We start from the raw sequence: 70,833 nt of genomic DNA on the forward strand, positions 1-70,833 counted from the left end.
AGGCCATGCCTGGGTTGGTTCCAGTCAGGTATCTCAGCCTGACGTTCGGCCTTCAACTTGTTTACTTCCTCAAGGAGTTGTAGGACAATGGGGTCCTGAGTAGAGTCATGTACCACTGGGATTTTCTTTCGTAAGTCTTCATCGCCTCTTGGAAGTAGGAAAGTTTGAGCAAAGGCGTGTGATTTTTCCTTGGATTCGCCGTACTGACTTCTAGGGCGAGTCTGTCGAAATACCTCAGAGTCCTCTGTACCTTCATGTTCCTCTGGGACCTGTCATTCCTTCCCTAGATTGGCAGCTATCCTAGGTCGTGGGAGGGGACCGAGTCTTTCAGAAACCCTTGAATCATTGATCTTCGAGCATATGTGGAGGGGATTCTCTCGACGTTACTTTAGGAAGTCTCGGCAGTCATGATAAACGGTTTTCGATCCTTCCAACCCTTATGCAAGAAGGTGTTTTCCTCCACTTCTCCTGCTTCGGGTCAAAATAGTTGGGTTGAGAGAAGTCTCATGTTGATCAATGTTTTGATGATTAGCTCGCTCTTCATCAGGGATACCCATGTCGAAGGAATGTGACCCTCCGTGTTGGGGGGCACCCAGATGATGGTTGATGTCCACAAGGGCAACGAGCTCGCGTGTTTGAGTACGTCTAGTTTCATGGAGCGTCTCAAAGAGCTTCTCATACTGCTCCTGGATGACCTCATTCTTCATTGCTATCTTGTTGTTCTGAGCTTCTAGCTCATCGACTTTAGCTTGCAGAGCAACCCTCTTTCCTTCATTCTTTCGTTGCTTCGCACTAGGTGCAAGTGGGTGTCATTCTATGTGTTATGGCTTCCTTCGCTCCCTATGTTGGAAAGGGATGCCTAGTCAAAAGAGAGTGTACGAATGGTGGAAACCAGCTTGACAAAGCTGAATAGAGTGGGAATAAGTGTCGTTCCCACAGACGGCGCCAAATGTTGATGCACAAAATCAGTGAGGACTTTGGTACAACAGAAAGTGTTAAGTTTGCGACCTTTACTAGATTGCTCCGGTCACTAGTGTGGATAAGTATGTAAATGGATAGAGACAGGGAAACAAACACAAGATGTACGTGGTTCACCCAGATTGGCTATGTCGACGGAGTAGAGGAGTTCTCATTAATTGTGAAGGGTTTACACAAATACATAGGTTCAAGCTCTCCTTTTGTGAGTACTAGTGAATGATTTAGTACAAATGGCATTAGGAAAAATTGTGAGAGAATGATCTTTATTTATAGAAAAGAATTTCTAGTTTCATTTTTTACATTAACACGTGTCGTGTTGTGATTGGCTTCTGATGTTGACACGTGTCGCGCTATGATTGGCTTCTGATGTCGACACATGTTGCGTTGTGATTGGCCTCCTGGTTGGAGGGAAACTCTTATGGGTCCTTGACGGTATAACGTTGACCAGTACTCAGTAGTTTCGGGATTGGTCAAGTGTGGTACAAACAACATATATTATTTTTTGGGAAATTATACAGGTTTTACGGCGAGGGGTTAGAACTTTTGAGAAATGAAATGATTTTGAAAAGCTTTGTTTTTGCCCACTCACACTTTTTGTTTTACGCCCCTCCATGTTTTAGGTAGAAGTGCTTTGGTGGCTCACGATGATTTCGACGGTGGTTCTGACAGAACATCATAAATGTAGGATCACCTTTGGGTGTTGTATAATTAGTACTTGTCCAGTCGGATTGTACTTAGGCTACTTATGCTCTAATTGTGTATTTCACACTTAATCTCGCACTAACACCTTATCTTAGCTAGTACTTTTAGTAGTTTGGTTTTTATTCACTCGTATTTCTTCATATCATTATTGCTTCCGCACTGTGCACATGGTTACTTCACTCTCACGTGACGGCCAGCATGCCTCGGGGTGTGTCAGATAAAATGGCTCATGTGTTTGTGAAATTGCGTTTTCATCCCCTAATGTTGTGCCTTTATTTGTACTAATCACGATGGGCTTTACTTGTCTTACAAGTAATACAAGTTGTAAAGGATTCGATCTCCCAAATCCGATGGAATTCCGATTTCTAGTTTACACAATCACATTTCTAAATGAACACTAACTATAAAAAAAATTCATAATAAATTGTTGCATTTTTTATTTATTTATGAATATTGATTCACGTTGATATGAGGGTATGTTTTAGCTAAATGTTAGAGAATTTTTCTTTGGTTAATTGGGGCTTGAAAACTTTGAGTTTTAACTATAAGGACAAAATAAAGGGTAAAGTGAATGGTATCATAATTAACTTTTTAGTGTAAAAATGTGGTTTTTCGTTGAAATGAACAGTACCATGAGCTTTTCGTTAAAGTTCCCTTAATTGTTAGGGATTGTTTTTTAGTTGATAAATCAAATACACATCAAGCTATAATGCTATGTTTCAAATTTTGAAAATTAGTCATGGAAACTTTTAGTTTGCAAGTTTGACTTTACCATTAATTTGAATGAAAGTACTATCGTTTAATTTCTAGTGTTATTTTTTGTCTAATAATTTTTTTAACACTTTTACAAACTAATCTCTTGGGGAAAAATTGGATTCGTCATTGGTATCCGCTCCATTAATCTATCATGTTTGTCAACGACCTTATCTTTCATACTTTAGCCACGAAAAATATTCACCAACCATACTCGATAGGGGTCAAAATTGGCTTGAGTTGTTCTCGATGGGATCTCAAGTAATGGGAAGTGAGACTTAGGTAAAGTTTTGTTTTTTCAATATTTAGGTGTTCTAAGGGGGTTGGGAAGCCTCAGCCCTGGTTTGATGCTGAGGTGATTTTTAAAAAGTGAGTATCAAAAAAAGTAAACCCCAAACTAGCTTTATTTCAAAGTTTAGGATGAAAAAAAAAGCCAAAAACCTGAAGCTGCAAAAAACAGCTTCAAAAAACTAGCTTATTTGAAAAACATGGGTGAACAGTAAATTCATTAATGAATTTTTCAATTTGCTAACATTGCCCTCCTACCTTCCTCCCACTTTCACTCTCGCAAGTCCCTCCGCTCCAAGCGATCTCATGGGTTCTCATCTACCACACCAACTCCTACAAGTCCCTTCGCTCCTCCATCGACAAAGCTGCCAAGAAGCTCGAGACCATGAAGACCGACTCCTCCTTCGCCGCCAAAATTACCAAAAAGTTCAAGACCAAGAAGATCAACCGCATTAAGAACAACCTCAAGGAATCCAACTGCGATTTGTCGCTCTTTAAGTTCAAGTCTTGCGCCATCGTCGCCCTTGTCCTCTTCGTCGTCTTCGGACTGCTCAACTTGCTGTTTGAGGACTACCACTCAAAAAACACACTAAAGTTGAGTCACGAAACCAAACGGCTAGCCAGCACTTAGAATCTGCCCTAAAACGAATTTGGTTATGAAGAAACCAAATGCCCATATAAAAGTATGTGCCACTATAATCCAAAGTTTTCGAGTAGAACCAGAAAAAGTTCTAAGAAATGTTTCTGAAAAAACATGTAACATTGATTATGCCACTAGAGAAGGACGACGAAAAAGCTCCAACAACCAAGACCAATAGTCCAAAAGCATTCTAAATTTTTTTGAGGGAGATACTCAAGAGCTGAATTACAAAATGCGCAACGAGAAACCTTATGTTGAAGCACCATGTTAGTCAGGAGACTACCGTGGAAGACTTTTCCAAACCAAATGATTTTCCACCAAAGCACTTGGCTATCAATGTTAAGCAAGTGAGAATAAGTATTTTTAGCTATAAGAATACAAAAAAAAAAAAGATCTAGACCAACATAAAGAGTCAAAAGATGCCAACACCGGAAGAGGAGTAGTTGTAATTAAAGCAAAACTTCAGGAAAAATAGTAGTAGTGAAATGCTACAACAATTCCAAATGAGAACTGCATATAAAATCTCTTATTGAGGCTTTGACAGTATGAGCAAGAGCATCAGGGATGCTGAGATAGGAAATCCAAGTAGCCTACCCAACCAATTATCAAACCAAAAAGAAACTTGAGAACCATCACCCACAATCCAAGTCGAATGTGAAGAGATAATAGGGAGCACCTTTTTAAAACCTAGCCACACCGAGCATTTTTTTTAAGTGGAAGGAGGAACCAAACCTCTATGCAAGAAGCGAGATCCACCATATCCCAAGAATGCTTTAAAAGCAATGAGCGATTTAGAATTGCCAAATCCTTTAACCTAAAGCCACCAAGAAGGATGCTTTGGGTGAAAACGTGCCAAGAAATTAGAGGAGTACCACGATAGACTAGATCACCTAGAAACCAAATTATTTCGGTTACGTCTGGTTCAATTTTAGTTTATTTACTTTTTTTTTTTGTTGTTAACCTAGAAATTGAAGAAAAAAATGAAGAAAAAAATATAGTGAATATATTTGGACCTTTAAGTGTGCTTACAACCTTGGAATTGAAATTTGGCTAAAGATTGACTTGGAGTTGGGCTTGGAAAATGAGTACTAACATAAACAATAATAATAAAGGCTCGTCACACTAAATGAAGTCCGACGTATGAATTCTAAAACGCCACGTGCTTGGTTTCATGCAAAGTCTTCTACTAGTTCTATGTTTTTTCTTGAAGTAGGTTGCGGTTGAATTCAGCTCAGTTCAATTCTGAACCACCAAAATTGAATCCAAATCAATAATTTTCTTTTTCGTTTTCAATCGGTTCAAATTTTTATAGGTTTTCGAGCCCACCCCCTACGCTGAGTAGCCAACTGATTTTTTTTTTTTTTTTTGAGTGTCTAGAAAAGAAAAAAAAAACAGTAATAACTTTTAGTGTTGGAATTGCGTACGCTGTGCTGCATAGCGGTGAACAGCAGTTCCGAATCACCCTCTCTCTGAGTCTCTCTCTGTCGCGTAAGGAGCTTGGCATGGAAACGGAAGACATAATAGCAGAAGAGCTGCAAAACGTAGAGGCTGAAATCCAAGGCGTCCAAGGTAACCAACCCCTCTCTATCTCTCTCTCCGCTTTCTGTTTTCCTTTTCCCTTTTTTTTTTCAAAAATTTTATTTCATCATTTGATACTTTCTATGCTTCAGTTTTTGAAACCTAATTTACTATAGGATTATTATGATAAACCAGAAAAGAAAATGGTTTATGAGGAATTAAAGTATTAATCTTTACGAATTTTGAGTACTAGTTTAAGAAATTGGCTTTATTTGGAGCTGGGTAAATTTGTTAAGTCTATATTATAATGCAATTGCAAGTGTAACCAATATTTTCTGGAGAGTAATCACGAATTCACTATAAGAGGAATTAAGTGCCAAGTGTCTGGTTGTTCAAGTCATGGAGCCTCTCTGGAGACAGGGGTATCGCTGCATACGTATTAGGTGTTATTGTTCCCATAAATCTCATGTCCGAAGCCTCGTGCGCTAGGCTGCCCTGTAATGTATGATGTTTTTGGTCTGTGTTAGGTTCACCTATTTTTTTTTTTTGTCAAATGATAGATTTTGTTAGATTAGATGTTTAGATTAGCCACCGACGGGGTTTGAACCCACACCCTCATGCAAGGGATCAACACCTTTCCACCATTGTGGTAAAAGGCCACGGGCATAAAATCATCAGATTACAAGAATGGGGATTCGAATTTGGGTTCAGAAGACCTCATTTTTCAATTTTGGCTAATATTGTTTTTCTTCCCGTTGTGTCTGATTTGATTCATTGGATCATTTGTATTTTAGCCTTCTAACTCATTTGAGGATTTAAAATGTATGTTTTGGTTGATCAATGCGGATAATATTTTCTGATAGACAATTCTTATTAAAAAATAGAAAAGATAGTAAATGTATGTTATCTGATATGATCCATCTTGAATAAGTTACAGAAGTTTGTCCACGTTTTTCTTATATATTAAGAACACAGTGATTTATGCATATGTCTTGTTTTTCAGACCAAATTAAGATATTGCTTGACCAACAAGAGAGGTTATATGAAAGGCAATCTGAACTGCAAGCTTTACTTGAAGCATCTAAAGATTCAGCATATCCTGTTAATGGTGCTTCAAATGCTGAGGAAAACTGGTCTGGGATATTTGAGTGGGATTCTCGAGCTAATGATGTTAGGTTCAATATATTTGGCATATCCACATATCGTGCAAATCAGCGAGAGGTAACTTCTGTTTCTGGATTGTTCTTTTTCAAATTTCCTGCTCCTTTGTTTGCTATCATATTGTCAGCTCTCTACTAAGAAAGAGAATATAAGGGATCTTATTGCACTCTCCCTTTGGGTACTTCTTATTTGTAAACAGATGTTGAATAAATTCATGGTTTGAGTCAGGTAAAAATTCATATAAATTCATATCTAAGTTTACTTAATGGAGGAGTTCCTTTGCAAGTTGTCAATAAGCATGAGCTCTGTCTACAAGAAAGATGTTTTAAGTAAATCATGTTTCAGCTTTAATGAAAGCAATTGAACATAAGTTAGTGATAAGAAATTGAACACAAGTAAACAAGATTTTTTGCAAATATTTTGAACACCATATCTGCGTGCAACTATCAACATAAATATGTAGTATAAACTGAAGATGCCAATTTCCGTTTGAATAGGTAGCATCAGTTTCAGATGGTTCAGTAGTCTTTCAAAAGTAACCCAGTTTACCTCTCTCTGTGACTTATATTTCCACAACTGTAGACCGCACAGAATAACTGGATCCATCTAGATTAACTGTGACCTGCATCAGCACATTGTTGCTTTTCACTGTCTCAGTTGAAGGTGTGGAGATTGGCTGGCCAAAGGAGAGAAAAAAAAAATAGCTTAGTAATCAGTCGTATAAAAATTGGAAGAGCAGTGGAAAAAATCACGACAGTACAAGCATTTTTCTTTTCATTTCACGTTTAAAGACAAAAACCCCATTATTTGCTCATTCTTCTTCATAGAATCATATGGAAAGTTAGAAATTCTAGGGCAGCGGTGGCAGTAAACAGCTGAGGGTGTTGTTTTCTTCTCGGGACGAGATTGACGTGTTCTGGAAAATGGATAGATTTTGCTCACTGGGAAGATCACAGGGAAATTGGCTAACAAAACCTAGTTTGCCGACAGCTAGGGTTTGGGCAGGGGCCAACTGCTAGGTAAGAAGCACAAAGTCCTAGTTTTCTCTAGGCTTTGGTATATGTAGAGAATATTTGAGATTAATCTTTGTATGTACTTCTCTGTGAAAATGAGGGAGTCAATAGCTACACAAAGAATACAAAGAGGAAGTATTACAGTTACTAGTAATTATAATTAATGACCTTATCAGTACTTCTGTAATTCAAAAAGTCAACTCCTATGCTCGCATAAATAGTTGTTTGTGAGTCTTTATAGCTGATTCATTGAACTGTGGTTTCATATGTCATTTTATTTTATATATAATACAAGTATTAGTTTTGATCATTCAAACTGAAAACTAATTCTTCCAATCAGATAAACCACGTGGGCCTTGGCCTGAGTAGTGGATGGATATGGTAGCTGGAATTGTGAATGTTTTATCTTTCTCCTGTACCAGTTGTGTTTCTCTTGGTGGTATCGTTAATTGCACTCCAGTAGTTCTAGCGTTATATTAGTGCCAGTTCGCCCTTTAGTTGTTAAAGTTCAAACTGTTTTTTAGATGCTTATCCCCATCTCTTTCTTTAGATTTGCTGATAGTGGCTAATTCGTGCCAGATTATCAATGCTGTGATGAGTGGAAGAGATGTTTTAGTGATTATGGCTGCGGGTGGTGGCAAGAGCCTCTGTTACCAGCTTCCAGCAATCCTTCGTGATGGAGTTGCTCTTGTTGTCAGTCCTTTGCTTTCATTGATTCAGGACCAGGTTGTAATAAATTCTATCCATCACTTTACAAAAACTGTGTCTTGAAGATTTTAATCAGGTTATTCAACAAACTACCAATGCTTCAGGTGATGGGTTTGTCAGCTTTAGGCATTCCAGCTCATATGTTGACATCAACTACTAATAAGGAGGAGGAGAAGTCAATATACAAGACCCTTGAAAAGGGGGAGGGAGATTTGAAAATATTGTACGTGACGCCAGAAAAGATATCAAAGAGTAAGAGGTTTATGTCAAAACTTGAAAAGTGCCATCACGCTGGTCGTCTATCTCTCATTTCTATTGACGTAAGTATGTTGCCTTGAATGATTCATTATACCTTGAAGCAAAAATAGGCATATTGGTATTTTGGCTTTATCATCCTTTCAGCAATCAATACTTTTTGATTCTTTAGTTAGTAAGTTGAATATCTCTGTAGTGTCTAATATCATGGCGTATTTTTTTCAGGAGGCACATTGCTGCAGCCAGTGGGGTCATGATTTTCGACCTGACTACAAAAGTCTTGGTATCCTTAAGACTCAGTTTCCCAATGTTCCTGTGATTGCTCTGACTGTAAGTTTTTTTTTCTGTCTTTAATTCTTATATCCTCTTTAGAGGCACTATCACAATTCCATAGCTTCTTCCACTCCCATCTCGAATAAACAAAAAGTCCCCAATTTAAATTCTGGGTATTCAATAGAAGTTAAAGTACCTTGTTAATTTTATTTCTCTTGATTGGCGAGAGCTTTGATTTCATTGTGCATTGTATCAGTTTCCTTATTAATAAAATTTAGGGAATTGTTATTGGCACTCCAACAATCTCATTTTGCACTCCAAACTTTCTATAATTGGAAAGAAAATTACATTTGTGAGGAGTGTAGAATGAGATTTTTGGAGTGCTAATAACAGTTCCCAAAATGTATGGTAATAATTTGCTGAATACTGGTAACAATTTTCTCTTCCATGCTGGTGGTAGAGAAGCAAAGGAAAGCATGACAGAGGGGCTGTTATTTTTTGTTTTGTATCGGCAAAATGATGCTATTGAGTGCTTACAAATTTGATAATAAATTCCTTAAATATTAGGGCATTTCAATCAACTCATATGAAACTAATAGAACGGGAAAAAGCAGTTCGGGGTTTGCGGTTTCACCTTCATTCGTAGATAATATAGAGGAATGAAAAGAATGGAGTAACCATGTGCTTGCTTCTAATCGCATTTTTTGGTTGAGTTGATGGATTTGTCATTTATACTGCAGGCCACTGCTACCCACAAAGTGCAAAGTGATCTGATGGAGATGCTTCACATTCCTAGATGTGTAAAATTTGTCAGCACAGTCAACAGGCCAAATCTATTTTATATGGTTTGTTTGTTTTTTCGTTGTTTCTGGCTTTGAATTTGAAGAGGGGTAGCCATAATTCTTTATGCTTTAGGTACGAGAGAAGTCTTCAGTTGGCAAGGTGGTGGTTGATGAAATTGCAGAATTTATTCATCACTCTTATTCAGATCATGAATCTGGCATAGTGTATTGCTTTTCTCGAAAGGAATGTGAACAGGTCTGTGTTGTTCGTTTATTTTCATTGTTGGTTGCTTTCGGTTGACTGTCACATAATTTGTAAAAAGTGATAACAGATATGGACAAAATAAATCCTGAAATGATGGAAGTGTAAGCAGTTTTAAAGCACAATGCCTGAATTTGGTTAGATAAACTTTTGATATGTTAACGAGTTTCCAAAATATTTTTGGAGTCAAAACAGAATTGCTTAAGGATCGCAGTTTTGAGCATATTTCCTAAATATAGAAATCTTTCCCTATAGATAATTTTCACTTAGAACACACTTTGTATCCTGTTTTGTAAACATAAGTTTTATAGGATTCTGTTGTTGAGTCTCTCTCTCTCTCTTTCTTTCTCTCTGTCTTGTTGGCTACAGTGAGTCTGATATGACCCATGACCACAACTATTTAATTTATCTAAACTGGATTATTATATATATTTTTTGCATGAATTTGCTTACTTAGCGTAAATTCACACATGATCAGGGCTTTAGCATAATTGTCATGCATAGATAGGAGTTTTAGGTTGTAGCATTGCATCATACATAATTGCTTGTCCAAAATAGCATTATACATAATTCCTTACGTTTAGAATTCTAGGTTGCAAAGGAGCTGCGTGAGAAAGGAATATCAGCTCATCATTATCATGCAGACATGGATGCAAATGCTCGTGAAAATGTTCATAAGCGGTAAATTTATTGACTCATTATAGATATTTTGCAGAGATTATTTTTCCATTATGATTTGTGGCTGAGGGTTGTTATTACTTCGACTCTCCTCTGGAACTTGCTCTTTTGATGTATCCGGCAATAAATTAAACTTAGCAAATTAGAGAATAACCAGAAACACACAAGATTTATACCGGTTTGGTAGAACTTGTGCCTACGTCCAGTTGTGATTTCTCTAGGTAGAGAAACCATGACTTCTTTGATAAATAATAGAGCATACAGTACCTTTTGCAAACCCTAGAACTAATCCCTTTCTTCCCTTGGCTGTCTCTCTGTTTTCTCTCACTTTCCTTTTAGCCTTTCCGGCGCCTCTATTTATAAATATAGGGTGCAGTTTACATCCTATTTTCTGATTAAGTTTCCTATTCCATATGGGATAGAAAAAGTACACTTTCTTTCCTATCCAGTTTGGCTTCTAGGATTCCTAATCTAATTTTACAAGAAAACTTAATTCTTTTCTAATCCTTGTAGGACAAGAATCTGTTCACCTTTTGGTTTCCTAATACAACCCTAAACAAGATAGGAGGTTAACAAAAGACGGACCAAAAAGCTAATAATCTCCACCTTGGTGAGTCGAACCAAGTCTTGACTGTTGCACCCCAGATTATCTTCGAACCTTCTTGAAGCAGCTCTGGAAATCTTCAAGAACCTTCACCTTGGCAAACTTCTTCTCGCCTCATTGGACCTCAAGTGAGGAGGTGCTCCACCTTGATCAATCAATGAGATTGATGAAGTTCAAGCAATGCTTGAATTTCTTCCAAGTCCCCTGCAGAGTCAGCATCAATGTACCCTAACACCCTTGCATTTTTGTTCCGCTTCTTCTCAAACATAATCCCTTGTCACCAAGAACCTCTCAAGTAATGTAGAATCAACTTTACTGCATCCCATTGTTGCTTTCCTAGATTTGCCATGTACTTGGAAATGACGCTGATTGCTTGAGTTAAGTCGGGTCGTGTCACACCATTGCAAACCTTGGGCAGCCCCCAACATTAGCATAGGGAACCTTCTCCATCTCTGATTTCTCTTTTTCTGACTTAGGACATTGTTGGCCACTCAAAGGAGTCGAAACTGCCTTTGCTTCTAGCATGTTGAACTTCTCAAGAACCTTTTGGATATATTTGGCTTGTGATATCTAGATCCTATCATCGGTCCTATCTCTCTGAATTTCCATGCCAAGGATGTTTTATGTACCACCTAGATCCTTTATGTCGAACTCCTTGCTTAACATCTTCTTCAAGTCTTGAATTCTAGACTTGGAGTGCAAGTTCAGTGCAAATGGAGGCCCAAATGAGTTAGGGGTGAGGATCGGAGATCAAGAAGTACCAAAGAGCGACCGCTTTCGCTACCTAAGATCTATCTTGCAAAATAATGAAGAATTAGATGGAGACCTCAACCATAGAATACAAGTTGGATGGATGAAGTGGAAGAGTGCATCCGGCGTGTTGTGTGAACGTAGGATGCTTCGTTGGATGTGTGGGCACACGAGAAAGGATAAGATTAGGAATGAGGATATCCGAGGTAAAGTAGGAGTAGCCGAAATTGAGGGAAAGATGAGAGAAAATCGGTTACGGTGGTTTGGACATGTGCAAAGAAGGCCTACTGACGCTTCGGTTAGAAGTTGCGACTAGAGGACAGAGGTCCAAGGCCGAAGGGGTAGAGGAAGACCTAGAAAAACTTTGGAAGAGACTCTTAAGAAAAGACTTAGAGTACTTGGATCTAAAGGAGACATGACACAGAACCGAGCGCAATGGCGTTCTAGATTCTGTTTGGGCCCAAAATACTGGTTTGGGCCAAGTTTAGAATTGGTCTCGGCCCAGAAGTGTTGCTCAGGGGGCCGGCCGTGTCCTATCAGGATGGGGTAGTTGAATCCTGACATAATAAGGAGTCTCGACAGGATGAGAATGCTGAAATTTGGGAATGAATACGGCTTGATAAGTGGTTGAGTTCAAAGTCTTAATAGGAGTAGGACTGACCGAGATAAGATTGGATCGGGGTAAGGAGTCCTAGTCTGAGTATAGGTTTGATTCGATAAATAGAGGGAGGGGTGCATCATTCAAGGCCTCTCCAATTCAACACACAAACTGCCTTGCGCAAACTCTCGCTCTACGCGAAACCTCTCAACAACCTTGAGATTTTTATTTTCTTTTTTGCCGACACACCTTCAGTTTGGATAAACAGCACTGTGAAGGCAATCGGTGATACCTTCAGTCTGGATAAACAGCACTATCGCCGTAGAACTAGTCGATCGCAGAACATCTTCAGTTTGGATAAACAGCACTGCGTTGAGGCCGATTGGTTATCTATCCAAGTCTCGGTTGAGAAAGACTTTCGGGTCTTTGTTGGCAGAAGTCATCTCATTAGCCTTTTTGGTGAGGTGAGGTGTTACAGTTTACTAGGGCTTGGCACATTGAATGCCGAGTTGTTTTATGATTGGGTACTCACAAGTAAGCTTTAGAGTTCGGCATTCTGACGGCCGAACCACATTTACCATCAAGACATATATTTGTTTTGAGTATCTGTGCCCCTATACTCTGGTGTCGATTTGGCGTGCTTATACCCTTACAAATATAATCACTGTGACCGAATCCGGCGCCGACGATTTGTGAACTTCGTAGAACTAGCAGCCTTGTCTTCAGGCTCTAGAACCCGAAGGCCGAGAGTGTTCCTTCCTTGGCCGCAATCGCAAGATCGAGAAGTCAGCAGCGCACCCAACACAACATCAACATATTTTACTCCTCGGCCGAGCTCGGCCGACGAGTTGGCAGCCCTGCATCAACCGAAGGACGTAGTTAGCTCACTAGTTACTCAACCTGCACACCACATAGGCTTGGTAGTTTTTAGGGTCAACAGATTCATATAGCCGACCCCACTTAGTGGGAAAAGGCTTTGTTGTTGTTGTTGTTGTTGGTTCCTAATCTAATTGTATAAGAAAACTTAATTCTTTCCTAATCCTTGTAGGATAAGAATCTGTGCACCTTTAGCTTTCCAAAATACAATCCTAAACAAAATAGGAATTTAACAAAAGACGAACCAAAAACCTAACAAGGGTATCATGGAATTTCATGACTGTTGCTAAGTATGCTGGTCTGTTCTTTTTTTTTTTTATAAGGGACAAAATCTTTCTGGATTGTTTTGCTGAGTGCTGACTAAAGTTTACCATGGATTAACCTCTTATTTGTCACATTCCTTGAAATTCTGGATATCTTTTCCCTAAGTACCATATCCAAAAGTCAAAGTTGCCCAAAATTCAGACGATACACAGAATGAAGAATGGGATATGAATATCGTATTTGCTATCCACGCTTATGACCATTTTGATTGTTAATTACCATTCCTAGCTCATGTGTTAGGAGGTGGAGGACAGGGATTAGTAGTGAGTTTATCTAATTTTTAAGAGATAATTGATGGCAGACCGAGAGGTAGGTTTAGAGCCTCGAGAGGGCTCAGACAGAGGCATTTTGCTCTCCACAATTCGTTTTACATTAGTTGTTGATCTTTAGATGCTTGAAAGCTTGGTTTAGGTTGTCAACCCTTATGGGTTACCTTCAGGATGGAAGATTAATAGATAGTTTTTTTTAACTGAATGTCCAGCTCATATTATTCAAGCCCGCTTCTTAAAACTCAATTGTTACCCTTTATTATCTATTTTTAGCAACTAGTATTATCTTTATGGATGTTGAGGTAACTCTGTATGCGTATCGCCTATTCTGAGCTCACACATGATCATGTGTTAATGCATATTCCTTTGTTTAGTCACTTTCTCCTCTTTCGTATGTTTGATAGCACAGGTGGAGCAATGGAAGGCTACAAGTCATCGTAGGCACTGTATGTTTGTTTGCAGTTCCCTTTTTCACCGTAAAGAACTTTATTGTTTTCCTATTTATCTTCCTTACACCTTAGCTTGCATATGCATTCCAGGTGGCATTTGGCATGGGAATCAACAAACCAGATGGTTAGTCCTTCAACATTATTTGTTTTGATTTTGTGTTGTATGGGTTCTCCAATCGAAATTTATCTTCTTTGCATTGACAGTATGTGGGGACTTAATAGATTATGGTGGTTTTCTGGTCATCATATTTGGACTTGACTCCTAATGGGAGTCATGGATGAATCATGAAGTTCTGAAAACTATTATGCATACAGGTCAAGATATCCCTAATTTCCCAGCACATACGCGCACATGGGTGCGGTCACACACTATCGGTACTGTACATAAGGTCTGAATCTGCAAAAATATTCACTAAACTAAGGGAACCTTAATAGATGATTGAATGGTGATTTGATTCTTTTAACATGGTGAGTCCCAAAAGGGAAAGGAGCTTTAGCTCGAATCTGGAACTTGATTTATAATTTACTCCTTTATAATCATAATGACCATGTTTTTATTTCTTCGATCAATAGTAATATCAAAACTGAGACCTGAGGGGCCTGAGCTGGTTACTTGGGGCCTTTGTTTCTCACTGAATTGAGCATTATGACCACCACACATAGCCCAACTCTTGGGTACTCGGTCTTAAATTTGCAATGTTCATGTATATTCCCCAATAAAAGCATATTATCATTAATGTATAGAAATAACCTAATTGCTCGGAATCTTTACAGAGCTAATACAACTAGAGGTTCAGAAAATAAAGAAAGGTGCAGTTTGATTCGGGCAATCCCAGAATCTTGTATTGCATTATTTATGAGAAGCCTAAGTTGGGAAAAGGGCTTGGTGCTGGCAGTTTTATTTTGTTTTGTTTGAATGGAGAGAAATAGGGGAAACATTTAGGGTGTGAAGGGGGAGAATGTGGATTACTTGTGGGTTAGAGTTTGTTTCTGGACATCCTTTTGGCTTCAGATAGTATGGACTGATTGTTTATGCTATTTTATTTCCTGATTGGGGACTGTTCTATGTTTGTTAGTTCTTTCGTTTGTTTTCTTGCTTTTATCTTTTCTTGTTCTTTAATTGCATGTAGTTCAGGGAACACCATGTCTCTTGTGTTGTAATTTCGTTTTTTTTTTTCAATGGAAATCTTAGCACCTTATAAATATAATGATATTAAGGGGGGAATTATTTTTCATAATAATTAATAACATAAGAATTTAAATTGGTAAGTATGAGTAACATGTTATGGGGAAAAGTTTCATATATTGGTAAGTAAGAGGTCGCACTTGGTGCGATGGCAAGTGCCTTCGCCCATGAGCGGTAGGTCTCGGGTTCGAGACTTGGGAGCAGCCTCTCCATAAATGGAGGTAAGGCTAGCCGACATTCACCTCTCCCAGACCCTGCGTAAAGCGGGAGCCTTGTGCACTGGGTACGACCTTTTATGGGTGGATCAGGGACAAGTTCAGTCTAATGTTCAAAGTCTTGGGATCACAGACAACAAAACTTGTGCAGTCGATGCTTTCTTTCTTCACTTCTCTTCTATTTCCTTATGTTGTCTTGTTTTTCCATGCCATTTGAAGTTTGCATACAAATACAAATTTAATCTTATTTTACTGTTCAGTCAAAGAAGTCTTTTTCTTTTCCTGTTATATCTAATACTTGGTAACTGCTTGTAGTCAGGTTTGTCATCCATCACAGCCTAAGTAAATCAATGGAAACATACTACCAGGTTTTTCACCTTCCCAGCTGCTAACTTACATATCCTTTAATTTTATCCCTTCTGTAACCTTCGTAAGTCCAGGAAAGCGGCCGAGCTGGACGAGATGGACTCCCTTCTCAATGCCTACTTTATTTCAGACCCGGTGATGTTCCTAGACAGGTATTATTTTCTGCTATTGCACTGGTTCATGTATAATTTCCTAAACAATGTGATCTTTAGATTTTATTTTCTCTGAGCAGAGTTCAATGGTCTTCTATGAAAATTCTGGATTGCAGAACCTTTATGACATAGTACGATATTGTCAGGTAGTATCCGTTTTCATTTTAGTCGTCCTACCAGTTACATAGTTTCATAATATTTGTAGCCTTGCGCCACATGCATTTGATTTTTTGTAATAAAAGTAGTAAATCTAACATTAGTCTTATCAATTTCTCTTTAAAATTGCAGTCAAAAAGACAATGCCGCCATAGTTCGTTTTTCCGCCATTTTGCTGAGCCATTACAGGACTGCAATGGTAATAAAGTGTTATTGGTTGTTCCTCTGTATGCTCAAGAGCACATGCATAAGCACACACGGGGACACATGTCGTTTGTTTGGTTTTACTAATTCTTATAACTAATGTATGCTATCTCAGGGATGTGTGACAACTGTGCATTTTCCAATGAGGTTAAAGAACTGGATGTGTCACGTATGTTTCTTTGCGTTCTCTTCAATGGAAAAGAGTACAATTCTTTATAATTGTCTATTAGTTCGTTCATAATGTTGGCATGCTTTACAGGTCATGCAAAGGTTATTATTTCTTTGCTGCAAGATGTACAAGAAAATGATCAAAGATTGACTGTGCTGCAATTAGTTGATAAAATCAAAATAAAGCACAAGGAACTAGGTATGTTTATTGCTCCATTATATAATTCTTTTTGTATTAGATGATTGATTCCGGTGTAGTAGATCTAGGAATGAGTTCAGGGATTATTCTCTTTCTCATATAGTGTGGGATATGTTAGCAGCCGTAAAATGATTTTGATTCAGTTTTAGTTATTTGTATATAGATCTACTTGAGAGGTCTTAGCTAGTTTTGCTGGATGGTGGATTTCTTATCCACTATTTTGTAATTCATGTTATTGTTTTAATAAATTGTTATCATTTCTTCTAAAAATAAAAAAATTGATTCCGGTGTAATAAATGTACCATTTTAGCTATCAAGGAAATGTTTGTACCACCAGAAAATAATGGTAAACTAATTCAGTTTTGTAATTTCAATCTGAGTTACGTACTAGCACAATGCATTGATCAGCTTTCCCTATAATAGTGATATCTACTGAGGAGTGAAAAAAGAAATAGAGGGTTTTTAGTTTACTTAGGAAAAATGAAGTTTGTGTAGGTCGAAGGCTGTGCCTTTATTATGTTATTATATGAATGCTAGAACTGTCTCTGTCATATTATATTTTGGTCTATTCACGATTTCTGCATGTCTAAGATCTAGTGATGGGAACGAGGGGTTGTTTTCTGTATTGTGTAGGCCTTGTAGGGTCAAAGGCGTGAGAGGCATGAAACTTTTGGAAAGAACTGGAGGGGCATTTTGTATTTTCCTTTTTGTAGTTCCAAGTGGTGTCAATGGCGGAGCCATATAGTTAGTTCACAGGGCGCACTACTCAATTGCACATTATTTAGTAGTTACTGTATAATTGACGAGTTAATCAGTTTTCTATCGCACAAAGTAATATTATTGAAAACATATAATGAACCAACAATCATATAGCCTTTCACTTATACATTAATAAATTATGGAACAAAAAGAAAAAAAAATTAAGAGAGATTTGACTTAAAACACAAATTCTGACATGTTATCATTTAATGAATGGAAACTTATCATTGGTGTATGAATTACTCAGGTTCTGAGCTGAACAGAGAGGAAATAGAGAAGCTTGTCATACAGCTTATATTAGATCGATTTTTGGTAAGAAGTTGAACTCTTGGACCTTGAAAAAGTCGTCGTTCTTAATTTTTTGATTTTTTTCTGATCTGGTTTTTGACAATCACAGAAAACTCTTTAAGAATTCTAATTTTTAATGTTCTGGCATGTGCCAACAACAACAACAACAACAAAGCCTAGTGGGAAAAGGCTTTGTTGTTGTTGTTGTTGTTGTTGGCATGTGCAAGTATTCGGTCTTAAACTTTGATGTTCCTGCATTGTTTTAAATAATATTTGTTAGTGTGATATTCATTTTTGGCCATTCCTGAACCCCTAAGGTTCCTTTGGCCCATTTGGTTTGCGGGATTTGCTCTTTGGGCAGGAATTACCTATGCTCATTCCTGGGGGATGGGAATAGAAGTTTTTGAGTGTTCCAAAATGTGGAAATGAGAATGACATCAAGAAAAATTTCATTGTTTTTCATTCTGACTATGCAGTTATCAGAACCAATTTTTTTTTAGCCCTTGAATCATACCCCAGCATTGTGTATAAAAAAGTTGTATTCTAAATTTTCAACCAGGATAATTTAGTCAGAAAAGATGCATTGTTTGCATTTCTCTAGTCATGGGAAAAACACCCCAAAGGGTATGAGATTCCCCTTTCATGTGCTTGGAATACCATGTGGCGGTTATCTGTTTCCATCAATGGTCTTCCTAAACATGAGAACGGGATCTCATTCTCATCTATCTCATCGGCGAATCAAACAGACCCTTAAGCCTTTTGGGGTCTGCTTATTTGCCAAAAATTATGGGAAGGCTCCAGTTTCAAAGGTCCTAAAATCTCCAATCTCTATCTGCATTTGTTTGCTTGTCCATGCATAGGGTGGGGCTGCAGGTGAGGATTGTAAGTTTGATATACATTGATGTGGGCTCTCAGCTTAAGATTTTGGGCCTTATAATTCTGTAACAGTTCCATTTTCTTTTAGTTTCTGAATTATTTCGTTAAAGCATATTGTTGTTGTTATTAATTTTTTTTTTTTTTGCAAGACAAAAAGTGTCTCCCAAGGTTTTTATTTTTCATTCTCTATAAATGATGCCCTGTTAAATCTTCTGTAAGCATGTTATTATTTTTGTTGAATCTTTATTACTCTCATATGGTTGTTTCAAGTACGTGATATAGAATCACACTGTTCTTGATGCAGAAAGAAGAATTTCAGCATACAGCTTATGCTACAAATGCATATGTAACAATAGGACCCTTGGCAAAGCAAGTATTGCAAGGTCAGAAATTATTCTTTCTCGAAAGATGCCGCGTATAAGAAGTTGTGTTGTCGAAATCTAATAAGAGATTTGTATTCCAGTCTCTTTATATTAACATATTTTATTCAGGAAAAGTTTATGGTATCATCTGAAATGCTATGTTTTGAAAGTTACAGTTTGAGGCATTTTATTTTAAGAACGACATATTTTGTAGCATAATGTTGAAAAACACGCCCACTAGACCTTGTTCTTTAATGTAACCAACGACAATAGACTAGACTAGCAAATATAGAAAACCTTAGAAACACACAAGAATTATACTGGTTCGGCAGAACTTTTGCCTACGTCCGGTTGTGATTTCTCTAGGTAGAGAAATCACCGCTCCCTTGATTAATAATAGAGATTACAGAACTTTTGCAAACCCTAGAACTAATCTCAAAACTCTCGTCTGTCTCTGGCTGTTTTTCTCTCCAAAAATTAAGCCTTCCCGCACCCTTTTTATAGGCATAGGGTTGGCTTACATGTCCCTAAGTGGACTAGGAAATTACACTTATCCAAATCCAAATAGACTTCTAGAAATCCAAACCTAAATTGAATAAGGAAAACTGAAATTCTTTCCTAATCCCTCTAGGACAAGAATCTGTATACCTCTAATTTTCCTAAAACAATCCTAAACCAATTAGGACATATTTGACGAGCCAAAATCCTAACACATAACTGGTGCCTTTGTAAGGACAGTACTGTCAAAACACCCATAAGCTTGTCGTGATAATGTTAATGTCCTACTTAACGATTGATGATTTATCCATAATGCTTAGTAAATATAACAAGAACTTACCTAGAACATTTATATAGGGACACACTGCACTAGAATTCAGTGATCCAAACAGTCAAATTTACAGCTTATTCACAAAGACTACATCTGCTAGGATCACCCAAATCAAAAGGTGCTTGTGCCTTTAAGATATTGCCAATATGACAGTCATGAGTCCTTTTGGGCTCTCCTATTCCAAAGTAATACTGCAGCGTTTAAGTTTTAATTTACTTACCAGTTCTGTTATAGAAGTTTGCAGAAGCTTTACCCATACCCTAGAGGATATCTTTGAAGGTGGAATGCTAACCGTGAGAATTGCGAAACTTGAGCCATTTTCCATCCCATTTGGAGTGAGTTTCTAGTTTGGCTGTTCTCAAGTCTAACCTTTATGTGAATTGCAGAATGTCAGATAGTTTTACATTTTGAGGTATTCTAAGAAAAGGAGTCGCATATTATCACAAGTTTCCTCGAATGCTATTCTTGATATGTCTATATTCATTAATAATAGCAAAATAAAACATGTCGGTTACAGTATGAAAGTGATTAACTGTGGAAGTAAAGATCCGCTTTTACACTAACTTTGGATATATGTCTATATTGGCCAATCTGGCCAAATTGCACGCCCCTGTAATTTGGTGTAAAATATTCTTACACCTATGGGTGCTACTGCACATGATACATGTTTATTAAAGAAAATATCGTTGATGGTCCAATTTACCTAGAGCGTACTTTATACCTGTTTTATGTCGGTTGTTTAGGTTCCTGTACTGAAAATTTGGTCTAAGAGCATCTCCAATGGAGTAGGCAATTGATTAGGCAAACCCATTTGATTGCTTAATCCATTGGAGTGACACTTTTTCCATGAGGCAATTGAGTAGCCAACATGCCACATCAGCCTTTATAGTACAATTTTGCCTACTTTAATTGTCTATACCATTGGAGATGCTCTAATAAGATGCATATTTTCCTTTTTGAGTGCCGTACCTGCAAATAGAAAGAAAGAGAATTGTGATGTAACTCGACTCAATTTCAGTGTCATGATCACCTACATTTCACCTTTCACTGTCCATAAACTACTGAAACTCATATTAACCGCTTGGAAAGAAGGTTTTATGTTACTCTTGACTCCGTTTTCGCTTCTTTTCTGGTTAGCTCTAATTGACATGAATTCATTTCACATTTAGGTAAGAGAAGCATAAAGCTTGAAATGACTAGCGGGCAAAAGAAAGTAGCTGGTATGAGATCAGTTAAACACTGTCGTGCTTCCTCTACTCTGGAATTGAAGCTTGATGAGCTGAGGAAGGAACTATCTTCAGTTCATGGAGGAATATTTCCACATTCTGTTCTGTCTACTCAACAAATCAGCTTGATAAGTGCCCAGAAGCCAAATTCGATGGAACTGGTTAGTTTTGTGAACACTATTCCATTTAAGATACATACAAAAAAAGTTTCAGCCTCATTACGTTAACATTTCAGCTCGTTAGTGGGGGGGGGGGGGGGGGTTGTGTAGGGGGAGATCTCTTGCAACAATTTAAGTCATTCGAGATCTTCTGTTTGATTAAAACTTGTAGTGCGAGCGATTCAGTGCGATGTATTATATGCTATTAATCTATGCTGTTGCTATGCAAACAAGGGGTAGGTGTCCTGAATTTATGCATGAAGCATATTTAATTTCTTTGCAGTTGGAGAATATAATTGGAAAAGTGAAGACGGAGAAATACGGAAATAGAATCCTTGAACAAGTGACAAAGTATGCTGATTCGGCGCAGCCTGATGAGGTTAAAGAAGAAGAAGAAGAAGAAAATGAAAACAGAGCCTCAAAAAGGCTAAAGAGCAAAAAGCAACTTATCCTTGTTGAGAGTAGTGATGATGAATCATGATAGGGTCAGTTCTAACTCTCTTTTGTTTGACTTCCCACAACATAGACACTATCTGGGTAAGGAGCTCGTTTGAGTGCATAATATGCTGGAGATGGAAATACGGATGCAAAAATATGTTTCTTATCAGTTTTCCTTGTAAAAGGGAAAAACGGTAAATGTACTAAAAAGCCAAACCAATTATAGTGTCTTCGAAATCAGAAAAATTACGCAATGAGCTGTGAGTTTTTACAATTTATATGCAAGTATTTTCGTCATTTTGCTTTTGTGCATGGTGTGTATGGAGTGTGCAATGTGCATGGCCGGTTTGTCCGATTTTGGTCTAAAGATTAAGAAAATGGCCTATTTATGTCAATTTCCCAAATATTTGTGTTATGAATAATATATCTAGGAATATGATTGTGTGAACTTAATGTAAAATGGATTTGGAGATCAAATTCTTATAGGCTTTTGTTACTTGTAGGCAAGTAAAGTTCATCATGATTAGTATAAATAAAAGCGCAAGGCCCGGAGGTGAAACTACATTATCACAAATCACTTGTGCCCTTCTCTCTCGGCCGTTGCTCTCTCACCCTACTTGAGAATTATTTTACAATATGATATTAGAACGAACGTGACTTTGCGAGAAGAAGAGGATCCTGAAGAATCAAAACCTCAAGAAACGTTCTCGAAATTGCTCATCGTCCAAGTATTCTTTTTTTTTTTTTTTTAATTACGTCTTGTTATAATTATTTATTGTTGTGATTCAATGTGTCGATTACTTGTTGAGATATAATATCGAAAAGCATAAAATAGTGGGTTTTCAAAACCCCAATCGCGCAGAAACCACGGCTTTGAGCCGCGCCACCGAGCCGCGAAGCCACCATCGTCCAAAACCCTAAGCCCGAGTGAGCGGCATGTCGTTTTCAACATGTATCCTTCCCTCAAACTTGGTGGCCGCCGCCATCTCCAAGTCGAGGGACCACGAGGCTGCAAGTTGATCGCCGCATTGGTCAGTCTGCAGTCATCGTCGAGCACCATAAGACCATTCCAAAAACTAAGAATGTTAATCCAAGTTTTTTTTGTTAAAAATATAAGTTCTTTATTTTTGCAAAATATTTTTCGTTAGTATTAAGGAAATTTTTATAAAGCATTTGAAAGCTGGTTTTACTATTTACTGATCAATAAATGTATATTTAGTATATATTTAAGCTGAAAACTAAGAAATCAAGTCAAAAAAATATAGTAGTGAGGCCCAAAACATTGTTGGGGGTTCCACCCTAAAGAATATCAACGGAAAGTCTTATTTTAATTTTCAAATCTTCACAGTAAGGCGAAGGTGAAAATAAATAGTTTAAACGACGATTTATGTATAAATTTGCAAAATTGACTAAAATCCGTGATTGTGTGTTAACCCACATTTTTTTGTCAAAAATACAAATTTTTTATTTTCACAAAATTTTTTTTGTAAGCATTAAGGAAAACTTTATAAGGCATTTGGAAGTGGATTTACCATATATGTAGTACCATTTTAAACATAAAAAATATGAGAGGATTTCTCTACTCGTCTTCGATCGATCTCCCTGATGCCATAACTCTTTGAAAGCTTCTTCTCTACTTTTTGTTTGATCGATCGCCACTTCCAGATTCGTATTCAAGACTTTAACTTTGAGCCGTAATTCACAATAAGGCTATGAATCATTAAAATGAATTTAAGTTTGTTGTTTAATGCAATTAAAGAGCACCACAAATTGGATTTTCTATTTTAACATGAGTTATGAGTTCAACACACACTCGCTGTGTTGGAGATATGCCCTGAAAGTCAATCTTTGGAAGAAACCTTTCAGGACAATGAATGTGTGTACAGATGACTCTTATACATCAAAAGGCAAAGATACTAATTAGGACTATCTCAATAAACGATATATGTCCTAAATAGTGAATCCATGGACAATGAATCGATGGAAGAAGTAATCTAATGATGTTAGACTACAGAGACCTTCTTCACATAACCATCATGTCCAATAAGGTTCCAGGTCATAGGATTGTCAAAGGGATACTGACAATGCATAGACCAGTACATACTATGTCCCCTTCAATTGAAAGGATGGAAAGTCTCATCCCATTCGTGTAGTGACACTAAGACAGGTATATAGGTGCTCATTGAGGGAATGAGTTCACTGAAAACAATCGAACGAGAGTACTTGCATGGAGGTCTACTCACATGTCAAGCAAGTAACTCTAATGGTTGGAATAATGTAAGTAATCCTTTGACCTGAGACATCATAGTTGTCTTGGGGATACGTTGCTGATCATTTTGATAATGAGACGTGACCACACCTCATCTTGGGTGTGTTCTATGCATTGTTGAGTTTAGTGATTTATTCTCAGAGGCATGTGAATGATCAACAAGGAATCTCTAATCCTCGTTATGAGAGGATGAATACTCTAAGATATGATTCGGGAATCTTCGGCCGAAGTATCGAGCGTAATAAAGGAAAGCGTTCCTATACGACTCAATTGAATCATATAATATGGAATAATCACATTAGGGGTTTGACTTAATATATATCCATACCCTAATAATGTGATTGAGAGTATTGTTTTAGAGAATGATCGAATTACATTGTAATTCCAACTGAATAGGTTCTCCGAACAAATTCTACATTAGCTTGGGTAGCCATGATATATGGTTAGATGTCACTCATGGCTTGTGAGTTCTTCTAGATGATTAAATAAGTAGCCATCAAATAAGAAGGTGAATTAAAAGTAAGTTTTAATTCACTAAGTGATTGGATTAAATATAATCAATTGGATTGGTGCCAATCACCTCACTGTCTTGCTAATTAGAACCTAAAATAATTGTACACCGATACACTCTTGTAGTGAGACAACTAATGGATGATGGAAATAATTAATTGGATTAATTAAGTGTTGTGATTAATTAGAAAGTCTAAAGAAATCATAAAAGCGATAAAAGATCGTTTTGGGCTTAAAGAAAAGTTCGGGTTCATTTGGGCCCATTGGGCCCAAACCCATTGGGTCCTTTTATTCAAGCATAGGATGACTTGAAATGATAAAAGCCCAAAAGCCCAAACAACACAAAGGGGGCCGGCCAAATAAAGGGAAAGGGAGAGAGAGGGATTCAAGTTGTTGGCTAACTTTCTTTGAGATATAAAAGGAACTTTTAGTGAAAAGTTTCATTTAGGGTTTTTGTGTGTTCATTTCACAAAAGAAGAAAAACATCTCTCTCTCTAAATTCACACACAAAGGCCGGCCACCATAAGGGAGAAATAGCTAATCATCTTCTCTCCCTTTTGTTCATTCCTCCATCCATCTCACTACACTAGTGGGTGTGGATCTTTAGAGGTTTTCAACCTTGGAGACTAAAGGAGAACCAAGGAGCACTCATTCTAGCAAGGTGGAGGAAGCAAGGAGGGAGGCTAGGCTCAAGGAGTTCCAAGAACAAAGAGCTTGGAGGTGGTCCATCCTTGGTCTCAAGTCTAGATCAAGAGGTATAAAACTATACCTTCACTTTGTTCTTCAATAATTTCTAAGATGCATCATATATGAACCTATGCTTCTTGAAGGGGATTTGCATGACTATAGCTTTGATATTATGTGATAACATGCTTCTGTTGCTAATGTATATAAATTATGAATTGTATATGCATGCTAGTCACTAGAAATCCCACATAAATCTCATTATTTCCCTTCACGCTGAATATGATGCTCCCTGTAGAGCACTCACAATGATCTATATTATGTTGGGTTTTCAAGTAAATGACCCTCATGACTCAGTTTGCATGTACTAAGAGCAGTTCAACCGCAGACTCTTTAGGCTGGCACCCAACCAATCCACTCCAGCCCGATAGATAGGCTGGTACCCAACCCAAGCTGGTCTCCAAGTCAACCCAGAATCGACAGAGCCATGACCCGACCTACATGATGCCAGGGCCACATTTTGTTATTTATTTATTTTTATTTTTTTGCGCCAAAGAGGGAGTTGTTGTGGAGGTTGAGGAGCGAAGTTGGTCGAGGCGGGAGAGGGTGTCGGGAGGGAATGAGCCATGGAGGGAGAAGGATGGGAGGATGAAGCGGACGATGAAGAAGTGTGGAGATGCATAAGTTAAAAATATTTGAAGGACATGAGGTGTGGAGATGCAGTAGGAATGGAAGGGAAGGACAGAAGATGTGGAGCTTGTTGTTGAGGTCAGCTTGGGATGTGAAGGACATGAGGGTGACAACGTTGGAGGATGGGAGGAGGAGGTTTGGAGGTGGCGGTGGGAATGGAAGGGAAGTGCAGGGGTGGACGGCGGTGGCGACGAGGAATTGAGGAAGAGGTGTGGAGATGCAAAAATTTAAAATATTTTAATAATAATATTATTATTTTATTTTATTAAAAAGTTAGAAAATAAAAGTCAAATTATTATTTTATAATAAAAATTAATAATATTTTAATAAAATTGACTAGGCTATTCAGTTTTAGGGGTGGAGATGCATTTGATCTATTACTGTTCATTGGGGTATATCATTGTTCATTGAGTGGATTAAATGGGTTGGGTGCTTGCGCATTTTTTTAGGGGTGGCACTGCTCTAAGAGGAGCAATGGACCCTCAAGATTCAGACTTGATGGCTTACGTGACAATTTGATGTTTTGTAAAAGATAACGAATGTGCTTCATTCTTTCCACATGAGTTTGAATATCTCTCTGCAATTTAGATTAGTGTACCGTAGAATATCGCTTATATATGTATATATCTATATATAAAAGCACGCATATAGTGCAAAAAACTTTATATTCAGGAGACCGACGAATTTGTTAATGCGTAAAATAATGCGATGCTGTAACATCCCACATCGGCCAGGGGAGTGATCCTTAAATGTATATTCTCATCCCTACTTAGCACGAGGCTTTTTGGGAGCTCACTGGTTTCGGGTTCCATCGGAACTCCGAAGTTAAGCAAGAAGGAGGCCAGAGCACTCCCAGGATGGGTGACCCACTGGGAAGTTGCTCGTGAGTTCCCAAAAACAAAACCGTGAAGGAATGGTAAGCCCAAAGCGGACAATATCGTGCTACGATGGTGGAACGGGCCCGGGAAGTGGTCCGTGCTCGTGAGTTCCCAAAAACAAAACTGTGAGGGAATGGTAAGCCCAAAGCGGACAATATAGTGCTACGGTGGTGGAGCGGGCCCGGGAAGTGGTCCGCCCCAGGCCGGGATGTGACAAATGGTATCAGAGCCAATCCTTGGCCGGAAGTGTGCAAACGAGGACATCGGGCCCCTAAGGGAGGTGGATTGTAACATCCCACATCGCCCAGGAGAGTGATCCTTAAATGTATATTCCCATCCCTACCTAGCACGAGGCCTTTTGGGAGTTCACTGGCTTCGGGTTCCATCGAAACTCTGAAGTTAAGCGAGAAAGAGGCCAGAGCACTCCTAGGATAGGTGACCCACTGGGAAGTTGCTCGTGAGTTCTTAAAAACAAAATCGTGAGGGAATGGTAAGCCCAAAGCGGACAATATCGTGCTACGATGGTGGAACGGGCCCGGGATGTGACAATTTGGTATCAGAGCCTAACCCTGGCTGTGGTGTGCCGACGATGACGTCGGGCCCCTAAGGGGGGTGGATTGTAACATCCCACATCGCCCAAGGGAGTGATCCTTAAATGTATATTCTCATCCCTACCTAGAGGCTTTTTGGGAGCTCACTGGTTTCGGGTTCCATCGGAACTCCGAAGTTAAGCGAGTAGCGCGCGGGAGCAATCCTAGGATGGGTGACCCACTGGGAAGTTCTCGTGTGCGTTCCCAGAAACAAAATCGTGAGGGCGTAGTCGGGGCCCAAAGTGGACAATATTGTGCTATGGTGGTGGAGCGGGCCTGGGATGTGGTGGACCCCGGGTCGAGATGTGACAATTTGGTATCAGAGCCTAACCCTGACTGTGGTGTGCTGATGAGGACGTCGGGCCCCTAAGGGGGGTGGATTATAACATCCCACATCGCTCAGGGGAGTGATCCTTAAATGTATATTCCCATCCCTACCTAGCACAATGCCTTTTGGGAGCTCACTGGCTTCAGGTTCCATAGGAACTCCGAAGTTAAGCGAGAAGGAGGCCAAAGCACTCCCAGGATGGGTGACCCACTGGGAAGTTGCATGTGAGTTCCCAAAAACAAAATCGTGAGGGAATGGTAAGCCCAAAGCGGACAATATCGTACTACGGTGGTGGAGCGGGCCCGGGAAGTGGTCCGCCCCGGGCCGGGATGTGACATATGCGATCCAATACCAAAAGTAATTAAGCGCATATGTGGTGTAGTGTGGAGGGGGGGTGTTGGGGGTAGGAGGAGGTAGACCTGTAAACGGGTCGGGTTTATTGGGTTTGGATCGGGTTGAACCCGACCCGTTTCATCGATTAACCTTTTTTTTTTTTACACATTTCATCCAAATCAATTACACCCGTTCTTAGCATCCTAGTGCTTGTTCTAGCTACCTCCTTCCTTCATTTGGTTTGCGTGCATATGCAAGTCATTGAGTGATTTGATGAACACCTGGAGCTTTATTACGATGCACAAGAATACAAACAATAATTAAACGTTCCATCGAAAAATTGATAAATAAATTCGAATGCCACTTATAATAGTTTCATTCTCCACACACACAAAAGGTCCTATATACCAGAATTACATTTTATTTTGGAACCTGGAAAACCAACTCCCTTTCAATATTTCAGAAAATCGGGAAAATTCATACTTCGAAACTAAAACGAACCCAAATCGAAACATTTATGGCTAACATTTTGACAAATTCAAAGCGAGCAGTTGGGAAGGGGAAAGAAGCTCCCTTTAAGCTCATACATAACAAATGAGAATGCAATTCAACATATTTACGACAAAACAAATCAACCCATATTAGCAAATAATGGAACCTCATTGATTCATACGCAAAATGGCCTACAAAATCCAGAAAACAATAAGGGTCCATCGAAAATTGCAACGATCTTCCATAAGAACGCTAAAGCAAAGAAATGAGAGATAGAGAGAGACTTACCTGATATTAGAAATAAAATGAACTGATTAGCAGAAATGTCGAAGATGAAGGTTTTGTAGGGAGAGGGAGATAGAGAGAGGACAGAGAGAGAGGTGGGGAAGAAATGGAAAAGGAGCCGTGGGGTTAAATTTTTGAAGAACGTTGGGAGGAATTGCTAGTACCGACGGCAATGGCAACACTTGCAGAGACCAAAGCCGTGCGACGACAGTGCGAGAGAGAGAGACGTGAGGAACCTGACGGTTTTCTATTAGAACTATTGAAATTACACAAAAGTCCTCCATAACGGGTCTTAACGGGTTTCGCGGGTTCACCCAAAATGATCCGTTATTTAACGGGTTGACCCGTTAACCACCCGACCCGTTTATCACCCACCCGAATACTAATTTTAACGGATCGGGTCAGGTCGGGTTAACGGGTCGGGTGAAAAATGCTAGGTCTAGGAGGAGGGGGAGCAATAATTATGGGCTGTATTTGGGATCACTTGATTGACTTTCAACTTCAATGGCCAACTGACCCAAGGATTAGTCTAGTGAAAAGTGAGCAAAGGTTTAAAACCCTCAATCCAAGTTTGGATTTCTACGGAGGCATTCAACCGACTTTGGTTTGGCGTACTGTTTGACCCGATTGTCAAAAGTACACTACTGCCTCATGTATTACTGCGACTACATGAGAAGGAAAATTAGTCTGCCATCAATGTATGGTGGAATGCAACATGTATATATCATAAACATGTTACAAGTAGGAATGGGCAAGGGTTATGGCAGACAGGTACCAATAACCGTGTAGGAATGGACAAGGGTTATGGCAGACAGGTACCAATAACCGTTTATGCTCATATCCGTTGGAGAAGGAGCTTAGTTCTTGATTAGTTTTTTGTAACTTACAAGTATTCGAATTGCTATCACATTTTGAGGTCGCAGATTAGTGGGAAGGAGCTTAGTTCTTGATTAGTTTTTTGTTAGTCACTATCATCGCTTAAGAGTACCCTGTGCTAAATGTAATATCTTAGTCTTCACAAAAATTTCTAACGGTGGTGATTTTTGCGTGTCTTCTTTAACTTCTCAAACTTCTTTATTTTTAACCGTCGGGTTGAATAAAACACACAAAAACCAATACGGTTAAACAGAGCTGTGAGAGGCTAAAAAGAACATTTCCTTGGACAATGTCAAACGACCATATGCGCCGCGAATAATTCATCAAAGTTTCAAAGGAAGGCCATAATCATTATTATCATATAACATTATTGTAAGGGTATCCATCATACCACACTCGAACATCTCGGATACATGACATCAGGAACCAAACGTACAGACACGGTGACACAACAGCCAAGTCCACACAATCAATAGCTTTCAGAGCTACAAGAGTTCACTTGACGAGCATAATAGCGCCCATGATAACGTTCGAAATAACACAGACTTTTATAAGTACACCAGAACATCCTTCATGCAAGACAGGAGCAACCAAACACACCCAAGATGGTGACACAGGCGCATCTTGCATCTTATTTATCTCTGTGCTATATATTTATATAAACAAGACTAATCAACAAACCAACTGTCATGAAACTGCAGTAGTACTTAGCCTTCAGAGCTGCAAGAGCTCTCCCCCGATGATGCACTTTCTAGCTGAAGACGCTTCATCTCCTCGTAAGCCCACTCAAGCCCAGGGCAGTAATGGAGTGGAGGGTTAAACCGACAATCATAAATGTCATCTGGCAAGAACGCTCCATTCTCTACCAGAAATTTCACTGCTTCCCTCCTCCTCTCTTTGGCTGCACTGTGAAGCGGAGTCCCTGTTTCAACAAATAAAGGAAGCAGAATGCGTCAGATAATACCTTAACTATTACAATTTCTTCATATTCTCAACTAAAACATATAAAACTTGAAAATAGCTACTCAAGAGGAAAAAAAAAAAAAGGAAGGGTGACGCTACTTACAGCCACAAGCACCCTTAGTTCTGGCATCAATGTTAGCTCCACGCTCAAGTAATTCATCCATAACATCTAAATGACCACCCTCAGCAGCTAGGTGGAGAGGGGTAACCCCTTTCGATTTGCGACCCCAAGCAGCAGCATTCACATCCATTCCCTCGTCAAGAAGCCGCCTCACCTGCCGGAGGAAAAGAATAGACAGAAATTTTTTAAATAATTAAATGACTCATTTTTAAAAGTAACAAATTAGTTGGGGCAAAGCAGGTGAAAAAAAAGATCAAGAAAACACAAAGCTTGTATTTCATATTAATTTGAAAAGGGTAATGCTAGGGAGACTAAATGTGTAGACTAAATTTTGTAAACTAAATGACATGGAAGTTGATGATTGAATTATTACTTAAGTGTTGATTACCATGCTTATTTCTTATTGGTGACACATCATTTAGTTTGCAAATTTAGTCAACCTAGCATTACCCATTTGAAAAATAGATTGTACTTTTGACCAGGGTGCTAATTTTCATTTCCTTTTAGCCACTTAAGTTACTATTAAGTCATTTTTTTGGTCAGGAAAGTCCCCAAAAGAGACATGAACTTTCTCTCCTAATTTACCATAGTTAGAAGGTGTTCAGAAAAGCAGCCAAATACGACAAAACAAGTGGGCTTTCATCAGGAACACAATTCATTTTACTCGTTATATAAGTAAAAACCACAAGAAGAATTAAAAAAGCCGTGGGAAATGAAAGGTTGAAGAAAGAGGGGATCAAAGTCCATACGGACTAGAGAGTTCCATTCAATACACAAGTCTCTAACAAGTTATTTATCAATTTCACAATTTAGAGTAGCAATCTGAAAGTCAATTTACAGTTATTAATTTCGTATTCTGGAAGCCAATTTTGAGTAAGAATCTGCAACTCTTAAGTCACTTTAGAGTCGCAATAGCGTATAAGTTTGGTTAATTAAGGGAGGAATTTGTTTAAGTTAATTATTAATCCTAAAGCCAAATTATGCAATTTCTACTCAAAAGTCAAATCCAGAAAACCTCATTTGAAATACTCTAAAGGACCCTTCACAAATAAATTACAACTACTTGTCTGAAAAAAGAACACGTTTGTGGTCCACCTACCGTAGCGCGCGCACAAATATATCTATAGTTGTAACACATAAATAATGCAGATCGTGTCCATGACCAATTAGACCTTGCAAAGCGTATAGAAAACCTTGATGTTGCAAATTTTCTGATATCTATTTTATCATCCAGACAAATCATAATCTGACACTAGACTTTTTCTCTCTATCAATTAGAATAGAAAAGAATTATCCAATACAATCTCAACAAGGGACTTTATCATCGCTTCGTATTGTATATTAGTTGTGCAAATCCTATGTAGCCGGCTCCGTTCAATGACATAATGAACTAGATTCGCAGGGCTAACAACAGTTATGAGCTTAAACAAGATATTACAACATCCAAATCTTAACAAATCACTCAACGCTTTTCCAACTTTACAACCAAACATTTAGCAACATTCTCAACACCGACAACATAGATGATATAATGGCACCAAGAATTTACCTGTTTCAGGTCGCCCTTTCGACAACCAATATGAAGCAGAGTCCATCCTCTATCATCCATGTCCACACTGGACCTAAACGACCGCCTTCGCGACAAGCTCCGCCTGAGCGTGCCCATTACCTCCGTCTCTCGGGGCAAGGTCTCAATTTCTTCCACAACCCAAAAACGCACGATTTGATACCAACAAAGAAAACACAAGCCCTCTTTTACGCAACTACAACAACAACAAATCTCACCCCCAGAAATTCAACACCCAGAACCCAAGATTTACATAATTTGTAGGAAAAACCACAGGGAAAAGAAAAAAAAAGGGACCGGAAGAACAATATTGAAAAGGAAGGGCGTGAGAGTGAAAGAGAGAGACTTAGCGAGAATGATTGGCCATGCAGTAGTTTGGAGCCAAAGGATTCAAGCCGGGACCGAGGACGCGAAGATTCTCAATCTCAAAGATGACGACGGCGGAGACGACGGAAGGGGATGAGATTATATTCATAGTTGATGCAAAACGACGACAATTTGTGCTGGTTTTTGCGGGAAGAACAAGGATGCCTATATGGTGTGGGATTCCCAATCGATTTTTGTGGCCAGAGGAGAAGGAATTGGGGTTGGATTGGGAGGAGGGCTTGGCGGTGGAGGAGAAACCCGAAGAAAACCAAACCCTAGAAGGAAACAGGATCAGCTTCCCCTTTTTGGTTGTTGTTGTTGTAGCCTTGTAGGGTGTCGGTCGGCACACGTACGGAAGGTCAGCGTAGACTCGTGCGAAACCACTTTCCTTGATTTTTCTCGCTTATTCTCTTTTCCAATTATTTATTTATTTTCTAAATTCCACTTGCTCACCTCCTCACACGCTCTCTCTCTCTCTCTCTCTCTCTCTCCCTCTCTCCCTCCCCCCCCCCCCCCTCGTCTCACTGTCTCACCCAGACACTCGCCTCTCTCTCTTTCCCCTCTCTCCTGGCTAGGCATCACCCAAATCTCAGAGACCTGGGAGAGCCAGACAGAGTGGTGCGGTGTCGTTTTGGCTTCTGGTGCTTACGTCTCTCCGTCGCTGCTCAATCCGCATTGCATTCGTCTCAGATCGATCAAAAACCAGAGCAGCTTCTTTATCTTTCAACATTTATCGGTAAATCTGACTTCAATTTCACTTCAAGATTTTACCTTTTTTTAACCATCTAAGCTTAACCGTGTTCCCTTGTAATTGCTGGTGAATTGGAGGGTAATTGAATCGGTTTTAACTCTTAGGACCAGCAGTGGACTTGGATTTTCAAAAGTTTCTAATTTGAAAAATTGAAGAGTTGAAGTGAAGCTTAAGATGTTGTGTTTGTGGATGATCCTTCTTTGTTCTAGGATAATTTCGATGCATTATTCGATTTACTAATTGCATTTATTGATTGACATTGCGTGATTAACCCTGATTGCTGTGAGCTTGTTGTAGTAAATTACATATTGGATAAATATGCATTGTAACCTATCGTGCTCAATTTCGTTGGGGTTTGACGGTTTAATACCCATTTGCCCGGGTCAATATGCAAAGACTTACTGTGTGCTTTACTATTGGTATTGGTTTTGTCTTTCCTTGGATCTTTTTAAATTTGGTTGTATATTGTTTTCTTGCAATATGTGCTTTACTAGTTCGTGAATGCACTTTTACTTTATTACTTACTGTGTGTGTCGCAATTTAATTGTACATGATGCCTGTATAGTTCCTTTTCATTTTGCACCCCATTTATGGGAATTCTATCGGTTAAGATTGAAGTGTAGAGCTTACAGAAATATATAATTACTGTTTTGGTGCTTTTGTTGCGAAACCAAACAAGGTTTCCTAACATGTAAAATCCTATACGTATCCGGTGAACATATGAAAATCTGTATATAGAGACTTTCATTTGCTAAGTCTAACAGATAATATTGTGTGATGTATTGGAATGGATGATCAAGCAACTATTCATTTTTGGTCGCGTTCAAACTGCTATTAAAATTAGTCATGCTCATTTTCAGGTTTCCTTTTTGTTTCATTTCCAGCTGCTGGATGTCAATGTCAAATAGAAGGAAGCACTGTAAACCTTGGCTTGACAGATGAATTATTGTTGCTGTATTATGCTTGACCAGTGCCACTATGGGCATCTTTGTGGTGAAATGGAGAGGGCTCTGGCTTCTTTACGTTCTATTGCTTTATATAACAAGGAATGAAATTAGAGCTATCAGTCCTGATGGTAATTTGACATATTTTAGTTTTTCATTTGTCCTTTTCTTTTTTTTTTCTTTTTCTTTTTTTTTATTTTAAATTTTGAGTTATCTTGACGCATGCCAAATTATAATGGATGAGAAATTATTGACTTACTCATTATCATTAAAACAAAACCTTGGGAATACTGGATGTCATTTTTTATTTTATTTTTTCTAATTTGCTGCTGTACTTTGTATTAGTCTGTGTGAAGTTTGGTAGAAGCACTAATTTGGTAATCATATAGGGCTTGTTTGGATGTGCTTTTAGAATGTCTGAAAGTGCTATTGGGTAAATTGATTTTGAGTTCCAAAAGCACTTTAAGTGCTTTTTGGAAGAAGCACTAGATATGTGCTTCTTACAGGAAGCACTTAAAGTGCTTTTCCAGGATCCACTTAGATTTTTACTAAGAATTGGTGTCAAAAACATTTTCACCAAAAGCGGTTTTAGTCATTTTAAAAGCACATCCAAACGAACCCATAAAAATCTTTTCTGGAGATCCATTTTCCTAGAGAGATGGATAAGATATTCTGACACAGCGACATCTTTTACCACTGGGGATGGTAAAAAAAATTCAGTGATGCCATGTATGTGTCCATAGTAGTGTTTACATCTACTTAATTTGAAAAATTGGTTGTGCTAGTGTATCTAGAAATTTAAAAAGATTGGATGGTTTGTAATCATAGAATAGAGTGGCCAAGTATATTTTTTGAGCAGGATATTGCATTATGGCTTCTTTCTTTTGTTTTTTTAACAAATAGAGTTATTACATTATAGATATTGGTCAATCAAAGGATACGACATGCCATAATCTGATATAAATATTCATCTATTTGTAGGTGAGGCACTTCTAAGCTTCAGGACAGCAGTTGTTAGTTCAGATGGTATCCTTCTTCGATGGAGACCAGAAGATCCTGATCCATGTAATTGGAAAGGAGTGAAATGTGATGACAAAACAAAGAGAGTAATCTACTTGTGAGTGTTAATGCCTACAATTATGTTTTGTTAATCACTTTCTGTGCTTATCGAACAAACACTTGTTTCATGGGATTTATGTTTATGGTTTTGGTTTTTGTTTTTCGCTTGTGGTTGATATCTTGTATTTGTTTTTTACGAGCTCTATTTGGTAATAAGTTCTTGTTTCCTACTAAAAGAACAAAAGATTATGTATTTCTCATCTCCACATTGGAGGTGGGCACCTCTTTCGACATTGTTCTTTCATAAGACATAGTCTTGGTTTTGAGGATGTTTGGTATTTTCAGGCTTGCCCTTGAGATTAGTATCTTTTGTTGGGATATAATGCTCTGTTCTTGGGGGGTAACAAGAAAGCTGTGGCTCTTTGGAGGTGTATGATTTTGGCTCTTACATGTAGTCATGGACTATATGGTTGAAATGAAATAAGTAATGTTATTTTTTTCTATTATAATGCAAATTGAGGAGGCTGAGAACTAAAAGTACCCCCACAACAGAAATAATATAAAATGAAAAGTAGTATAACTTAACTGTCTAATTGGGGTCATTTTGATCGAATGGATGTCCTACCTGTACAGTGGCATTGAGGCATATACATTACTTAGCCCATTCGAAAATAGATGATTGAGACCTAATTTATTGTTCTCATTTGATCTGGGGAGGGCGTATCATGCTTAAACCTTCTGTCCTTTTAAATAAAGATATTGTGTCCACTTTTCAATAAATTTTCATCCTTTTTAAAATTAAAAAAAGGTTACAATGCATGAGTGTCGCAAATTTTGTGTGTTACAGTTATGAGTTTGATTCTCATGGCGTATCTTGCAGGAGTCTTGCTGGTCACAAATTAAGTGGATATATACCTCCAGACCTTGGGAAGCTAGATCAGCTGACGATTTTGTATGTGATGTTAAGAGATATAATAGCGGTTATGGTAATTGATGTATCTTTGTTATATCAAATTTTCTTCTCTGACTGATTATGTCTATGATGTATCATGTTGTAGAGCTCTTCATAACAACAACTTTTATGGGACTATTCCTTCAGACCTGGGGAATTGCACACAGTTGGAGAGAATGTAAGTCCACCTGTGCGAATTGTTATCTTACAATAATTGTTCTCATGTTCACTACTGCATGATGTTTGTATATGTTTCTAACCAGTTGTGGTCGGAGATCGGTTGATAATGTGATTTGGCAAAAAAATTGGTTGAATAACAGTGATTTGCCTATAGTTGAATGAAAAACTTTACTTCAGAAGGCTTTTTGTGAGAATCTAATATCTCCTGTCGTGACAACCAGTGCAGGAATAATTATTGCATCTAATCTCTCCTTAATAAATTTCTAGACAAATTCAATAAATTTTGGTCTTATCATGCTCAGTAGAATTGAGAGTTATACTGATTGAAGGTTTATTATCCATATGAAATTTCACAGGAACAGCTTGTTTAAAATTCAATTCCTTTAACAATATGTGTAACCAATAATAATTCACAAGTCCCATGACTCATAACCTGAAATTTCTGCTTTCACACATGATATCGCAACAATTGATTGTTTCTTAGTTTCTGGTTGACAATGTTCACAATGAAGGTGTAGTAGCTTAGAATAGACCTTCTATCACCAACAGAAACAACCTCCTAGGTGCCCGTGCATACTTCCTTTAAGTGTCCGTTCTTCGAAAATAAAAATCCCTATCCAGGAGCATAGTTCAAATATCACATGTAAAACTACCTCCGGATGGGGAGAATGGGGTGCATGCATAAACTGGCGGACTACACTCACAACATAAGCAATGTCAGAATATGTGTCCAAAAGGTAGATAAGTTTTACATTAAGCTTTTAATACCTTTCATCAACATGATTGGTTCATTTTATGTATCAACTGGTTTACCTAACATCCCTCTATCTTGAAGAAGGTGCATTTTGTTTGGGAATATGCATTTTCCTGGGCAACTTCTTCTATACAAAGTAGTTATTTAATTTCTCCCAACCCTTTGATCTTTCTCATATTCATTGGCTAAGTGAGTTTTTCAACATCTCCTAAACATCATTCCCAGCAATAATAATAATCACAAAATACAATAGGAGCTGCTTTATTACCTTGAAAATGGAAAATAAGTACAGTGTGACTAGTACAGCTTAGTTTATAACCAATTTTCACACACTTGGCATAGTTATTTGAAACTCGTCAAACCAAGCACTAGAAAATTGTTTCAATTAATACCATATTATAGAATATGGATATAGTGTAGGAAAATGGTATATTTATCCTAATTTTTACTCACAAGTAATAAGATAGAGCGGCAAAGAGTGCTCCTAGTTGATCCTCTGTGTGTGTTGCTGCTCTGCACAGTTTCAGATGTGACCGCGTGCATGTCCTTTTCTTTTCTTTTTTGTACTTTATTTATGAAAAGAAAAAAATCATTTTTTTCGTTCACATGCACTCCGAGAACATCAATATAAACTTCCTCCACCAGGGATCACATTCCTCACACAAACTAAAAAAGATACCGATCTTGGATGGTTGTTGAAGAGGATAAGACATAGATGAAATTCATCTTGGCAGGTGGAGCAAAAGTCTCTGAGAATTGGTACCATAAGTCTTCCTATAAAAAAAACATTTGTAGCTTTATGAATAAATCCTTTGGCTACTAGTTGTGCATTCTTTCATTCTATGGTACCATTTGCATTATGTTTGACCTTGAATGCGCATTCTACCAAACAATCCTCTTACCTTTTTTCTATCATCCCAGTACCATGTTTTTTCAATAGCCGTCATGCTTTCTACGCAATGTTCTAAAAATTGCTAGGTGGTAGTCGGGTGGCGGGTAGGGTCCTAGTGCCTTGTGGACTGGGCAGGGCCTAGGCATTTTTAGCGTTTTTCTTTTCCCTTCATAGTATCTTTCATTTAACTTGTGCTTGAGTATATTTTGACTAGTTGTAGCTTTCACAATTTGGTTGACATTTGCAATAAAAAAAGTCCCAAATAATATCTGCATTTTCTTTTGAATTGGGCAATCCAGTTATGGAATTTTCAGTTATAGGATGTAGAATTTTCATAATTTGTTTACATTTCAATAGAAAAGTCTCCAGTAGTTATATCTGCGTTCCATTTTGAACTGTATAATACTGTTTGTATCATGCTGAAGTTGAGTTTTTTGGTTGCTGCAGATACTTGCAGGGTAATTACTTAAGTGGGTTAATTCCAAGTGAATTGGGAAAGCTGTCAGCCCTCAAATTTTTGTGAGTTGTTTTTAACATGCTGATCAATGTTCAATAAAAAAACGTTTTTCAATTTATTTTTTACTTCATTCACCTATTTTCTATGTGGTTTAAGAATAATTTGAACAAGTTAGATTTGTAGATATGCTTACTACGTTTGTGGCTACGCAATTTATTTTCAATCAGGATATGCATTCATTGTTGAACGTTTAAGTAATTATCTCATCATCACCAAATGTAAAAATGCCACTGTAGTTTGTAGATACCATACGACTAACGTATTTATGCCTAAAATAATCTACGCATAAAATTTCGAGTTTCATATTATACCTTGTAGTTAGTGAAGTAGGATTTAAAGATACTGTTTGACACTTCTGACGCTTATTCGTTCCCAGTTCAGCATTATGTCATATTGCTTTCAGTTGAAGCTTTGTTGTTGTTGTCGAGGATATCTCTGTTATGATTTTATCACTATTCTATGATTTTATATTACAGAGATATTTCAAGTAACTCTCTCAGTGGAAATATTCCTGTGTCACTAGGGAAGTTGGATAAGCTTGTTGCGCTGTGAGTTACCTAATTCCTTCTCTGTCTTGTTAAAACTTGAATATTGGTGTTTTATTGAACATAAAATCATGTAATTTATTGCTTAATGGAATCTTGACTTCCTGTAGCAATGTGTCAAACAATTTTCTGGTTGGACCAATACCATGTGATGGAATGCTTACCAACTTACCTGAAAGCTCGTAAGTACTAATCATCTGGTAAAGTGTTGTGTTTTTTTTTGTTATTTGGGGGGGGGGGGGGGGCAACTGCTACTTTATTTCAAACTCTTTTATGTTTTGTCTTCCAGTAAGATGATATATTTTGTAAGGTATGCGTGAAATGTGGGAAGGGATTATTCTCATGTCATTGCCTCTCTACATTCTAGTTGGTGGGACTTAGCTTAAGATCTCTATTGTGCCCTAGTTACTAACTGACCTGTTATACCCATATTAAACTATGACAATGTAGTCCCCAATGATTTTCATACCCTTTAGAGCCATTGACACCTTTCCTTGCAGCTTTGATGGAAATCGTGGTTTGTGTGGGAAACAAATCAATCTGGTATGCAAAGATGTCCCTGGGGAATCACCAAATTCCCAATCTCCAAGCTCAGGTAAACCTCCTTGGATGTGAAATAGATGGGTGCAATGTTTGTGATTATCTAGAGACTCTTTAGAACGTGAAAGCCTTCAAATTATTTTGGTTTCACTATGACTTCTCAAGTTGGTGAAGTCCTTGGAGAATTTTAAAATTTCCCTCTGGAGAATCTCAAGTGCTGACAACATTATGGTACTCATACTTAGTATTGAAACTTTTGTAGAGCAAAATCAAGGTGGAAAGAAGAAATACTCTGGTAGGCTACTTATCAGTGCATCAGCAACTGTGGGTGCACTTCTTTTGGTGGCTCTCATGTGTTTCTGGGGTTGCTTTCTTTATAAAAAGTTCGGTAAACATGACAGTAAAGGTCTTGCAATGGATGTTACTGGAGGTACTGGTTACTTTCTGGGTTATATTTGATTTACGTCCACAAATCTTGAGTTCTTAGTTTTTGAGATCTGACCAACAGTCTTGTTGCTCCAGGTGCATCAATTGTAATGTTTCATGGAGATTTGCCATATTCTTCTAAAGACATAATTAAGAAATTAGAGACTTTGAATGATGAACACATAATTGGTGTTGGTGGCTTTGGAACAGTGTACAAGCTTGCAATGGATGACGGCAAAGTATTTGCATTAAAAAGAATTGTAAAGATGAATGAGGGGTTTGATCGTTTTTTCGAGAGGGAGCTAGAAATTCTTGGAAGTATAAAACACCGGTACCTAGTGAATTTGAGGGGCTATTGCAATTCTCCCACATCAAAGTTGCTAATCTATGATTTCTTATCTGGTGGAAGCCTTGATGAAGCACTTCACGGTTAGATGCTCTTCTCTTGTGTTTATTTTCATTGCTTTAACATGTTACATGTGCATCTGGTTTAGATGAATGATAAAGTTATTTTCTATACATGAAGTTAGAGGGGTAATGAGTGTAGGACCCGGAAAGAGAAGGTTACAGAGAGTAAATTAAAAAAGAAACCGTATAAGGAAACTTACTGTCTGCAAGAAATTCAATACTTAAAACTGTCCAACAAAAGGACAGTGGTGCCTTTGAGTTTATACGAATCCAAATAAAAATACTTGAATAAATTTAACCATAAATGTGTCAAATAACCTAAACTCACCATGCGATGTTGCACATAAGTGTTTAGATGCACATCATGATCTCCATCAGAGGAACATGTGGCATTGATCAGGCTCAGTATTTGGTATACATATGTACGTTTCTTGATAAAAGTTTTTAAAATATTTTACTACACATTATACGTATTTGTTACATGGAAATAAACCATTGGAACAATAATATTTCATAAACCATTGAACAGAAAGATCTGAGCAGCTTGATTGGGATGCACGATTGAATATTATTTTGGGAGCAGCAAAAGGCCTGGCTTACTTGCATCATGATTGCTCACCTAGGATCATACATCGAGACATAAAGTCCAGTAACATTTTACTTGATGGAAGTCTTGAGGCACGCGTATCAGACTTTGGACTTGCCAAACTGTTGGAGGACGAAGAATCTCACATTACAACAATTGTTGCGGGAACATTTGGTTATCTGGCTCCCGGTAAGAAAATGTTATTGTAGTTTCTGTTTTGTTATGCTGAGCTCTCAACTCTCTGAGCGTGGATATTATTCTATAAATTATGGGAATGATTCTGCACACCCCTGTTTAGTTCTTTCCATTGATTCCCCTTTGAAATAAGCAGGGGTGTGTAGGGGGACAAAAAAGGTGTGGAAATCACTTCCTATTATAATGACTAGATCCATGGTAGATGGAAATAAATTATTATGATTTTCACCTATAGCAGATTTTCACGCTCTTCCATAACAGTTTCTTTGCATAATTAAATTTGGAGTAGTAAGTGATACAGAAGTGTACTAAACTAAACAACCAAACGGAGCAGCATAGCAGGCTAAAATAGCCTGAACAGTGGCAGAATAACAAACAATACAATAGAACCCCCAAGTAAAAACTAAACATGATTGAATGCATTTGCATGCACTTACAACTGCTCCAGTTATAGGTGTCTGGTAATGTACATGCTTACAAATCAGCTTCCTGATGAAATGTGTTTTTGTTACACAAGGGGAGGAAAACTTTGTGTAGTCAATGTGCAGGCAGTTATTTCTGAAGTAGTACGATACAGTTTTTGTTATATTTATATACAACCTGAGTGATATGACCTCATTGGCAGAGTATATGCAAAGTGGCAGAGCAACTGAAAAGACTGATGTTTATAGTTTTGGGGTCCTGGTGCTTGAAGTATTAAGTGGAAAACGACCCACAGATGCATCATTTATTGAGAAGGGCCTCAACATTGTTGGCTGGGTATGTCTCTCTACGTGCGGTTTTTGTCAAAAATAATATTGCTTTTTGAAGTGTAAATCATGTTCTCTAAAGTTGACTGCAGAATGGCCATGTTTGTTTTAGCGTTTATAAAATTTAGTTGGGAATAGTGGAAGCATAGTGAATTGTGAACTGCATATCCATGTCAACTGTTGGAAATCAATTGCACGTGGTGAATATAATAGGTGAAAAAATGATAAAGAAAATATTTTGGTTTTGATTGATTGTTCCAGTCAAGTAAATATTATGTAAAGTTCCTTAATGATATCATTTTTGGAATGGGTATCGTTTCTTCAAGTTAGTTCTTCTAATTTATCTGCAATTCCCTCTGCAGTTAAATTTTCTGGTCACAGAAAATAGGCAAAGAGAAATTGTTGATCCACAGTGTGAGGGGGTGCAAGCTGAAAGCCTTGACGCCCTGCTCTCTGTCGCCATTCAATGCGTTTCTTCAACTTCAGAAGATCGACCCTCTATGCACAGGGTGGTCCAGCTGCTTGAATCTGAGGTCATGACACCATGCCCTAGTGACTTCTACGATTCCAGCTCTGAGTAAAAAGGCTTTGTGCAGATGGCAAGTCTGAATTTGAGTTTACATCGCTGTTGTATCAGATATGTAATGCAAACAGTGGAAGGGAATCAGAATCTGGAAAGGTACATTAGCCAATTCATTCGTTCATTCTTTCTTCAGGAAGACTACATTTAGAAGCTGGCATGCACATCTGTTGTCCACATTGCCTTTGTTCAGACATCGTATTCATCATCAACGAGATTCTGGATGCAATTTGCTCCTTGTGTTCTCATTTTGTGCAGTTGCGTTCAAACTCTTGTAATTCCTCTTGCCCGTTCACCAAAATTAAGTGTATATGATATTTATACAAACAGATCACTCTGCAAGTGATTCTTGTTGATGTCATTTTTGTAAAATATGATTACATGACAATAAACAGTAGGATGTGGGAGCACCTGCGCCCGCTGTTTTTCTTTCGTTTGTAATATTATGTTCCCCCTTTCATAATTTTATTTCTTAATCTGCCTTGATCTTGATTTAAATGTTTTGCCCTAATACGATTTGCAATGCCTATTCTGTTTGCGCTGGATTGCCAATCGACGGGTCAATTTCGTGTTTGCTGTAAATAAATATTCTAGGGATGGGGTTCCGACAAACATGGAATGCTTCCCACTGCCTATACCGCAGGAGAGATTTCTCATGCGTCCAATTATAGTTTGAGTAGCGTAACCGGCCAATCAATTCTTGTCACGTATCTATAGGAAACGTTGAAAAACTATTAACATGCAAAAATGTGCATCAAACGTTTATAAACCAAAATAATATATCGAATAGAGATGTATTTGAGTAAGAAGGGTGGGCTTAGCCTCACAATAGGCTAGCACTAATATGGTTTGGTTTAAATTCATCTCTGGCGAGAATCGAATCTAAGACCTTTGAAGAGGAATACCACTAGACCGTAGTATTAAGTGATAGACCTTATGAATTTAAACCTGTTTAATGACAGCCAAAAGGAAAAAAGAACACACAACTAAATGAAAAAGAAAAAAAAGAACAATGGAAAAAACCTTAATGTGTTGGCAGTCATATTTAGAATAGGAATGTGATTCTGTAAATCCTAATGTATATAGAGATATCTTTTATATTCCCTTTAGTAGTCTTTCCTATTAGAGTTGTAATCCTAAAAGGGTAAGAATTTTACCTATCCTACTACTATAAATAAAGGCACAATGAGGATGATACAACACACACCTCACAATTAAATCTCTCTAGTCTCTCTCTCACTACCGCCGGCCTCCCTCTCTCTATTTCCTTAGAATAGCTCAGTTAAATAGGCCTACAACACATTATTAGCACGCTCTTGCCAGAAGCTAAGAAACTAACGGATCGTAGGAGGCTATCTTCTACAAAATTCAAAGGCTCTTATTTGCTTTCTGCCAATTAGGTACGCTTAAAACAAAGGAAGATATTTGAAACATCCACGAAGCATGAAAGCATTCCCCATGATGCATGAACCCCTTTATGGTTTATATTTTCCTTCCATATATATATATTGTAAATGTTTCATGCATTACACAATTATATTGCTATGTGGAATTTGTGAGTCAAAGCATATAAATAAATTAGAAGCAATTAGGGTTTTTCAAACCTTAGGGATGTCGAAAAAAAAAATAATTGGGAACTGTGTGGCACATTTGCTACATCGAACCACCGCCGCTGGCCTGAAGCTCAGTTGCATGGAACATGTCATGGCACGATGTTATTTGACACCTTGGACCTCACGGCAGCAACCCTTTGGGCTTTGTTGTGCTGTCCCGGACCCTAGGCCTTGGGCCTAATTAGCTTTATACGGCCTGAAGTTTCTTAGCCTAACAAAAAAAACCTACAACCTTTTTGGCCTGTTGCCTCGAGTCCTTAGGCCTAACTCCAGCATCCCAAAGTTGATGGGCTTCCTTTTTTGCCCATGATTCAGCTCTCCCGCAACAACTCGTAGCTCATTGGGTTTCGCCACAATCTCGGCCTACTCGTTAGCAGCCTTATGTTGCTGGGCTTGATTTGCCTCGGACCCAAAAACCCTAAACCCAGCTTCGACTGGGCTTCCTCGGACAAACCTAATGGCCAGCTTTTGTTGGCCTCGCACCTGTTTTGACCCAATGCCAGCAGCTGTTACTGCCGAGCTCCCCAAACCAGCTCGGCCCGAGGCCTCCAACCCTCACCGAAGCTCAATTAGTCTGCAGCCGAACTTGCAGGGCTCTTCTCCCACATTATTTTTCTTCCACGATCAACCCCATTTGGTCCCGATCTATTGAATTAATTAAAAGTGACATGTAGTCCATTAATCTATACTTTGAACCGTTGACATCCTTTTGTAGTCCCGAAGCTCTCACACTTGAGTTTCTGAAGTAACTCAAATCCACTACACTTAAATCAACATATTGCATTCTGTGTTCTTCCAGGAACCTCTCCTTTATGAACTAATCATTCATAAAACTAAATTGAACATGTAGTTTCATATTTAGTGCCTTTGAAACCCGACACATGTCTATAGAACTCGAATGTTCTACGATATATGTCTATGGATTACCACATGACTAACCACGTTTTTGTTGTACCCTCCGTTTTAGGGACATGCCAAACTTGAACAAGCTTGATTTCACCACTTTGGAAGTATCTGGAAGAAATTACCTGAAATGGGTTCCAGATGTGAAGCTCCATCTTACTGCAAAGGGTATTAGAGCCACCATCGAGGCACTTATCGACGACAAACCTGTCGATGAAGCTCAAAAATCTACTTCAATAATCTTCATTCGAAGACACATCCATGATGCACTGCAGACCGAGTATCTCGCTGAGAAGGACGCATACACCCTTTGGCTTGCTCTGGCTGACCGTTTCGATCACCAGAAAGACATCTACTTGCCTGAACCAAGACACAACTGGCAGCATCTTCGCTTTCAAGACTTGAAGTCCGTGAATGAATACAACTCTGAAGTTTGTAGAATCTGATAATTACTGAAGTTCTGTAAAGTGGAACTCACCGAATCAGATCTCCTGGAGAAGACTTATTCGCCCTTCCATGCCACAAATATTATCCTGCAACAACAATATAGGGCACATAAGTTCACCAAATTTTCAGATTTGATCTCTGTTTTACTTCTTGCTGAAAAGCAGAACCAGCTTTTGATGACGACCAACTGGCTCGAACGCCGCGCCTGAAGTGCACACAACCAATTATAGCAGCCACAAACGACGCAAGAACCGTCGTGGCCGTGGCAATAGGCGGCAAGCCCCATAAAGGGCTCAAGGTTAACAGAATCAAGGCCCACCCAAGGGAGGAAATATGACCTAGCAGCACCAACCACTTGCCCCTAAGGCCCCAAACTTCAAGAACAAGGGAAAAGCTACTGTTCAACCGGTTTCCATTGAAATGGACATGTGCAACTGCTGTAGATCAAAGGATCATTGGTCACACGTATGCAGAGCTAACCCCGAGGCTATTGCCAAGTATCATTCTCGTTGTGAGTCTAACTTTGCACATGTGGATCATCCGGAAGATGCTACTACATTCATGGAGATATCAGATTTTCAAGAGGCATCAGCTCCTATGGATGAATGAATTTTAGACATATTTTAAGGTATTTTACCCCTAGTGGCCGAACCCACTATGAGTGGCCGAACCCCCCCTATTTTCTAGGTTTATGGTTTAATTTTGAACAATTTTTCTAAGTCTTTGGAATAATTTGTTTGGTTTTGGTTTGTTTTGAATTATGGATATTATTTCTTGAATTGCTTAATTGAATGAATGGAATTATATTTATGCATGTGACTAATTCAATCAATTTATTTCTAGGTATGTCTAGTGGGGAACTTAGTTGTCTGGCTGATAATGTTACCACGCATACCATATTGCGTGAGCAACATTATTTTACTAACTTTATACCTAAGAAAGCACATTTGACAACTCTCTCAAGCCTATCCAACCTGATTGAAGGATACAGAAAGGCCCGTATCATGTTGTCCAATGGTACAGTCTTAACCATTAAAGAGGCCCTCTATTCTCCACGTTCCGGAAGAACGTTGCTGAGTGTTAGAGATATTCGAGATAATCAATATCATATTAAAACCACTGAAGATAATGGTTCTAAATTTCTTTGTATCACTTCCATTTGTGGCATGAGTTGGAACGTCTCCCGAGTGGGTTGTACATCACAACCATTCGCAGCATAGAAGCCCACCATGTGGTTGGCCATGTGCCTGAGTTCTAAAGAACTTTGTTGCTTTAGCATGATCGTATGGGACATCCTAGATGTGACATGATGTGCCGTATCCTCAAAACATCACATTGGCATCATTTACCTCCCTATGTTAGATTTCCGCCATGCAAAGCGTGTTCTTTAAGGAAGTTGAATACTCAACCCTCGATTACAAAGATTATTCACAACCCCCTAAGTTTCTTCAAAGGATTCAAGGGGATATTTGTGGACCTATCTAACCAACATGCGGACCATTTAGATACTTTATGGTGTTGGTTGATGGATTGACACGATGGTCGCATGTTTTCCTATTGTCCACACGCAATGCTACATTTACGAAACTCCTAGTACAAATTATTAAGCTAAGAGTTCACCACCTTGATTATCCGATCAAGTCAGTTCGACTGGATAACGTTGGAGAGTTTACGTCACAGACTTTTGACGATTATTACATGTCAGTAGGGATTGATGTGGAACATCCTATATCCCATGTTCACACCCAAAATGGCCTAGCAGAAGCTTTCATAAAGCGCCTTCAATTGATAGTTCGGACTTTGGTTATGAGAACCAAATTGCCGGTATCTGCCTCGCGTTATGCAATATTACACGCAGCTATCTTGGTCCGCCTGAGGCCCATTGCTACCCAACCTCATTCACCGTTACAATTGGTTACTCGATATGAGCCTGACGTTTCGCATTTACTTGTGTTTGGGTGTGCAGTTTATGTGCCAATAGCGTCTCCACTACGTACCAAAATGGGTCCTTAGAGAAAAATGAGAATCTATGTCGGTTATGGTTTGCCATCAATTGTTCGCTATTTAGAACCCTTGATAGGAGATCTCTTTACCGCACGTTTTGCGGATTGTTCCTTTGATGAGATAGTCTTCCCGTCATTCAGGGGAGATAAGAATGCTAACGTTACTGGAGAACGTTGCGAATTGTTGTGGTATGCTATAATTATGTCTCATTTAGATCCCTGCATTGCCCAGTCTGAAACTGAGGTGCGACAAATTATAGATCTTCAAGCATTGCTCAAAGCACGCCTTATGCTTTTACTGATCTAGCTAAGGTGACAAGATCACATATACTCGCTGCAAACGCACCTGCAAGGATAGATGTACCATGTGTACGTCATAATCCTTCCTGGAAGGCCGGACCATCCCTGAATGTAGGGAGGTCGCACATTCCACGGGGTCCGGTACATTGGCTGCTAGCCAATCATCTGCTCCGACCCTGAAGTATGGCAAACCTCTTGGTTCAAAGGACTCACAACCCCGGAAGAGGAAATCGACACCAACTAGTGACCCTAGTTTAAATCCGACCATCGTTCACTCATCTGTTCCAACGCATGAGGTTCTTCTAGATTACGGTGATGTCTTGGTCGAGACAAACCAACATCCCGAGAATCGTGAGATTTCGGTCCACTACGCAGTATTAGATGAGGTTTGGAATCGGAATGAGATGATCGTCGATTATGCATTTGTGTACACAGTAGCTACTGACATTATGCTTAACGATGACATTGAACCACGTTCCATTGATGAATGTTGATGTAGAACGAATTGGTCAAACTGGAAACAAGCAATCTAGGTTGAACTTAATTCACTCGCGAAACGTAAAGTGTTTGAACCTATTGTTCCTACACCACCATATGTGAAGCCTGTTGGCTACAAGTGGGTTTTCGTGAGGAAGCGTAATGAGAAGAATGAAATACTGCAATACAAAGCACGCCTCGTAGTGCAAGGCTTCTCTCAGCGCCTTGGGATTGATTACGAGGATACGTATTCGCCCATAATGGATGTTATAATGTTTCGTTACCTAATCAGTTTGGTAGTTTATGAAAAAATGAATATGCAGCTTATAGACGTGGTAACCGCGTATCTCTATAGGGATCTAGATACAGAAATACACATGAAAGTTCTAGAAGGATTTCCATTAACTGGTTCAAATAGTTCTAGACTATGGAACGCTCTCTCGATTAGATTGAGGATATCACTCTACGGATTGAAACAATCCTGGCGGATGTGGTATAACCGTCTGAGTGAATATTTGACAAGTCAGGGTTATGTGAACAACGAATTATGTCTATGCGTGTTCATAAGAAGTCACATTCTGGATTTGCAATCTTTGCAGTTTATGTTGACGACATGAACCTCATCGGAACTCCCATAGAGCTTGAGGAAATTGCCACACACTTGAAATCGGAATTTGAGATGAAAGATCTTGGGAAAACTTAATATTGCCTCAGCCTAGAGATCGAGCATTGTTCGGATGGAATCCTAGTACATCAATTGAACTACACCCAAAAGGTGTTGTGACGTTTTAATGAGAATAAAGTGAAGCCTTCGAGTACACTTATGGTTGTTCGGACTCTAGATGCTAAACGAGATCCATTCTGTCCAAAGGAGGATGAAGAAGAGATTTTGGAAGAAGTTTCATACCTAAGTGCAATTGGGGCTTTATTGTACTTATCTCAATGCACTAGACCCGACATCTCCTTCGCTGTTGTTGACCCTAAAAACTACCAAGCCTACGTGGCGCTAGGGGTGGGTTCAAAAAACCGAAAACCGAAAAAAACTGAAAACCGAACAGAACCGAAACTGAAAAAATCGAACCGAACGAAAAAACCGAACCGAACCGAATTCTTTTGGTTCGATTCGGTTTTAGTGATCTAGAAACCAAACCAAACCGAACTGAACCGAATTAATTAAATTTATTTTTTTATTTAATTATTTGTTTTGGGTATTATTTTCTAAACCCAATTTGTAAGTTAAAATGTGCTAAACCCAATGTGTTGACAAACTTTAAGCTCAAAATATTAAAAAAAGGCCTATTAAAACTCTAAACCCTAACCTATTATTTTTCCCCCATATAAGGTTTCGGAACCAAACCTCCTCCTGAAGTACGTACATCCATCTCCATAGCATTGTCTACTTCTGCCCCAGCTTTCTTTTCCAAATCTACTCTCATATAACATGTAACATAATCCATAAACATTTATTTCGGGTAGATTACTTGGGTAATTTGTGATGAAAAAGAATCCAACACACACTAAATAAATCCACCCACGCATAACTTTTACTAATCAAGTTGTCAACATGCAGTTACAAGCAAACAACCCTGGTCTTTGAACAACATCATACAATTTAACTTTTCTAAGTCATTTGTACGATTTTTGTGTTGTGAGGTTGTTAGTTTGGACTTTGGAAGACTTGATTGATGATTTTAGTTCAACTTTAAATGTTTATTTTCATTGTCTTTGATTCTAGTTAGAATGCTTATGTTATGATTGTGTTGGATATGTTAAAATTTAAAATTTCAATGTTTTTCATTTTTTTGAAAAAAAAAAAAAAAAAAACCGAAACCGAACCGGAAAAACCCGAACAAAAAAAAACCGAATAAAAAAAAACCAAAAAAAAATGAACCGAACCGAAATTTCGGTTTGGTTTCGATTTTGGCAAAAAATCGAACCGATTTGAACCGAACCCACCCCTACGTGGCGCGCAGGCTGAATAATTAATAAGTTAACTATGTTCTTCGGTTGTGTGCGGGGCATGCCAACTCAACGGCCGAGCTCGACCGGGGAGTAAATTTGTTGATGTTGCGTTGGGCGCGCTGCTGACTTCTAAATCTCGCGACTGCGGCCGAGGAAGGAACACGTCTCGACCTTTGGGTTCTAGAGCTTAAAGACAAGGCTGTAAACACGAATATTCCTTAAACGAAAGAGACAAGAACATGTGTACAAAGTAATATTTGTATTAATGATTTAGGGGTTACAATCTCTTCTACAAATTTAGCCTTTGATTTGATCTTCGTAATGTTTAGATTTGTGGATTGTGCTGTTGATCCAAGGGCCTTTGAGGCTTGATCTTAGGATGAACATGTGATGAACGATGAACGCTTTCTTCAAGGGGGGGCCATTGGGGCTTGATCTTGAATGAGGATTTGACGAAGAACGAAGAACGAAGAGAGCTTTCTTGACCCTTCGGGATTTGCTTGGGAGCTTTGGAGTTTCAAAGCTTCAAGATTTTGGTGTGATGTGAATTGGTTATGAATTGGTTCCTGTAAATGAATGCCTTGGCTTCCAATTTATAGAATTCCAAAACTTGATTTTTGGATTTAAATAATTAGATGAAATAAATCATTTCTGCCAGGTGTTGACACGTGTCCTATTTGATGACTTTTCTGATGATTTTCGATTTTTCGTTGAGTCACATGCTATGTGTAAAATTTATGTGACAGATGAACGTTGGGATTTTAATTATTGATCAACATTTATTTCACCGAAATTTCGATGTCTACAAAGGCTGTTAGTTCTGCGAAGTTCAATATCAAATTCGGCTCTCAGGGTGCCGAATGTAGTAACCTGGTAACACCTCACTTCGCCTAGAAGGCTGATGAGATGACATCTGCCAATAAGGATTTGAAAATCCTTCTCGACCAAGACTTGGATAGATAATTAGTCGGCCTCGTCGCAGTGCTGTTTATCCAAAATGAAGGTGCTTCACGGTAGGCTGATTCTACGGCAACAGTACTGTTTATCCAAACTGAAGATGTTCGCCGGTTGCCTTCACAGTGTTGTTTATCAAACTGAAGATGTGTTCGTGAAAAAGGAAAATAAAAATCTCAAGGTTGTTGAGAGGTTTCGCGTAGAGCGAGAGTTTGTGCAAGGCAGTTTGTGTGTTGAATTGGAGGGGACCTCAATGTAGCATGCGACTCTGTATTTATAGTGGTTGTCTTTTGCTTGACACGGCCTGATAACTTTGTAGAGTCCAACTGCAACTCTACTTGTGGAACTGAAATTGATCTGTGTCAAATGCCAAGGCATATCCTTCAGATTTCGTGACTTTTCAAACAAAATAAAGCCTATCTAGGCTTTATCACATCACATTAGAAACCTAGCCCATTTAGGCTTCTTATCTCATCAAAAACCTCCATCAATGACCTTTAAACTCATCTGACAACATCCATCACCATGTAAAAAGGCCTAGCCTACCTAGGCTTCTTATCTCATCATTATCCAAGATCATCAAATCCTAGGCTATGCCACGTGATAAGAGTCCTAGGGGGAGCTGCTCTAATCCACATGGTACACTGCTAACAAATCCAAATTAAATTGGACTGTTCTGCTTGCTTCTAAGTACAAGACAATCAAGATAATTTATTAAAAGATAATTATTATGATTGAAAATCATACTATTATCTCTTAACAATAACAAAATTATTTAACTTTCTTATCCGATTGTCAAGAACCATGCTTACTCAATGGTCTCGATTACACGGGCCGATGATGTAAAATAGGGTCCAAACAGCTGTTAATCTTTTGGCTAGATACAACAATACGCCCACACGTAGGCACTGAAATGGTGTTAAAGACATTTTTTACTACCTCAAGTGTACGACGGATTAGGGCTTGTTCTATACCTGTAAATCTTCTAGTGTTGCCACTCCCTTTGGTTCTCGAATTGATTCTCGCCTTGTTGGTTACGCAGATGCTGGATATTTGTCTGACCCATAGGACACGTTCTCAAATGGGCTATGTCTTTACTATTGGAGACACCGTTATATCTTGGAGGTTTACCAAGCAAACGCTAGTTGCGACTTCTTCGAACCATGCTGAGATTCTCGCCCTACATGAAGCATCGCGTGAGTGCTTTTGGTTGAGAGCAGTCATGGAACATATTCGAAGCACTAGTGGTCTTACTTTCGTCGTTGACCTTCCTACGACTATCTTTGAAGACAATGCAGCATGTATCAAGCAGTTAAATAATGGATACATTAAGGGAGACAACACCAAACACATAACGCCAAAGTTCTTTTATTCTCACCAGCAACAACAGCATGAGAACATTGAAGTCAATCAAATTCGTTCCCAGGACAACCTGGCCGATCTCTTCACCAAGTTACTGCCGAAGTCTACTTTTCAGAAGCTTGTCCAAGGAATCGGCATGCGTAAATTATCTAAGTTGAATCGCTTGTAGTACTCTTATTTTGAAGTTATGTCTTACTCATGGGGAGTATCCTGAAGCATACTCACTTGATCTTAATGTACTCTTTTTCCTAGGATTAGGAGCATTTTTTCCATTGGGTTTTTGCTACCTAAAGAGGTTTTGATGAGGCACCCATCCTGGGATGATCATACTTCGTTGAGTTCACTACTTTCGTCCTGTTTGACCTTTGTTTTAGACATTATGCATACTTCTCACTTTTCTCCTTAGTCTATGGGTTTTCCCCATGCCTTGGGTTTTACTATAGGAAGGTTTTGTGAGTTTTACTACCAATGCATACTTTCTTTATATTTGAGACTCGCATTCGCCCGTTGTGCCGCCGACTTCATCAACTATTCTACCTTATCTGCTGAAGATCTGATGCGATGTTTTGTTTAAGTATTTACACACTCAAGGGGGAGGGTTGCAGCCATATTTAGAATAGGAATGTGATTGTGCAAATCCTAGTGTATCTAGGGATATCTTTTATAATCCCTTTAGTAGTCTAATTCCTATTAGAGTTGTAATCCTAAAAGGGTAAGGATTTTACCTATCATACTACTATAAATAAAGGCACAATGGGGGTGATACAACACACACCTTACAATTAAATCTCTTTATTCTCTCTCTCACTACCGCCGGCCTCCCTCTCTCTATTCCCTTAGAATAGCTCAGTTAAATAGGCATACAACATAATGCATTTATTTTAATAATTAAAAGGGGCTGCAACAGATGCTTAACAACAATACCATTTGTTCAAGGGACCTTGGGTTTAAAGAACATCTCACTTGGTCACCATCGAGAAAAAAATAAGCATCCCACTAGGTGACCGGAGCAACCGAGCGAAGGTCACAAACTCGACACTTTATATTATTTCAAAGTCTCACTGATTTTGTACATCAACACACTCAAATGCATCACCAGTCCACTTCTTCTTGTGAGGTCCTACGGTACACGAAAAGAAGGATGTCATACGATTGAAAATAAATTAGGTGATCAAAATATGGAATAGGCAACAGAAAGTTTGGATAATGAAGAAAGGCATGTATTGAGACGTAGATGGAAGGAATAACTTGTCTAATGATCATATTAGAACTGCATCGAATAAGAATTTGATGTGGAAGAAGAGAGACTAATCAAATGTGGATTCACTCATACTACACCAGGAGATATAAAAAAAAAAAATCAATCATGCAGGATTGTCTTTGAAAAGGAAAAACAGGCAGCATCTAAACAAAATTGAAGGAAACACTTCCAACCAGCTACTACGCCTTCGAGATCACGAAGAACTGATAATCAGTCATGCAGGATTGCTAAAAAGCTTACGCGACGAAGCTTTCGCCGGCTTAAATAGATTATTTTTTTTTTCAATAAAATAAAACTTTGCCCAATGAAATAGTTTGGTTGGACATGTCAGGTTTGCTGAACAAAGTTGGTCAATGCACTTTTGCTCGACGAAAGTGTCGTCGGCAAATCAGTCTGGCAAAGTGTTTTTGCTCAACAATTTGTTATTTTCGTTGGGCAAAATTTCCCGCACTGAAATTTGCCCAACGAATTTGTCGGTCAAACAAACACAAGGCGAAGAAATCTCATTTTGGCCGACTAGACCGATACGAAATTGAAGAATGTATCAGTTAAAACAAAATTGACAATGAAAAGAACATGTTGGACTTTTGAGTTCGCGTTTGAAAGATTAGATTTGGCTTTTCATTTTTTTTTGCATTTTTATCATTGATACCTGAAAAAAAAAGTTAACTGAATCTTGTATTTATTACTGATCAGTTAAATTGGAATTCAATAAAATCTTAATTAAGTTGATAATTATATGCTTTTGCAGCAGTTCTAAGCATAAAAAAGAAAGTTCACCAGAACATATTTTATTATTATTCAGATGATGAGAAACTTAAAAGAACTAAACTAATTTGTTAATCAATGCTTGGTGCAATCAGCCGGCTTAAACGACACAGTTCTGTCCTCAAGATCATAACCCACCAAGAAGTTGATTTGAGCCAAGTTCCCAAATATTGCAACGTCACTGGACGGTATCATTGTCAGGCAAACCAAATCTTCCTCCATTCTAGCAAATGTGTTTACTGCCTGCATCTTCACATCCGCACCCTTGAAGTGCGCAGTTATAACGGGAACACCAATGTCATCGCCTTCGCTTCGAAAACAAAGGCTCAGAATCCCCCTCGGATCACTAACCCTCTCTGCGTTAATGGCAACCTCCAACGCCGATACCAAATCGTCATAAAATCCAGGTGGAAGGAATGTCAAAGTAGTACCTGAGTCGATGATAATGTTACCCTCATTGCCAGCAACAGCAACAGCAGGACTATCTTCGCAGTTCGGTGATTTGGTTTTGTAGGCCAACCTCTTCTCTCCAACGCTAATGGCCTCGAGTGTGAGGTAATAGAAAGTGTCGGGCTCTTTCGCAACTAGAGGAGTTGAAACAGCACCAGCACCCGAGACAATGCCGGCACTGCCAAAACTTATCTTGCTCGCCAAGTTATTGTTCGGATTCTCACTATTTGATGCCAGAGGCACCAAACAGTAGGAAAATTTACCACCACCGGTAGATTTAGTCAGTTGAGAAGCGAGGGAAAGAGGGCCGCCTCCGAGGCCAATCAAGCCAGAACCGGACTCGTCAAATGTACCACCATTTTGATGCCCACAACCGAAGAGAATTTTCGGAAGCGAAACTGGACGACCGGTAGTTGATCCAATGGTGAAGGTCTCAACAGCTAGAGTCCCTCTAGTGAAAGAGCGGTCGCCGTAACGATAGCTATAGTCACATGTTTCGTGTTCGTAGTCTTGGGTGCCGCAGGCGGCTTCTTCGAGATAAGTACATGAATTGGACTGACAGGGGATGGAGCGGTAGGTCGACGATTTCTTGGGATCGAAGAGAGGAGGTTTTTGGTTGAAGCATTGTTTGCATGGCTTGCATTGAGTCCAAATGAGATCGCTGCCAGTGTCGGCTATTCCGAGGACTTCAACTGGCGGGGTCCCAATTGATACGTTCATTAGGTATTCTCCATTACTTGATATTATTCTGGACTGGATATCTGCTGATGACGACAACGACGAAGATGAGGTGATTATTGGCTTGACGAAGCGATTGGCACGTGTGACAGAACGACAAAAGGCATCGTGCAAGCGATCGTAATGAGACACGGATGAATTGTACCAGGGAGAGAGGGGAGAGTCGCGGTGTATGAGATCAGCAGTGAAACCGTGGCTATTGGCTTGGGTGAGCAAAATGAAAAATGCAAGTAGGGCAAGTGGAAAATGATTCATATTGCTAGCAGAAGTGGGTAATGCCACCCTATCGGTTTGGTTTGGTTTGGTTTGGTTTCGATTGGAGATGGAATGACGAAAGCGTTGGTGTTGCAACAAGTATTTATAGACGTTGTTGAACAAAATTCAATTACGACATTATGATTGGAAGATCAACATGCACAGCGGTTTTAGAGATGTAAAAAGACTGCAGGTCGATGAACAGGTTGTGAAAAATTAATAATCCAATTATATATTATTGAATAATTAATGTTATTACTGGATTATACCGCATTGGATAGATGACGACACATTTTCTTGATGATTTGATCGGAATGAAACAAAATGAGTTAAAGGGTAAATCATATGATTACTTATTACAGAACTGATGGGCTCAACTCTTATGTATTCTGTCTATTCAGATCTCCTTGTTTCTGCTTTTCTGACAATCGATGAGATTTAATATTCAAACCATTGTGTCCTGTAAATTTATTTACAAAGTTAATGCAAAGTTTATTGTCCCAATATTTTTTTTTTTTAAATTGGAGTAAAATGGTGGAAATTCTCTTTGAACTTATACTTGCCTCTCATTTGCAAGTGGCGCATGGCCTTGGTAGGTAGAGTTTTTTTCTCTTCAACCTATTGTTTCATCGGTTCATACCATCCTTTCCCTTCTGTATAAATTAGTGTAAAATATCACCTAAAGTAGGTTGACGTCTAGTGGAACATCTTTCACAATCAGTGGAGAGATAGCTCACTAATAGATCGAGGGACAAGTAATCCGACTGCTTTACATTCAAATCATGAATGTATGGAATCCAAATTATACAAAGAGACGGAGGTTCATTAACTTCATTTACAATTGAAGCACGCAACAAGGGCATGGACCCCCATAGCAACAAGAGCCCAAAACGGAAAAACACAAAACAAACCCCAGCAGCCAGTTTCCTCTGCCGCCGCCGGAGCACCAACCATCCACCACGAACCAGCTTCCCTGCAGACGCCGGAGATCCAACAAGGCAACGCCCCAGAAACGAAAAATCATTTCCCTGTGTGCAATGGGATATCTGGCTCACTATAAAATCATGCCACAACTCACAAGCAGAGTGAATCCCATAAATTATTTGGAATTATAGGACTCCTACCATTCCGACAAATTGATGAAACAAAACATTATAACTTATACACCATATATCTTTCTATATATACGAAATTAAGATTGAACTTACTCATACAAAGGAAACATACTAACTTATTTTCTACGAAAATCCGAATTCCGAGAAATTACGTCGCTCTAATCATCACCAAGTTCATCTTCAATGGCAGCTGCACTCATCCTTGCCGACGCCTGCTTAGCCCACTTGACAATTTTCTCAGCCTCTCTGCAAATCTTCTCCTCCTCCTTCATCGCCTTCTTCAGCTTCCTCGCCTGCTCTTTCTTCGAAAAACTGCCCAAATCCGATAAAAGCCCATCATCGTCGCTGAAATTCAGACCAGCCCCGAAGTCAATTGCCCCTTTTTCTTTACTCTTTGTGTGAGAAGCCCTCTTTGTCTTCGGGGAACACCACAAGCAACCCGATTTCCTCGGGGGCGAAGGGGAGTCCGTCAACGAATTAGAAGAATCCGGCGGAGAATCAAACGACCGAGATTTCGGTTTGGGCGTAGAACGCTGCTTCTTATCTGGGTTCTGTTTGGATGGCGAGAAAATTGCACTTTCCGGAGAAGAATTGGAGGAATTTGAAGGGGATGAGACTGAACCACTTTTCAATTTCGCCTTTGAACCCCTTTTCCCACCTGGGTTGTATTTCGATTTCGCTACTGAAAATTCTGAGGGATCAGATTTGAGATTTGACCCCAATTTCTCATCTGGGTTCTGTTTGGAAGGCGAGAAAATGGCAGCATCAGAAACAGGGTCTGTCTTACCTTCAACCGAATTGCGCCGAGCTGAACCGGTGGTTAACTGTGGCGGGCGGGAGGCGGAGCTCTCTGGGAAGGATTTGAGTTTGCGGAAGCGGGATTCAAGTTCAGTGGGGAGGAGAGAGTCGGTGAAGCCGGAGCAGTTGATGGCGGAAACTTGCTCGAGAACGCAGAGGTCTTGGGCTTGGGAGATGAGGTCGTCCACAGCTGATTCGTCGGTATCGGAGAGGTAGAAGGAGAAATCCGCCATTTTTCAGATTGAGGCCGAGCTTTCTTGCTTACTGTCAGTCTGTCCCTGCCATAGACGGCTGAGAAAGCGAGGTCTAACGGCTATAAGTCGCGTTTTTCGCATTTGCTGGTTGAACTTTCAACGTGCGGGTCCCACTCCAGATTCAGCTCTAGCCAGAGCACAAGATGAGCATGTCTCGTAATTAGGCCTGGCAAACAGGTCGTGTCTGTTGTGTTCATGTTATTTTTGTGTAACACTTGTTATCTTAACGGGTAAAGTGACCCGACCCATTATGATCCGTTATGACCCGTTAAGAAAAATATTTTTTTTTCTTAAATTTGCACATACCACACATTGCCACATAAACATTAAAACAAATTTGTCGTTTAAGTACTACATCTACACTAAAAAATAAGTGCTTAATAAAAAAATAATACATACACTACTAATCTATTACAAATATTAAATGTGCAAGGATATGCAAAATGAAAAATTTTTTGTTTTCAAGGTTGTGAAGTCTTTCTCAAAAGTTTAAACCTCAATTTACAAAATCCTCGATTTACATCGATCATCATGAAATTGTATTGGATCTTTGGCTTGATCTCAGCCGATCCAATGGTCATCAATTTTTTAAATTTAATTTAATATATATATAATTATATTATATAATTATTATAATTTTTAGGGGTATAAAATTGTTAAATTAATATATATAAGTATTATAGTTTATTCATACTTTTATTAAGTATAACATAAGATTTTATGATATCCACTAGTGTAAATATTTTAAATTGAAGATCGAATTCATTCTTTGTATTCATATAGGGTCAAGGACTATAGCTGTAAAAAAATCATCAAAATCGGAGTTAAAATAACCGTTAAATCGTGATTTTTCGTTTTATAACCGTCGAAAAGTTTTGTCCCATTACTTAATCTTTGAATGTTTGTTTTTTGCAATTTTTGGCGTATGCGATCTCGAAGTATATACAAACATGTTTGACGGTTGGATCGTTGAAACTAGCTTCGTAGAATGCGTGTATCTTATCAAAACAATAGATTCACTAACAATTAAAAGTTTATTCATACTTTCATTAAGTATAACATAAGATTTTTTTGTATCCACTAGTGTAAATATTTTAAATTGAAGATCGAATTCATTCATATAGGGTCAAGGAGTGTAGCTGTAAAAAAATCATCAAAATCGGAGTTAAAATGACCGTTAAATCGTGATTTTTCTTTTTATAACCGTCGAAAAGTTTTGTCCCGTTACTTTATCTCTGAATGTTCGTTTTTTGCAATTTTTGGCGTATGCGATCTCGAAGTATATACAAACATATTTGACAGTTGGATCATTGAAACTAGTTTCGTAGAATGAGTATCCCATCAAAACAATAGATTCACTAATACTTAAGAGTTTATTCATACTTTCATTAAGTATAACATAAGATTTTGTGGTATCCACTAGTGTAAATATTTTAAATTGAAGATTGAATTCATTCATTATATTCATTTAGGGTCAAGGAGTGTAGCTGTAAAAAATCATCAAAATCGGAGTTAAAATAACCGTTAAATCGTGATTTTTCGTTTATAACCGTCGAAAAGTTTTGTCCCGTTACTTTATCTCTGAATGTTTGTTTTTTGTAATTTTTGGCGTATGCGATCTCGAAGTATATACAAACATTTTTGACAGTTGAATCATTGAAACTAATTTCGTAGAATGAGTATCTCATCAAAACAATAGATTCACTAATACTTAAGAGTTTATTCATACTTTCATTAAGTATACATAAGATTTTGTGGTATCCACTAGTGTAAATATTTTAAAGTGAAGATCGAATTCATTCATTGTATTCATGTAGGATTAATGAGTGTAGCTATAAAAAATAATCAAAATCGGAGTTAAAATAACCTTTAAATCGTGATTTTTCGTTTTATAACCATCGAAAAGTTTTGTTCGGTTACTTGATATCTGAATGTTTGTTTTTTGCGATTTTTTGCTGATACGATCTCGAAGCATATAAAAACAAGTTCCGTATCCCATCAAGTTCAATGGTATATATATATATTAAGTAGATTTAAATCTATTTATTTTGTACGTATAATTGACCGGTACACGGAGTAGTACATCACGTGTCATTATAAAAATAGTGGGATATGTCATATGTGTGATAAAAAGTTAATAACATAAAAAAAAAAAAAATTTCTCACCACTTTTATTAATTTTCATTTTTCCCTCTCTTTTTTGTTTCCTTTTCAGCTTTTCTTATAATTTTCATTTTTCCCTTCCTTCTTTTTCTTCAAAGGGCAGCAGCCTACCCATTCTTCCCTCTCTTTTTTTTTGTTTCATTTTCAGCTTTTCTTATAATTTTCATTTTCCCTCCATTTTTCTTCAAAGGGTGCGGTAGGAATGGAATGGAATTATGGAATTAATGGATGCATATTAATTAATAATTATTATAGTTTTTATAAATTTTAATTTAAAATTTAATATATATATATATAATTATTATAGTTAATATTTTGGGGGTATAATTATTATAGTTAATTAATATATATATATATTTATTATAGTTTTTAGGGGTATAAAATTGTTAAATTAATATATATATATATATATAATTATTATAGTATTTTTTTTAGGGTTATAAAATTATAAAATTAATATTCTGCTTATCGTGTATCGTGTTACCCACGTGTATATCCGAATCAACCCGTTATGTTAACAGGTGCTTATTGGGTTACCCGATAACGACCTGATTCGTTATCGTGTCGACCCAAACACCTGTTAATTTCGTGTCGTGTCGGGTTATCGGGTCGTGTCAGGAATTGCCAAGTCTACTCATAATATGCTAGAGTGATTCAAATTCACGATAATCGAATTTAAGATATTTTTAATTAAATAGTTAAAACTTATATATATTGTGTCATATTAACACCTCACAAAATGTTGAATGTACTGACACACCCCGTCCCGAAGGAGGGCGTGCTGGCCGTCACGTGAGAGTGACGTAACCATTTACACAGTTCGGAAGCTCTTAAAAATACAATTACTAAATGGAAACCCCCGAGGGTGAGTCCTACTTTTGTGAATTCTGTCAGAACGTCGTTGGGTTCCTCGTGGCCACCAAAGCTCTGCTAACTTAAACCTGGAGGGGCGAAAAACAAATTTGAGTGGGTCAGTAAAACAAAGTGTTTCGAAAACCTTTCATTTAAAACATTTCTAACCCCTCACCGTAAAATCTGTATACTTTCCCAGAAAATAGTATATATATATATAAAACCATTTATAATCTCAAAACTCAAATCTCAAATCTTTAACATTTTTTTTTTATTTTTTCAAGAAAAGATGTCATGCCATAAATCAAATTATAATCAGGTGGAAATAGGGAATCAATCGGAGACCCTGCAGTTGGTCCTGTACGATCAATTCAATAGCTCAATAATCCCCTCAGCCGGAGTCACCACAGTGACCTATACGGCCCTATTCTGCACATCACACGGAACTACGTAAGGTAGTCTGTACGCTGAAAGGTGTAAAGATACGCTCTAGTGCTTCTCACATCAATCATCAGCGCGCATATCTAATGTCACCCACCAGTCGGAACCCCTCTAATGGTCTGTACGACTGGCATGTCGGAACCCTCACACAGTCTGTACGACATCCACCTACTTGGATCCAAGGCGAGCGTGCGGTGTGGTGAATAATATAAGCACTAACACCTAGGGTGCAGATTACGAGCTCAAATTATATCGATATCAACCAATTCAATGCATAAATGAACTCACCTGACTTGCCTTTGCCTCCACAGCACCATGCAATATGTATGCATCATATATCAATCATATAATTCATAAACCAATTCATGATTTTCAAATAATTCTAGGCATGGCATGTTCAAAACATATTTTCATATAAAAACATTTTTCTAGGAAAAACAGTAGTATATAGGTAATACGAAAACAAAACTGCCCACTCACCTGGAGTTCGCCCAACAACTCCTTAGCACCGTACATCAAGGCGTCGTGATGATCAGTGCCTAGAACAATAATCAAATCCAACCTCAGAAATCCTGCCGATCGAATACATAACTTATATAAGACACGTCACTACGTAGTTCGATCCGGATGATCTGCAACTCAGATTTCAAATCCGTAACTTCCAGAGGTCCACAATATACCTCTAGGACAACATCCTAAAATTTCATTACCATCCAACGGTCGGATCGTCAATTCACATTTTCACCTAACCACGAATCGTAACCAACTTAGGTTCAATTATTCAATTTACGTCCATCAATTATCAAAACTGAACCTAGAACCTCAAACACATGCTAATAATGACATTGGCGAGCCATTGGCCACGCGCCGCCGCGTGGGCCGCCGCGGGTGGCGGTTGGCCGCCCCGGCTCGCCGGAAAATTCAACTATTTCCAAAAATTACCTAAATTTGCAGATTTGAAGATCTCAATGAGTCGAACAACTTTCATACCTGTGGCCAAGGCCAATTTGGCCTGGAAGTGCTTCAATTTCACCAAAACCGTGAAGAACCCTAGAATTGGGTGTTTCCAATTCGACCTTCAAACTTGTTCCAACGCCTCAATTACCTCTTGGGCTTTGTTCTAGGTCCTAAAGGAATGCTAATGGTGTTAGTAATTTCAAGAAAACATTTCAAAATTTGATGAATTTAAACAAAAAGGTCGCGGCACCCGTAGGGGTGTTCTTCGCGAAATCACCATGAAATTCAATGATTCTTGGGGTGAAACGTGAAGAGGGAATGTCTAGATGTTGATTGGGAGTGGTACCTTGATTCAATTCGTCGGAAAATTGGACGAAAATGGCGAAAACCCGCCGATTTGGAAGCTTGGGTCGCGCGGGTCAAGGGTGACCCGTTCCTCCTGTTCCCCCGTGCACCACTCACCCTCCTTTCCCTCCTTTCCTTCCCCTGGTTGGTCAGTTTCTTCCTCTCTCTTCCTCTGATTCGCTCTCATCTTCTTCTTCTCCGATTGGGCATTTCTGCCCAGTCTCTTCCTTGTTTTTTCTGTTTTCTTGTTCTTCTTCTCATACACATACACACACCAAAAACCTTTCCCTCATCTCAGCCATCCATTTCAAATTCCATTAAATCTGGGCCGTCCATTTTCATAAAAGAATTTCTATATTTTACTAAAATTATAATTCCTTAAAATCCCAAATTTCAAACATTAATAACTTCTTCGATATAACTCCAAATCACGAACCGTCTGCGCCCACGCGTCCGTAACGACGAGTACTACGGGGATATGTCAAGAAAACAAATCTTAGATGGCACGACATGGTGATTAACCTCGAATAATGCACGTACCTCCAAAGGGCATTTTTGTAAAATCCTTTATTAAAACTTTAAAAATTCTTAAAATTAGGGACGGGCTGTCACAATCTACCCACCTTAAAGAAATTTCGTCCTCGAAATTTATACAATCTTTACAATCCATCAATATCCATGAAACAGCCTGAAACACATCTCTCTCATTCGATTCTCTGACTTTCAAGTAGTTTCTTCCACTGAAAGATTCCTCCATAAATTTTCACCAAACTCATAGTCTTATTTTTCAGTACATCATCTTTCTAATACAAGATAGGCACTGGCTCATCATCATACGTCAAATCCAGATTGACTTCCAAAGGTTGAGGAGGTATCACTCGTGAAGGATATGAGGTTTAATGTCGAAGTATCGAAACGTGAAACATATCGTGCCCTTTCGTCGACTCTGGAGGCAACTCAAGCCTGTCCGTAACTTCACTTACTCGATCGATGATCACATATGGTCTGATGTATCTAGGACTTACTTGTTTTTCTTTTTAAAACGAATCATACTTTTCCAATGTGATAATTTCAAACTCATTCGATCACATACATATACATCCGGTCAGTGGCATGATTGTCTGCTAGGCCCTTCAGCCGATCCTGGCTCACTTCCAGGTTAGACTTAATTACTTGAATATTCTGAATAGTCTCCTCTACTAACTCAGGGCCTTGAATATCATCCGTCCACAATTCTAACAATTTCGAAACACAAGACACAGCTTTCCACGGCCTTATGGCGTTACTCTAGGGAACCAACTGAAGGGACCAACATACCCAAGAAGTTTACAGATCCCAAATTTCTTTTTCCATAAAACAAATAAATAACTGTTGCGCTTATCTGGAAAGGTTGATGTTCTCATATTGAAGTAACACACGCTGACGTCACCAGTCGATCAATTATTATTCAAACTCCAACCTAACTATTTTGTATACGAGGAAGCTTGTCCACGAAATCCGTAGTAATATTCTCCCATTTCCGCCGTGGAATTGTAAATGACTACATTATTCCAAAAGACTTATTTCTTTCTGCTTTAACCTGATGATTGATGATACGCCTACTAACATACTTCGCCATTCCTCTTTTCATGCCCGTCAATAGTACATGAACGAATGGTATGATAAATCTTAGTACTTCCGGGATGCATTGTAGAAGTGGAACAATGTACATCGTCAAAATTGCTTTCTTTAATTCCATACCATTGGGCATAAACACTTTGTTCTCTTGCATAAGCTTGCCATCTGATTCTCTAACTCTAAGGTCTTTCTTTTTCCCGTTATTCATTGCTTTAAATAAATTCTTGAATTTCTTAGTCAAACGCTAGAGTCTCGAGTACGATCTACCAAATGGGTCCAACTTGGAAATTAGCAAGTAAGGCTTCTTCTCGATTTTCGATACCCAACTTTACTCCAGTAGATCTCAAATTCACAAGAAGATGAACATAGCAAGCGTACCAAGCATTAATTCTCGCTGGGGTCTTCCTACTAAATGCATCAGCAACAACATTAGCTCGACCACCCTAGTCGCACAATCATAATCACTAAGCAACTCAATCCACCTTTGTTGCCTAAGATTAATATCTCTCCGCGTAAACATATATTGGAGACTCTTATGATTCATTAAAATCTTGCATTTCTCACCAATAATATAATGTCTCCATAACTTTAAAGTAAGAATGATAGCCGCCAATTCCAATTCACAAGTAGGGTAATTCATCTCATGAGATCTCAATGGCCATGAAGCATAGGCAATCATCCTACCATGCTGCATCAACACGCATCCAAGAACATAAAAAAAAAGTATCACTATAGACCACATAATTACCACTATCGTCTGGGAGTGCGAAAACAGATGCATGAGTGAGGGAATACTTTACTTGCTGAAGCTCTACTCACAATTTTTCTTCCCACTCAAACTTAACCTCTTTTCTCATCAATCTCGCCAAGGGCAAAGCAATGATTGAAAAATCTTGAACGAACTATCAATAATAACCTGCTAAGCCAAGAAACTCTGAATCTCAGTGACGTTTCGCAATTGTTCCAAGTTCTCAATCACTGCTACCTTTTTAAGAATCCACTTGAATATTTTAAGTAGAAATAACATGTCTCAAAAATGTCACTCGATTTATCCAACATTAGCATTTGCTAAACTTAGCATATATCGACGTTCCCTCAATCTTTACAACACCAATTTAAAATATCTAGCATGCTCCGCTCTAATCTTATCAATCTCATCAATGGCAACAACAACAAATCGATCTAGATATCACTGGAATACTTCCTTCAGTAAACTCATAAAAGTAGCAGGTGCATTCGTCACTCCGTATGGCATCACTAACTTGAAATGACCATAACGAGTCCTGAATTCAGTCTTATGAATATTCTCACTGTTAATCTTCAACTAATATTATTCAGACCTCTAGTCAATCTCAGAAAGTACCCAGGCGCCTTAGAGCTGATCAAATAATCATCAATACACAACAATGGATAACGGCTCTCAATCGTTACCCGATTCAATTACCTAATATCAATGCCTAGCCTTAATGTCCACTTTCTTCCTCACAAATAAACCGGAGCTTTTCCAATGTGATGTATTAAATTGAATGGAACTTTTAACTCAACCTGAACCAATCTCTAACATAAGATTTGCACCTAGAGACAATTCAACAGTGAAACCCACATCTCTGCCTGGCGGCAATCTAGGTCAGTCATCTGGGAATACACCAGGAAAATGTCTAACCATCTTTACATCTTCCATACTATTAGGATCAACATCAATTAGCACCACACGAGCTGAGTATCCTTGGCAGCCTTTCGATAACAATCTCTTTGTTCTCACAGCATAAATAACGGCCTAACTCAATCCACTTTGCTCAATCACAAAGGTAACCTTTGATAATCCATATTGGCATGATTATAACCTAGCCAATCTGTGCTTAAAGTCACATCAAAATCCACAATGCCTAACAGGATAAGATTCACTGGCATAACTACTTCTTCCACCATCACTGGACACCCTGAAGGTGTACCATTAACATCTTGTTCTTCATTAGAAGTACATAAATACGCCTCGATCGTGCTCCAACATTACTCTCTTTAGCAACATCGTCCATAATAAGAAATATATCAGCCGAAGTCAGCTAGAATGACATGTACAGCTTACTCCTCAATTTTCCAAATAATATGTCAAAGAAGACTGCTGGGTAACAACTGATCCCAGGGACAATTCATACCGTTATGCCTTATCCAACCACATGAACACATTCACTGATTCCCACACTCTCCAAAGTGCCTAATATTGTACCTACGTACAAAGATACATTTCCTTTACTCGAGTCACCTTGTCTCTGAGATCTGGGATCACCAATAAATCTATCCCTTCGCCTCTGACCAGTGGCATTAAAATCTCAGCTGGAAGAATTAGTTCTAACTTCACTTCTTTTGAAGCTCTGAGTCTTTCGATGTCCTTGATATAACGGATTTTTAACCTTATCGTCTTTCCTCTAATCACCATTCTTTTCTTATTCTTCTTTACTCTCGCTGATCATGTTCTCAGAGTCCTCAATTCTCAACGACATCTTGTAAATTCTTGGTAAATAGTACATTGGATAGTGATTGCCAAAGAGCGCCACTTCTTCTTATTATCCAGCCTAAAACAACATAACCCTCAACCAACTTAGCAATAATATCCGAATGGAAACGAGGCAAGTCTAAAAACTTTCTATAATACTCATTTGCCGTCATCTTCCTTGATTCACATTTGCAAACTCTTACTTACTACCATCATAATATGCCGGAGGAATAAATCTTTTCTTTAACAATTCTTTAAACAATTCTCAATCGGCTGTTTCCTCCGGTGACAACGAATAATACTCCTGTTTCCACCAGGATATAAATTCATAACCCACTACCAGGTAGTCGTCTCGACCCACCTGTCAGAAGAAAGATTCCTTTGACTTGCATAACCCAAAACGTCTTTTCCAAGTGAGTAAGCCAACACTCTGATCCCTCAGGTTCATAATTTCCATAAAGTGATTCAAATTCAACTTATAACCAGTCTTCAAAAGTTCCTTAGATAATAGACTGAATCACAATAACAATAGTTTCCCCCCAAACTGCTAAATTAGGGAAACTAAGCTCATCTAAACGACGTGGCTCACAACGAGGCAGTAAAGTTCTGACAGAAGACACTAGGAAATTCTAAAGATGTCCAGGATTGCAACCTAGGCTCTGATACCAACTGACACACCCCGTCCCGAAGGAGGGCGTGCTGGCCGTCACGTGAGAGTGACGTAACCATTTACACAGTTCGGAAGCTCTTAAAAATACAATTACTAAATGGAAACCCCCGAGGGTGAGTCCTACTTTTGTGAATTCTGTCAGAACGCCGTTGGGTTCCTCGTGGCCACCAAAGCTCTGCTAACTTAAACCTGGAGGGGCGAAAAACAAATTTGAGTGGGTCAGTAAAACAAAGTGTTTCGAAAACCTTTCATTTAAAACATTTCTAACCCCTCACCGTAAAATCTGTATACTTTCCCAGAAAATAGTATATATATATATATAAAACCATTTATAATCTCAAAACTCAAATCTCAAATCTTTAACATTTTTTTTTTTTTTCAAGAAAAGATGTCATGCCATAAATCAAATTATAATCAGGTGGAAATAGGGAATCAATCGGAGACCCTGCAGTTGGTCCTGTACGATCAATTCAATAGCTCAATAATCCCCTCAGCCGGAGTCACCACAGTGACCTATACGGCCCTACTCTGCACATCACACAGAACTACGTAAGGTAGTCTGTACGCTGAAAGGTGTAAAGATACGCTCTAGTGCTTCTCACATCAATCATCAGCGCGCATATCTAATGTCGCCCACCAGTCGGAACCCCTCTAATGGTCTGTACGACTGGCATGTCGGAACCCTCACACGGTCTGTACGACATCCACCTACTTGGATCCAAGGCGAGCGTGCGGTGTGGTGAATAATATAAGCACTAACACCTAGGGTGCAGATTACGAGCTCAAATTATATCGATATCAACCAATTCAATGCATAAATGAACTCACCTGACTTGCCTTTGCCTCCACAGCACCATGCAATATGTATGCATCATATATCAATCATATAATTCATAAACCAATTCATGATTTTCAAATAATTCTAGGCATGGCATGTTCAAAACATATTTTCATATAAAAACATTTTTCTGGGAAAAACAGTAGTATATAGGTAATACGAAAACAAAACTGCCCACTCACCTGGAGTTCGCCCAACAACTCCTTAGCACCGTACATCAAGGCGTCGTGATGATCAGTGCCTAGAACAATAATCAAATCCAACCTCAGAAATCCTGCCGATCGAATACATAACTTATATAAGACACGTCACTACGTAGTTCGATCCGGATGATCTGCAACTCAGATTTCAAATCCGTAACTTCCAGAGGTCCACAATATACCTCTAGGACAACATCCTAAAATTTCATTACCATCCAACGGTCGGATCGTCAATTCACATTTTCACCTAACCACGAATCGTAACCAACTTAGGTTCAATTATTCAATTTACGTCCATCAATTATCAAAACTGAACCTAGAACCTCAAACACATGCTAATAATGACATTGGCGAGCCATTGGCCACGCGCCGCCGCGTGGGCCGCCGCGGGTGGCGGTTGGCCGCCCCGGCTCGCCGGAAAATTCAACTATTTCCAAAAATTACCAAAATTTGTAGATTTGAAGATCTCAATGAGTCGAACAACTTTCATACCTGTGGCCAAGGCCAATTTGGCCTGGAAGTGCTTCAATTTCACCATAACCGTGAAGAACCCTAGAATTGGGTGTTTCCAATTCGACCTTCAAACTTGTTCCAACGCCTCAATTACCTCTTGGGCTTTGTTCTAGGTCCTAAAGGAATGCTAATGGTGTTAGTAATTTCAAGAAAACATTTCAATATTTGATGAATTTAAACAAAAAGGTCGCGGCACCCGTAGGGGTGTTCTTCGCGAAATCACCATGAAATTCAATGATTCTTGGGGTGAAACGTGAAGAGGGAATGTCTAGATGTTGATTGGGAGTGGTACCTTGATTCAATTCGTCGGAAACTTGGACGAAAATGGCGAAAACCCGCCGATTTGGAAGCTTGGGTCGCGCGGGTCAAGGGTGACCCGTTCCTCCTGTTCCCCCGTGCACCACTCACCCTCCTTTCCCTCCTTTCCTTCCCCTGGTTGGTCAGTTTCTTCCTCTCTCTTCCTCTGATTCGCTCTCATCTTCTTCTTCTCCGATTGGGCATTTCTGCCCAGTCTCTTCCTTGTTTTTTCTGTTTTCTTGTTCTTCTTCTCATACACATACACACACCAAAAACCTTTCCCTCATCTCAGCCATCCATTTCAAATTCCATTAAATCTGGGCCGTCCATTTTCATAAAAGAATTTCTATATTTTACTAAAATTATAATTCCTTAAAATCCCAAATTTCAAACGTTAATAACTTCTTCGATATAACTCCAAATCACGAACCGTCTGCGCCCACGCGTCCGTAACGACGAGTACTACGGGGATATGTCAAGAAAACAAATCTTAGATGGCACGACATGGTGATTAACCTCGAATAATGCACGTACCTCCAAAGGGCATTTTTGTAAAATCCTTTATTAAAACTTTAAAAATTCTTAAAATTAGGGACGGGCTGTCACATGTACCCCATACTAAAATTTAATATTAAATGACTTATTTACCCCATTATGCAATGACAATTTTGACCTTATTAGGTTAAATACACCCCAAATCACTTTTAGCGTATTATTTATCTTCTCAACTATCAAAACCCTCTCATCCTCCATTGTTGAACAAAACCCTAACCAATGAAACTACAAACATGTTGATTGAGAAAAATTGTTTTGATGAATGAAACACGAAATTGATGTTTCAGAAGCTTCACATGAGGTAAGACTTCATATTTTTCATTGTTTTAGTGATTTCGATGACATCGATAATTATTTAATCTTGCGTTTGCTGCGTTATTTAAACTTCTATATTCGTATTCATCTTTTAGGGTACAAACTTAGAGAAATAGCATTGGACTTGCTTTGTTGGACTATGTTGAGTTGGAAAAGTAAATTATGACCTAATGTATGTGTTTTTTCGTTCCTTTTTGGGTCTCAGGTTCGCACCGAATAGGAGCTAACGGAAGCGATTGCAACAGCAACGGGGGAGAAGAAAGACTGCTTGTGCTTTGTTGAAGTGACTGTTCACAAGGATGACACAAGCAAAGAGCTGCTTGAATAGGGATCCAGGGTCTCTTCTGCCAATAGCCGCCTGCCAAATCCTCAATAAAAAAGCCATGCTTTAGAATGATCTAAAAAAATCCAAATTAGAATAAG

At 38.6% G+C, this 70,833-nt stretch overlaps 5 protein-coding genes and 1 long non-coding RNA gene across 18 annotated transcripts; 2 read left to right on the forward strand and 4 right to left on the reverse strand.

The window, feature by feature from the left end:
• The first annotated feature begins 4,534 nt into the window (after window positions 1-4,534).
• Window positions 4,535-21,717, forward strand: LOC114822898 (ATP-dependent DNA helicase Q-like 2). Of its 9 annotated transcripts, none has more exons than XR_011577042.1 (21): window positions 4,701-4,930; window positions 5,883-6,100; window positions 7,633-7,779; window positions 7,866-8,081; window positions 8,242-8,346; window positions 9,030-9,134; window positions 9,205-9,327; window positions 9,918-10,014; window positions 13,837-13,878; window positions 13,972-14,005; window positions 15,602-15,650; window positions 15,723-15,800; window positions 15,881-15,946; window positions 16,089-16,155; window positions 16,276-16,329; window positions 16,420-16,527; window positions 17,534-17,598; window positions 18,755-18,833; window positions 19,876-19,976; window positions 20,811-21,028; window positions 21,309-21,717. XR_011577042.1 is itself a non-coding variant. In XM_070815290.1 (21 exons), the coding sequence occupies exons 4-21, from the start codon at window positions 7,648-7,650 to the stop codon at window positions 21,504-21,506; spliced, it is 1,827 nt and encodes a 608-aa protein (XP_070671391.1). In that variant the 5' UTR covers window positions 4,768-4,930; window positions 5,883-6,100; window positions 6,868-7,059; window positions 7,633-7,647; the 3' UTR covers window positions 21,507-21,717. The 9 variants fall into 9 exon arrangements, 5 of the variants coding, with proteins under 5 accessions (XP_070671389.1, XP_070671388.1, XP_028953884.2 ...); XR_011577043.1 differs by having other exon boundaries at window positions 19,879-19,976; XR_011577045.1 differs by having other exon boundaries at window positions 19,886-19,976.
• An 8,020-nt stretch (window positions 21,718-29,737) lies between these two features.
• On the reverse strand, window positions 29,738-32,917 carry LOC114822900 (phytochrome-interacting ankyrin-repeat protein 2-like). The gene is made up of 3 exons (XM_029098055.2): window positions 32,032-32,917; window positions 30,465-30,636; window positions 29,738-30,320 (listed from the first exon to the last, which is right to left on the reverse strand). Exons 1-3 carry the CDS (start codon window positions 32,146-32,148, stop codon window positions 30,106-30,108), a joined length of 504 nt encoding a protein of 167 aa, XP_028953888.1. The 5' UTR covers window positions 32,149-32,917; the 3' UTR covers window positions 29,738-30,105.
• On the forward strand, window positions 32,833-42,956 carry LOC114822899 (LRR receptor-like serine/threonine-protein kinase FEI 2). 2 transcript variants are annotated; one of them, XM_029098053.2, is made up of 14 exons: window positions 32,833-33,151; window positions 34,051-34,241; window positions 35,092-35,227; window positions 36,050-36,121; window positions 36,228-36,299; window positions 38,395-38,466; window positions 38,941-39,012; window positions 39,120-39,191; window positions 39,510-39,604; window positions 39,812-39,979; window positions 40,072-40,404; window positions 40,913-41,158; window positions 41,790-41,923; window positions 42,276-42,956. In XM_029098053.2, the coding sequence occupies exons 2-14, from the start codon at window positions 34,145-34,147 to the stop codon at window positions 42,492-42,494; spliced, it is 1,788 nt and encodes a 595-aa protein (XP_028953886.1). In that variant the 5' UTR covers window positions 32,833-33,151; window positions 34,051-34,144; the 3' UTR covers window positions 42,495-42,956. The 2 variants fall into 2 exon arrangements, with proteins under 2 accessions (XP_028953886.1, XP_028953885.1); XM_029098052.2 differs by having other exon boundaries at window positions 32,837-33,151; window positions 34,027-34,241.
• Window positions 42,957-54,618: 11,662 nt separating this feature from the next.
• Window positions 54,619-55,986, reverse strand: LOC103436987 (aspartic proteinase CDR1-like). Its single transcript, XM_008375454.2, has one exon. It carries the CDS (start codon window positions 55,984-55,986, stop codon window positions 54,619-54,621), a length of 1,368 nt encoding a protein of 455 aa, XP_008373676.2.
• A 750-nt stretch (window positions 55,987-56,736) lies between these two features.
• On the reverse strand, window positions 56,737-58,468 carry LOC114822077 (uncharacterized). Of its 2 annotated transcripts, none has more exons than XM_070815531.1 (2): window positions 57,218-58,468; window positions 56,737-57,014 (listed from the first exon to the last, which is right to left on the reverse strand). In XM_070815531.1, the coding sequence occupies exon 1, from the start codon at window positions 58,130-58,132 to the stop codon at window positions 57,260-57,262; it is 873 nt and encodes a 290-aa protein (XP_070671632.1). In that variant the 5' UTR covers window positions 58,133-58,468; the 3' UTR covers window positions 56,737-57,014; window positions 57,218-57,259. The 2 variants fall into 2 exon arrangements, with proteins under 2 accessions (XP_070671632.1, XP_070671631.1); XM_070815530.1 differs by having other exon boundaries at window positions 56,737-57,040.
• Window positions 58,469-61,038: 2,570 nt separating this feature from the next.
• Window positions 61,039-69,917, reverse strand: LOC139193169 (uncharacterized). Of its 3 annotated transcripts, none has more exons than XR_011577569.1 (7): window positions 69,536-69,917; window positions 69,223-69,359; window positions 68,713-68,771; window positions 62,913-67,881; window positions 62,600-62,736; window positions 62,090-62,148; window positions 61,039-61,257 (listed from the first exon to the last, which is right to left on the reverse strand). It is a non-coding gene; the product is annotated as an uncharacterized lncRNA (long non-coding RNA). The 3 variants fall into 3 exon arrangements; XR_011577570.1 differs by having other exon boundaries at window positions 62,090-62,181; XR_011577571.1 differs by having other exon boundaries at window positions 68,713-68,804.
• Window positions 69,918-70,833: the final 916 nt, after the last annotated feature.

Source organism: Malus domestica, chromosome 16 (genome assembly GCF_042453785.1).
Source record: "Malus domestica chromosome 16, GDT2T_hap1".
Classification (NCBI taxonomy): Eukaryota; Viridiplantae; Streptophyta; class Magnoliopsida; order Rosales; family Rosaceae; genus Malus; species Malus domestica.

Bases quoted from the DNA above. Each gene is read 5' to 3' on its own strand.
- LOC103436987 (XM_008375454.2), bottom strand. From the start codon at position 55,986: ATGAATCATTTTCCACTTGCCCTACTTGCATTTTTCATTTTGCTCACC.
- LOC114822898 (XM_070815287.1), top strand. From the start codon at position 4,864: ATGGAAACGGAAGACATAATAGCAGAAGAGCTGCAAAACGTAGAGGCT. The intron at 15,801-15,880 runs GTATTATTTTCT...TTCTCTGAGCAG, and splicing joins CCGGTGATGTTCCTAGACAG to AGTTCAATGGTCTTCTATGA. The intron at 18,834-20,810 runs GTCAGAAATTAT...TTTCACATTTAG, and splicing joins GGCAAAGCAAGTATTGCAAG to GTAAGAGAAGCATAAAGCTT.
- LOC114822899 (XM_029098053.2), top strand. From the start codon at position 34,145: ATGGGCATCTTTGTGGTGAAATGGAGAGGGCTCTGGCTTCTTTACGTT. The intron at 39,980-40,071 runs GTACTGGTTACT...TTGTTGCTCCAG, and splicing joins TGCAATGGATGTTACTGGAG to GTGCATCAATTGTAATGTTT. The intron at 41,159-41,789 runs GTAAGAAAATGT...CCTCATTGGCAG, and splicing joins ATTTGGTTATCTGGCTCCCG to AGTATATGCAAAGTGGCAGA.
- LOC114822900 (XM_029098055.2), bottom strand. From the start codon at position 32,148: ATGGGCACGCTCAGGCGGAGCTTGTCGCGAAGGCGGTCGTTTAGGTCC. The intron at 30,637-32,031 runs GTAAATTCTTGG...TTCCTCCGGCAG, and splicing joins GAAAGGGCGACCTGAAACAG to GTGAGGCGGCTTCTTGACGA. The intron at 30,321-30,464 runs GTAAGTAGCGTC...TTGTTGAAACAG, and splicing joins AACTAAGGGTGCTTGTGGCT to GGACTCCGCTTCACAGTGCA.
- LOC114822077 (XM_070815531.1), bottom strand. From the start codon at position 58,132: ATGGCGGATTTCTCCTTCTACCTCTCCGATACCGACGAATCAGCTGTG.